Source organism: Herpailurus yagouaroundi, unplaced genomic scaffold (assembly GCF_014898765.1).
Source record: "Herpailurus yagouaroundi ecotype Mexico unplaced genomic scaffold, PumYag 222, whole genome shotgun sequence".
In the NCBI taxonomy this organism is placed as follows: Eukaryota; Metazoa; Chordata; class Mammalia; order Carnivora; family Felidae; genus Herpailurus; species Herpailurus yagouaroundi.
The window spans coordinates 6,023,365-6,095,453 of record NW_024412453.1 but is presented as its reverse complement, the minus strand read 5'-3'; the positions used below and the strand labels follow the sequence as shown (position 1 = coordinate 6,095,453).

Genomic DNA, 72,089 nt, shown 5'->3' with positions numbered 1-72,089 from the left:
GGAAACCTTAAATAAAATCATTTCAAAAAAGTTTAGAAATAAAGGATTAGAGAAAGCTATTAATATTGAATTAGGTTAGCAACTATCTTTTCTAAGGAAAGATTTTCTTTGTTTAAAGATTATACGTCCCACTGTTTTTCATTCTTGCCCTATCAGAATACTCTTATTTTTGTAAAATGTCACCCTTAGATGAGTTGCTGAATTATTTCGAAAATTTGACTCATCTCTACTCATTTCTCCTTCTAGAAAGACTTTTTGACACAACTTCTTGTCCAGAAAGTCTAAATTCAGGATTTTCTACCTGTCTCCTCCTACAAAACTCTGTGTTTACAACAGCAATTCAGTAAAATACTCCACAATGTTAAAGCTGAAATTTCTCCTTCATCTGAGGACGTCCTGATGATTTTTATCCAGAGTTTCTCCTAGATGAGGAAACCCAGTGGCAGAGGGATCAAGAGGCTTGCACAAGGTCACGCCGTAGTTTGTGGCAGAACCAGGGCTAGAACCTAAGTGCAGAGCTCCTTTTTGTTTTAGGTGAGAGAAAACCAAGACAGTCTCCTTTTAATGCCTATCAATGAAAAGTTGAGGATCAGAACTAGGTTCGGGTGGCACCTGACCCAGGTATTAAAATTATGCAATCAGAATGAGGTCTCTGTCTATAAAATGCTTGCTTCTCTATTAGCTTCATTCTCATGTTCCATGTGGTGGCAAATTGCTACCAAGTTCACCACCTTTAACTCCAAATTCAAGTCTAACCTTAAAGAACCTGCTAATCTTAACCATCAAAAGTATCTCTTTGTCTCACTGGCTCAAGTTGAATCGTGTGACCATCCCTGAACCAGTCAGTGGCATCACAGTAATGCTTGCTCCGTTAGGTCTGGCCTGAGCCACATGCACATCCCTAGGGCAGAAAGTGGATCCAACCCCACCCAAAACACATGGGCTGAGAATCAGGAATGTTCCCTGGAGGAAAATCTGGGTGCTCGAAATAGGAAAAGGCTGAATGTGCGTTGAAGGGCCAAGTCAAGTCTCCTTCCTCCTGGTGCTATAAGTTCGCAGCGCACCATCACCGCAACGTGTCCAGTCCTCCACTCAAGGAGGCAACTGGCGCTCAACCTCCTCATCCTGTTTCAGGGGCAGGAACAAGCAGGCAGGTGAACTTGGCCTCTTTTTTTTTTTTTTTTAATATTTTTCGTTTTGTTTTGTTTTGGAATGCTTCCTAAAGGGCACTAGTGAAGGATGACAGTAGCAAAGCCATTGTTCATTGTTCTGTCATCATCTATTGCAATTTCCAAATCAGCAAAACCAGCGGCTGTCTGGAGTGACAAATCCCTTGACAGATGGGAGCCTTCCTGGTTGCCAAGCACTAACCCTGCTCCAATCAATGATTGTGAAAAATCCGTGGAGAATATGGAACCTGAGATAATAATACTCTCAACTCCATGTACTTGCAAAATTGGCTTGAGTATCAAGTTCAGACAGCCTCCGGTCCTACAGATGTTGCTTATGGAATGCTTTCAGTCTTGGTAATGCACTTTAGGAAGATATGTAGGAAGGGTGGTACCAAGTATCCCGGCCTGTCTTGGAGCTGGGGTTGTACAGAAAGACCTCTGTAGTTTGTGACCACTTAAAAACAGGGGTCTTGTGGAAAAAACAAAACAAAACAAAACAAAAAAAACAACACTTTCACTCATCACATTCCCTAGAGAATATCCTCTTCCCTGACTACAATCCTGTGTTTTGTGTGAATTTGAAAAGCATAGCATGTTGCCTACAGGACTGGACATGACCCAGGAACTGGACAATCAGTATTTCTATTCTTTCTGGTTAGGGTGCCTGGACCCAAGTTGGACCAATGAGAAACCAATGAGAAAGGCTTGGAAAAATTACCTTGGAATTTTTATATGGAAAGCTGGAAGGAACAGTTCTCTTTTTTCCCTGGAGTTAAGGTTGTAAATATCTGACCCTATAGCTGTTGGTGATTACAATGAGTGGGGTTTAGAAAAGACATGTGCAGGGAGGGGTGGTATTGGAAGAAAGAATGTCCTCCGCTCCTACTAGTGAGGCATTTGCATACACATTTTCAGTTTTTATCCATAAGCCTCATTAATGGAAGCTTCTCTCTGATTCTGACAATAGGCTTATGCTAAGTCCTTGTGGAGTGGAATAGCCAAACCAGATTTTTTCCTTCTTTCGGTAAAGAAGCTGCCAGCTGCTCTTTGTTCTGGTGGGGATAGATGGTCAATTCAGAGCAGATGTTTATGCTCTCTCTTTAATATGCAGATATATTCCAAACAAACTTAGATTTGAAAACTGTTATGACAAGGCCTTTGGTTTGACTTAGAGGAGCTACCTATATACTCCTCTTTGCGAAGACATGAAGGCCGCTTTGCATATGGAGATCAGGGGTTTTCTGGGAGAGAAGACACTAATGTTCCCACAATACTTGCCCCTGATTATTTTACTTAGGAAGCTCTTGTGGAGAGGACTGGAGCAGACCTGGACAAGATTCAGTGAAAGAGAACAGCAGTGGGGCCAAGAATTAAAGTAACCATAAGCAGAGAGAGATGTTAGACCAATGATCTCTTTCTGGCACTGACTCAGGAGACAATAGTAGAAAGTGGTTCTGGGGATCCAAGATAAATAACTCTTAGAAAGGCTTCTGCTCTAGCATTTCTAGTGTCAGCTCACGTCAGGAACCAATTGTGTGTTAGTTGGTGTGAAGGGCCCAAGCGTCTAAGTTTCCTATGTACAAGGAGGTTTTAGAGATGTGGGTAGGGCCACCTCCCTAAATTCTGTTCTCCACCCACACTACAGATAGTAAGTTCAGTACAAATACTGAACTAAGCCACTCTTGGGTGCCCAATGATGTTCTTTCTCTCCATGTCTAATTTCTGGTGCTGATAGACCAAGAGGCTACCCAGGTGGAACAAGTGCCACCCCATGGAAGCAAATGCCTCTTCGGGTGGGACCTTGCACCGTGATTATCATGGTGTGAGATGCGTATGTGTGAATGCATGTGTTGGTGGGTTTTCTTCATTGCAGAACATGCTAACTGTTCAAGTTGCATTCTGTTACCTAAACTTATAGGGCTTGGCCAACGTTTGTAATCCATAGAGTATGTCCCCCATGGCTCGTTGGCTTTCTGTTTGAATACATACAAGTAGTATAATTTGGCACCTGGGATGCTCATAGCTACTGAGTTGGTGGTTGTTTTTAGGAGTTTTCAGGAAAAAATTATTACAAAAAATCTCAAGGATTCATTGTCGATACTTCCAGTTTTAAGTTAAGACTTTTACTTGACCTCTTTTTACTACATCAATATGTCCTCTCTTCCATTCCAAGAATCCTGGCTTTTCAGGGTACAGGGGGTGACGGAATTAGAATTTATCATTATTTCTCACTCATTTTATCCAACCTTACTCACACAATGGTCTTGGAATAACAATACTAATTTATTATTACAGCTGTTATAGTTACTGAAAGTTACTCCACCTCCATTATTTCTATCGAAACCATCAGCACAATTTTGCTATATGCTCTTCTCATGCCCCTCCTTTTTGCCAAGTTTATTGAGATAAAACCTACATATAGGAAAGGTTACCTGTTGTAGGCACCCAGATGTATAATCTTGATGTATTAAAGAAAAAAGAAACTTATATAGACCCTCCATTGTTAGTAATTGTGCAAATATACATTGGCAGACATGTAGCCATTTCATAGTATGTTTCTCCTTGTGTGTCCTCATTTGTCTTTGTCTGTCTGTGTGAGTAGCTATTTGTTTAATGCTCATTAGCCATCATTATGTCACTGGCCCTTTAATTATTTTGGTTGTCTAAAACTCATTCCGTAGTAGATTACTCAGAGGGGCTTGTGGGAACAATATTTCTTGAGTTCTTGTGTTTTGATAAGTTTATCTATGCACTTTGTACTTAAAAAATCAATTGTGCCGCGTAATAAAATTCCTCAGTGCTCTTTCCCTGAGTATTTTAGATATGTTACTCAATTTTCTTCTGACATAAAGCCTGGCTTTCATTGGCTAATAATAATCTAATTTTCTTTCCCTTTTAAGTTGCATGGGTTTTTTTGGTGCTAGATGCCAAAAGGGTTATTTAATGTCTCAGATCATACTGGAATGTGTGTTGGTATTAATAATCTTGGGTCAGTATTCTCATGCTTGCTTTGTGCTCTTTTGAAATCTAGTTTCCAATTACATTTTTATTTCAGGAATGTTTTCTTGAAATAGAGTTTTTGGTATTTCTTCTGTTTTCTCACCTTGGTTTTCATCTTCAGAAATGCCCGTTATCTGTGTGTTCAATCTTCTTTGCCTGTTTTCTTTTTTTACCCCTTTGCCTAGTTTCATTATTTGTTACTGTCTCAATTATTTTTCTCTCTAAATCTCTTACATTGAACTTTAGTTTTTTTTTTTTTAACGTTTATTTATTTTTGAGAGAGAGAGAGACAGAGCATGAACGGGGGAGGGTCAGAGAGAGGGAGACACAGAATCTGAAACAGGCTCCAGGCCATGAGCTGTCAGCACAGAGCCCGATGCGGGGCTCGAACTCACAAACCATGAGATCATGACCTGAGCCGAAGTCGGCCGCTTAACCGACTGAGCCACCCAGGCGCCCCTGAACTTTAGTTTTTTAATTGTGAAATCAATACAGCATGAAATTTAACATTTGAATAACTTTTAGGTATACAGTTCCATGACATTAAATACATTCACATAATCGTGCAACCCTCACCACTGTCCCATTTCCAGAACTTTCTTTATCCTGCAGGACTGAAACTCTATATTCATTTTAAAAAGAATTCCTGGGGCACCTGGTGGCTCAGGTGGTTAAACGTCCAACTTCAGCTGAGGTCATGATCTCATGGTTTGTGAGTTCGAGCCCTGCATCGGGCTCTGTGCTGACAGTGCAGAGCCTGCTTGGGATTCCCTGTCTCTCTCTCTCTCTCTCTCTCTCTCTCAAAATAAATAAATAAATAAATAAATAAATACACTTAAAAAAATAAAATAAAGAGGAATTCCCATTCCCTACGACCCCCCCACCCACCTCCTGGCAACTGCCATTCTACTCACCGTATCTGCGAATTTAGCTACTCTAAGTACCCCATGTGATTGTTATTATGCAGTATTTACCCTATTTTCACTGGCTTATTTCACTGAAGGGAATTTCTTTCCTTTCTAAGGATGACTCATACTTCATTGTGTGGCTCTACCACACTTTGGGTATCCCTTTACCTGCTGTTGGACTTTTGAGTGGATCCCACCTCTTGGCTACTGTGAAGAAATGCTGCTGTGAACACGAGTGTACGAGCACCTGTTTGTGTTCTCCGTTTCTTACTGACTTTTCAATTTTCCCTCCTTCTCACCTTCTGCTTCTTTTGTTCTTTCTGCTTGCCTCTCCTGGGCTCTCTTCTCCTCCGGTCTCTGAGATTCTGCCTCTGTCACTTCCTCGGTCTCCCCCATAGACAAGACTATAAGGCATGTCTTATACCTGTTAGTGGTCTGTCCCCACCCTCCTGTGTTTGGGGATTCAGGGGGTATCTTGTTCCCTGGATTTGTTGCAAAATGTTGTCCATGTGTTTCTAGTCTTCCTAATCGACTTACTCTGTTTTCGTGTCTGGATTGAAAGAGGCTGAAAAACTGAGCTGCCATTGCTACTATCTTCCAAGAATCTCCCATAATTGTTTCTCTTTCTCTTACTTTCTGCTCCTTATGTCTTATTTCCTGTGTGCTCAGACATTTATTACTGTGTGCTGTTCATTTTTCCTGGAAATTTATTTGTGGCAATCCCTTGGGGACTGTGAAAAGGGTGCGTTCTTCCGAAAAGCATTTTCAGTTGTGTTAGCTGGACACCTGGGGGCATAGCCTGCAAATGTGTTAAACCAATTGATGGCTTGGAGTTTTCTGGTCCCCATGGGTTGTCCTATTTTGGCTGTAATTCCTGTGATTATTAGGGCCTTTTACAGAAGGTATTTTTCTCCCTACTGTGCTGAGTACTGAAGAATTTTTCTTGCAGACTCCAGGAGCTGGGGGCTATATAGGTGCAGTCATTTTACCTCTGGTTCATCCTTACATGGCTGTTGTAGCTCTTTGGGTCCTGGGTTTTGGAGGTCTTGCACTTAACTTCCCACTTTGGGAAGGTCCAAGTCCCTTGCGCCCCACGAGGTTATGAAAACTGAAGCCTGAGTTCGTCAAGTTTGAGAAATGTTTTCAGCACAAAAATGGTTCAGTACCATGCTTCTCCTTCTGGATTTCTTCCTTCCCTGAGATTTTGCCCTGATAATTCTTCACCAACAGCTTTTTTAGTTGTTTTCTGTAGAAAGGCCTGACTTCCACTTGATCAGAAATGGAAGGCTCAAAATAATTTTTTACATGTAAGCTTTTGTAGAAATATTATCCCTTTGTGTGGTCATAAGAACTGTTCTTTCAGCTAGACAGTAGGAACCATGTTAGGTGAGGCTGGGGCATCCAGGCCAAGTACTGGAACCCACAAACATCTAAGAAGGCTTAAGGGAACCAGATCCAACCCAAGAACCCAGATCCAGTCTACACACAGGACAAGTCATGTTGGAGCAGCCTTTTTTTACCTTTCTTCCTACACTGTAGGCACTGGCCAGAGAAGACTCACTTCAGTTTTGAGAGGGCATGAGTGCATTTTTCTTAGTTGATACATGACGGGTACATGGGATCTGGAACCAGACTGCCTGGGTTTGAATCCTGGATCCGCTATTTATAGTATTACGATCTTGAGCATGTAAAGTCATCTCTCAAATCTACTTCCCTCACTTTCAGAGGGGATGAAAATAGTCCGTGCTTTATTGCGATGTTCTGAGGATTGCATGTGATAAAGTATTTAACACAGTGCCTGGCACATTGACACGCCCACAGTGAGGACTAATTGTAACCTCAATATCCCCAAAGGGAAAAGTCTTGTGGCATTTTTTTCTCTCCGCTCGTTTTCCTCTTTTAGAGGCATACCCCATCCAGCATCTCATACCTTCATCCAGGGGAAGATCTCTTTTGTTTACCACATTTAGTCTTTGCCATAATAAAAATGCTGAACCAAAGTCTTAGGTGTTGAAATGGGAAAGCAATTTGAAAGCACAAGGACAGAGTTTTCTGAGTGAATGGGAAGGCGTCTAATGGAGCGAAAGAAGCCACACCACAGAGATGAGGTCTTGGGGGTGCTCAAGGGAGAAGACAAAGGTGTGGCTGATGTGAGGGGTGGCGGAGCAGGGCATTGGGAACAGTCCTGTGCATTTAAGGGACTGAGTCATTAATTATTTAACAGTGGTGTATTTGGGTACTGAAGTCTCATATTTACTCTGCTACTGATCTCCAGAATTCTGCAAACATTAAGTTTGAGTGGACCCCAGGGAACTGACCCCTGAGCTTATGTCTGAGTTTTCTTATTTCCTGAAGTCTGCTTTTGTCTGCTCTCTCTTCTTTTTTTTACTTCACACCTTAATTCTTACCGTCAAAAGACCCAGTGCCCTTTCAGTAGCTTTGTTGTGATGGTCCCAAACACCCAAGCTTTCTGAACGTCCTCTCCACATCTCCATCCAAACTCCTCTCTCCTGTGAACTATCTGAATTTTCTCTCCCTTGCTAATTTGACAAACATATCATTCTGAAGTGTGGTGTGCTGACGGATTCATTTAGTCTCCATTCTCAGAACATTCTAACGAGGGTTTTCTGGAAAGCTGCTCGCTTCAATCCCAAAGTGGCTTATTGATCCTGTCATGTGTGTCGACTCCAGCCCATGCCGGGGAGAAAGGTGAGAAGCAGGCTCACACCATACATTACTGGCGGGAATATAAAATGGTATAGTCACCCTGGGAAATACTTTGGCAGTTTCCTATAAAACTCAACACACAACTGTCTTATGACCTGGCAATTGCACTCCTGGGCATCAATCCCAGAGAAATAAAAACTCAATTTTACACATAAACCTGTGTGCAAATGCTTATGGTGCTTTTATTCATGATGCCCCCGCCTGGCAACAAGCCAGATGTCCTTCGGTGGGAAAATGGTTAAACAGACTGTGGCACATCCATACCATGGAGTACTACTCAGCAGTAAAAAGGAGCATATTGTTGATACTGCGACAGCCTAGGTGAATTTCCAGAGAATTATGCGGAGTAAAAAATAAATAAATAAGTCTCAAAATATTGTGTATTTTGTGATTCCATTTAGATAGCATTCTTGAAGTGGTACTCTTATAGGAATGGAGAAGAGATTAGTATGGCCAAGGATGAGGAGGGGTGGGGCGGGAGGGCCGTGGGCAAGACGAGAAAAGGGCAATATGAGGGATGCTTCAGGTGATGGGATTGTTGTATGTTGACTGTGTGAATGCCAGTTTCCTGGTTGTGGTATTGTGTTCTAGTTTTGTAACACATTACCCTTGGGGCAAACTGGGTAAAGAGCACGTGAGACCTTCCTATCCTTTTTTATAACTGCATTTGAATCTACATTTATTTAAAAATAAGAGTTTAGGGGCCCTGGGTGGCTCAGTCAGTTGTGTCTGACCCTTGACTTCAGCTCAGGTCATGATCTCAGTCATGAGATCAAGCCCTGCATCGGGCTCTGTGCTGAGTGTGGAGCCTGCTTAAAATTCTCTCTCTCTGCCCTCTCTCTGCCCATTCCCTACTCATGTGCTCTCTCTCTCTCTCTCTCTCTCTCTCTCTTAAAAAAAATGCTAGCATACACCAAATATTCACAACAGCGAGTGGCACAAGGTCAGAGCTCTATAAGCCTTTGCTATCCGTAGTAATGATAGTATATTAATTTGTCAGTTCTGTTTGATTCCAATCCCACAGATGCTAGAGCTGATCTCTATCTGTGTACATTGAAGATGAGGAAGTTGTTAGGCAGGCCAGCTCCTCTAGAGGCAACCACAGGAAGCCTCTCCAATATCACGGAACCTCCTTGTCTTGAAGTCCAGGAAGCTCATCCCTTCCACTTGGCTCCTTCTTGGCCTCCAGAGGACTTCGCATGCCCTGACAGGCCCACATTGGCCTTCCCAGAAGGCCGCAGATGTCTTAAGACTACCAGGATCTGCTGTTTGAGTCCAGAAGGTACAGGGCTCCCTTAGCTTTTGGGAAAGAAAGTTCCCCAGTTCTCTTCTCCCCAGTCTTTCCCAGAACTTTTTAAGCAGAATACAGAGCTTTGTTTGCTTCTGCCTATGCCTGGATGATGTAGATATCTTAGGCCTGCAAGTGGAGAACACAGTCTCATTCCAGTTGCCATGCTGAGGAATGTCTTCTCCTCAGAACTTTTCTCTCGCTCCTGTGGTACCATCATGACCCATGTTCCCAGCATCCTCCCTGGCCCTCCCTCTGGAGGACCCTCATGTCTCAGGAATGTTCGTGTTTGGCCTAGTGGTTCCCGATGAGGGCTGATACCATCCACTAAAGAGCAGGGTATTTGGACACATGCTGGGCTTTTGGTTGCCCAAATGAAAAGCCACCCTCTCTGCCCACAGAGTGCCTGGCACATAGAAAACAGTATCTCCCTCCTCCCTTTCCTTGGCATTACTGCATGGCTTGTCTCTCTTAGTTGTGTCACATTGCAATATGATTAAAAAGCCATAAAGTCTCAGCACACATGCATGAAATGTAGTGTTGACATTAATATTTTTAATCAAGGTCTTCTTACACCTATTGAATGATAAACATCAGTGTCGCCAGTCTCTGGGACAATTAGGAATGCATTGCACACCTTGCATGCATAAAGGAAAGCATTTCTTTTCTTCACCAGGCCACATACTCTTAGAGTTAAGAGAACACCAGCTGGGAAGATAGTGTAACTCAGTACAACCTTCATCCTGGCTGGAGGAAGACATTTCCCTTCCTGGTCCCCAAGGGTCTGATCTCACATTCTTTAAACTCATACCAGGATCAAGACCAACAGGGAGCCTCCTGTCATCTCTCTGACATCCTATGCTTCTCCCTTCCTTAAGAACCAAACCAGAATTCAGACTCGTACTCAGTTTAGTCTGGTCCATCTCCAAAATTAGCAGGATTTTCTTCTGGTAGGTGGAAGTTGCCATGTGCATAGGTCTGTAGGTGCTTTTTACCTTCAGCCCCAGGAACTTGCTCTGGAGAGTTTACACAGATGTGAACTCCCCACCCTGAGACCCGGAAAGGTACAGTAAAACCTTGGCTTGTGAGCACAGTTTGTTCTGGAAACATGCTTATAATCCAAAGCACTTGAATATCAAAGCGAATTTTGAAAACCATTGGCTCAGTCGTGATCGTGTGACGTTTGACATCACGTACTGCTCGCATTGCAAGACTCCGCTCGTTTTTCAAGTTAAAATTTATTAGAAATGCTTGTTCGTTTTGTGGAACACTCGCAGAACAAGTTCCTTGCAATCCCAGGTTTTACCGTTGTTTGTCTCTGGAGTTGGAGAGGTCTGCATTCCTTTTTGAGCTCTGTCGCTTACCTCCTCCCTGAAGGTGAGCCCATTACTTGCCTCTCTGAGCTTCAAGGACGTAAACTCTACAATGTGGACATACTTACTTGGCTAGGTTTGTTTGAAGTTTGAGATCATGCTTATTTAGTTCCTGGTACATTTCTGACACTTCATGGCCATGAGCTCTAATTATTCATCATAATTAAGAGAGAGAGAGAGAGAGAGAGAGAGAGAGAGATGACAGAGAGCCAAAGCTCTGTGATCATTGCTGACACATGTAAACTCGATGTCCACTGGGATTTCTTTGTCCTTTAAAATTCCAATGAAATTGGCTTTACCTCCACCTTACATATGGTTGGAGAGCCAGCGTCCCTTCCCATGTCACTAGGACTCTCTGAGACCTGGTGCAGATCAGCCCTTATGCTTCTCTGGTCAGTGTCTTTGTGTTTCTCCTCTCACGGGATTAGGTCAGTTTCAGGCCTACCTCACTGTCTTGCAAGCCGTGTCCACAAAGGGTGCAACCCCAATGTTTTCACTTCAGTTCCCCTGAGATGACATTATATTCATCAGATGATTGGTAAAGTTTTAAGGCAATGGAGTTTTATGTGGCAATCCTCCCCCCAAACCCATGCTGGAGTATTAGACATTCCTGCTCCAAAAAAATGCCCTTCAACCACCTGCCGTTGGGCACTTGGCACTGATTACGTTTCTCTCCAGGCTCCATCTTCCCATCCTGGTACTTAATCCCCTCTCCTTTCCTCCTCACTTCTCTTATTTCAATCTAACCGTCCTCTTCCTACCACCCACCAAATTTCTGCCAACTATACAGAGAGCACCTTTGTCAAGGGAGCCGTCTCCTTCCACATGGATAGTCTTCCTACACAAATGTAGCCCATCAAGGCATTTTCCTAATCAAACATGGTTAACACCCTAAGGGGTTCTCCAGAGCCAGCTATTAAAATAACATATCTTATTCCACTGCTTGGGAAAAATCAGAAGTACAAATATCTTAGGTCTCTGGGTCAGGGCTGCCATATAAGGTTTTGCAGGTTGTGCACTGCACAAGGATGTCTGGCCAAGAAGATTAAGTAGGGGTCAAAATGTAGCCACTTTTCAGTCTTAAGTTGTGTGTCCTTGATCAATATTGGGTGCATTCAGAGGAGTACTTTTTCCTAGGTCGACCACTAATGTAGGGAGAGCTTATTCTAATTTTCTACTGGGGCCAGGGGAGTAGTGGCAGTGACAATGGCAATTTCTTTTGATTTGTCTTTCCAGAAGGGGTGCCTCTTTCTCATTCTCATAAGGGTGTATGCGTTAGCAGTGGCCTTGCTTGAAGTCAGGGCTTTTGCAGTCACTGGATAAGTCAGAGTCCTGAACTGAAGTAACACGGCGTCAGTATCTGAGTGGGAACAGCAGCAGGGCTGTGTCATTTTGAGGGAAAGACATCTGCAGTTCTCCCGAAGCTGTCACTGGGAGGTATCATTTGCATATTAAACAAATATTTAAAATTAGCCATGCAGCAAACAATCAGAAGCTGCATTGCAGACACCATCCCTTCAAAGCAACAGCAGGAACTAAAATGTACCTCCAGGTGTGCACATCTGGATTCAGGATGGCATGACTGGAGCTGGGATCAGTTCCTATGACAGGTGAACTTGTCAGGTAAGGAGAATGGAAAAATAAAAATAATAAAACTGTTAATAAAAATGACAAAATTTAGTTTTAAAATAAAATAATAAAATAAAATACACACTCCTTTATACTCCCGCAATCCCAGTGGGCTACTTGGGGGTTAAATGAGATAATACATTTAGAATAGTGCATGGCTGCAGTAAGAGCTCAGTAATGTTAGCTACAACTGTCATTATTCCTAGGGTGACAGCCAGATATTTACAAACTGATCAGAATGGACGACGCCTACAGTCAGCACAGACATTCCCTGACCTGATTTGCCTCACTTGATCAAAATGTATCATTCAAATAATAGACCAGTGTTTGCATAGGCTGAGAACTTTGCATGTTTTTATTTTGTTTAATCCTCATGAGAGCCTTGTGTAGTCGGGAATAGCATTACCCCTGTGTTACAGATGAGGAAACAGGCTTAAAGAGGTTAAGTGAGCTGGCCAAAGACACAGTGCGGCCCCTGGGACTCAAGCGGGAGCTCATGTCCTTGGCTTCTCCATGATAACTGTTTCCTCCACTTCTGCTTCAGGCGCTGTGTAAGGACATGCCCACCTTTTTGATTCAACAGGTAAACCCTGTTGGCGATATAGTCACTGTGCCTGGATAAGTACGTTTTTCAAACCACCTTATGCTTTTCTCTGTTTTCCAATTTCCCACGGTTGCCCCACTATTTTTGTAATTGGTAAAAGAGCCATTAATAAAAGAAACAGCTAGTTAAATTTAAAGGAGAAAATAAACTGATGCGTCCCGCCCAAACAACGGGACTATCGATTTGTGTCATTAATTAAAATGCTTTCCCGGGCACACGCACTGCATATCCATTAGCTCACTCCTTCTTCATGCGCGTTGGGGTTGAGGGGTAGGGGGAGTGGCCATCTATCCATATCTGATGGAGATTAAATATGTCAGGGGAATCGGGTGCTGGGGCTGTGCTTCACTCCCAAGCCTCCAGGGTTTCCTCTCTCACGCTAATTGTGTTCAGGATTTGCCCTTCTGTGTGGGCAGAAGAAACAGGGAGGACCCGCTCTTGTGTTGTGAAACTGCTGTTTATTCTTTTTCCAACGAGAACAGCATTTGTTTATTTGTTTAATTTAGTGAGTGGAAGGATGTGTGTGTATGTGTGGGGGGGGGTTGAAAATGTAGATCGAAAGGAAGGAAGGGAGGGAGGGAGGGAGGGAGGGAGGAAGGAAGGAAGGAAGGAAGGAAAAGAAGGTTCCCATACTAAGAAACACTGCCTTATTACAGTGAGGGTGATCCCAGGGGTTTTCATGCCTACGAAGCACCCCAGAAGGTTCATCTATGCTTTGGATGCGGTGTGGGCGGGGAAAGGGAGGACAGATGAGTGTTTTTCTGAGCCATGCCTGGGCTGAGCATTTTGGAAGTAATTTCCCATTTATTTCTCATGACCACCCTCCAGAGCACCATTTTACAGATGAGTAAACCGAGATTCAGAGAGTTTCAGCCAGTGGCAGAGCCATGGTTGGGGACCAGAACTGCCAAACTCCAAGGCCCACCCTCTTGGCCGGCATGTTGACAGTCATTTCCAGATCCAGGTCTATCAGCTGGTCCCATCATGGTCACTGAGGAGTTTTGTTAAAGCACATATTCCCAGACTTCCCCTAAGATCACGGAATCAGAACCTCAATGCAGGGCCCAGAATCTGAATTTTTAACAAGTGCCTCCAAGTGGTTTTGGATGTGACGACAGGCTTATGCTCCAGAATTCTGTCTGAGCAGGGCTGTTTTCGGTCGGTGTACAGCTGGCACGGTTATCTAAGCTGGTTAAACTCTGAAATACCTCCATTTTGATTGGTAAGTACCGGCTGCCCTGAATCTCTGCCCCCTGCCCTGCCTGCACAATCCCAGCCACTCACCACTTATGACTTCTCACGACCAAGCCACCAGAGGGCTGTTGGCCCGCTTACTTGGGGAGTAAGCTTACTTACTGCAGCTTCTGCTTCAGTACTGAAGCTACTGTATGTCCTGATTTGTGGGTGCTCGTGTGTAGCTGTTAGCAGATTTTGAATTTCATCCTGAATATGAGTACATGCCCCTGTTTAGATCATCGACTCTGGCCGACACGTCATTTTACATTGTACACAGGGCCCTAGACATAGTAGTGTTTTTTAAATTTGTTAAATGTTTATTTTTGAGAGAGAGAGAGACACACACAGAGTGAGAGTGGGGGAGGGACAGAGAGAGAGGGAGACACAGAATGCGAAGCAGGCCCCAGGCTCCGAGCCCCCAGCACAGAGCCTGATGCGGGGCTCCAACCCATGAACCGTGAGATCATGAGCCAAAGTCAGACGCTCAACTGACTGAGCCCCCCAGGCGCCCCAGAGAGAAAGGGAGCAAAGGATCCTAAGTGGGCCCGGGGCAGACAGCAGAGAGCCTGAAGCAGGGCTTGAACTCACGAACGGTGAGATCATGACCCGAGCCAAAGTTGGTGGCTTGACCGACTGAGCCCAGGTGCCATGAATTTAGTTTTTTAAACAATCATAACTGTATGATTTTTTTTTCTTGTATGCACTGTAAGAGGGGCCGATATGGAAGGGGAGGGTGGGGGAGGAGGACCCAGAGTTGGTTTCTGGGGGCTGTGCATCAGGGTGGTCTCTGGGGAGACCAGGGCAGAAAAAAAGCCCCAAACTTCGAGGAACTTGGGAAGATGAGAAAGCAGTGATATCGCTGGAAAAGAAAATGGGGTGTTCAGCGGACACCAGGTCCTCAAAGAGACATTTGTTCAATGTTAGGTGAGGGAACATAACAAGAGAATTGCAATTGGGCTCATTTTTCACATAATCTAAAGAGAAGAAAGGACCCGCGGGTAGAAGGATGTCAGTTTCAATTCCGTTGTAGCTGTGGCATGTGGAAAAGACATTAAATTCTCGGGAAGGAACCCATTAAGCCAAATAAACGTCACCGTAGCCAAACATTATTGGCTCTCTGACTTCCACAGATAACTTTAGAGATGGTTATTTCCTTAGTTGAGAAATCATGGCCAGGTATTTTCAATGGAAATGAGTTTTGCAACCTCTAACGTGTTTGAGAAAAAGAAATATTTTGACACGCCATTCCAATAATAGATAATGCAGAATAATCTCCCGGGTAAATCACCAATGTGGAACAATTTGCTTCATCACAGAAAAGCTCATTCTCCCCGAACCCCCACCTTTCCTTTCTGGAATGTCTGTACCCTCTCCCATGCTGCTCTCGGTGCTTCAGAAAAAGCAATAAGAAATTTAAGATAATGGACTGTAAATGTATCTGTAGCACAGAGCCGCATGTCCGCACTGGTGGCCCGCCCACCAGCTTCCTTGGCACCTGGTCAGACTCACTGCCCAGGGTGTTGCAGTGGAATCTAAGGATGTCTAACTAATTAACCCCTGATTATGGCAAAATGAGGTTTATAATAGAGGAGAGTGTGCCAAAGCTGCATTTGGGAGACTTAGAGAAAAAATAAAACCATAAAACTGTAACCAAGCCAACTCAGAGCATAAGAAAGAAACCACAGCAGAATGCAAACAGATGACCAGACTATTATTCCCTGCCCCTCAGCTATGGTATTTTTAAGTTGAGGTCAGCTTTGGAAATGAATTCTCTACTCTGGCTACTCAGTGCAAATTTCTAACCATTTTCCTGGCAGGAAAATGAATTCAGTGTTAATTCTCGACCAGAGAGATGATTCCCAAGTAGGTGCTAGTCCCTAAGGAAGAGGAGTACCAAGAGAGAAGGGTTAGTGATGTGCGCGCTGTCTCTGCTTCCTGTTTTTCCATCACGCTCCTCAGTGGCAAACTAAAGGACGTAAGCCTTTTTGGCAAGGAAAGCTTTCTATTGCCTCCTGCAGAAGTGAACCCAGCGTTTTCATGTTCTTTCCACAGCAGTGGGTTGTTGGTGGGAAATGAAGTCATAGGGTTTGCTGATGTCCTAGAAATAACGTGAAGAGATTTTTCAACAAGGAGGCCTCCCTAAATGTCCAGAGAAACTGTCAGGGAGCTATTAAGTAAAGATAAAATATATATGTATAGTTCTGTTCCCAGTCCTCTCAAATACTATGGTTTCCTTTCTGAGAATCAGCAAAGATTTGGGGTTTAGAAGGCCTGAGTTCAAATCTCAGCTTTTCTCTCCTGAGTGATGCTGGGAAAATCCCCTATTTTTTCTGTACCTCAATACTCTCAACTGTGAAATGGAGATGACCATTTCTGGCCAAGGATGCTCCAGAGAGCTCAAATCAGAGGGAGGGACAATGGTCTTCTCCTCAGCCTTACCTCACACTTTGTCATCTGCCCGTGACATAACTATGAGAATACCCAGAACCCATGAACTGTAAGGACTAGGCAGTTTGTAAGCTTCCAGGACATACAAGGAAGGAGCGATCCAAGAGATTTCTCTCTCCCCCTGGGGTTTGATCCAACAAATACTGCCTCCCCACTCTTCCCCGATTATAAAACAAAAGCCTCTATGTATATCAACTCATGCACATCAATGCTGAGCAGAAAAGAAAGAAAAACTTGCAACATTCGGTGACTGAACATAGTCGGCCAAGATGTCCTGACATTTTTATCATCATCGTGGCCGTCACCATAAATTCCCTATTATTAATGTTGATTGAGGAGACATGCCTCCACCTGGCTTTTGGCAGAAGACGGGGGCACAAGTTTCAGAACAAAGAAAAATGATGCTCTGCTCTTCAGAAAAAGTTACATGTTTCAAAACTGAGCACAGAATGAATATGTACCTATTTTATATTTTCACCATGAATTTTGTAAGACGAATCACCAGACCAATACAGCACAGTGGTGATTAAACTGGAAGCTTTAAAGTAGTGATTTTTACACCTGGCTACACATTAGAAACAACTGAAGGTCTTAAAAAAGAAACAAACGAAAACAAGCAAACAATGTCCAGGCATTCTCCTTACCCAGAGATCCTGATTTAATTGGTGCCGGAAGTGAAGTTTTGATAGATGAGCCTGGTGTGAGTCTTCCCACTGAGCTGTGGCCTGTCTTATCTGCCTATGTTCATCAAGGCCTGGGTAAAGCACCCCACCCCCATTCGCCTCCAGTAGTCTCTCATATGCCTGGTCACCTCCTTGGGCTCTTCCCCATTTTCCTTCTTTAATGCCAAGGGCACTATCTCATACCTTACTTCACTCTTCAGGGCAGATCCCTATATCCTATAAAGCAAACACAATTAATTGATCTTTGGGGTTTGTAGTAGATGTGATTATTTGTCTTAATTATTCCCTCCCCTAGAATGGTATTAGGCACCCACCCCCTTGCCATAGTCACACGGTGAGCAGTGTTCCCCTACCCTCTGTCTTTGGGCCACGTGAGTTGCCTTGGCCAATGGATAGTATGAATGGAGACTTGATATGTGCTTGTCTGAGTGGGTTTACTGTCTTATGCTTTCGTCATTGCTGTGGCATAAACCTGCCCTGACGTGTCTGTTGGTCCAACGAGGATAAGAGACCTGTGGTTAATAACCTGAATTCAGCTTGCAGCTTGGAGCAAAGCATAACTTAGATCAGCTGAACCCCAGCTGGCCCACAGATCTGTGAACAAGAAATAAATGCTTGTTGTCATATGTGACTGAGTTTTGGCATGGTTTGTGACGTAACATTATTGTGGCGATAACTGTCTGGTGCTAAACCCGTGTCTAAGCACGTGGCCTTCAACCATTGGACTTTTCCTACTGTGATACCTGAAGTCATCCTTTGATACCCTCTCATTGTGTGTGATCTCCATTCTGAATCAGCGTCCTCAACCTGCTCACTCCACTTGCTGGCATGTTCCACATCTTTCTGACTTCTGATCCTTGGCTGTGGATGGCCTTATCTTGCTCCACTGAAATTGTGCCCTTGGCTACCCCTCTGATTTTGCCTCCTTTCCTCTTCAGGCATGAATTGCATTTGGTCTTTTTGCTCGCACTGGTTAGGCATCTGTTGAGGATGCTGGGACTGTGCAGCCATTCTGAAAGCCTAAGAGGTGGCTCCATACCTGAGCTCACCTGTTCCTGTGACTGAGATCCAGATACATGTCCATTTCCCCTCGGTTTTCTCCCAAGCACAGAGTGGAGAGGCAATACAACTGGCTAGAGCACAGACTCAGGAACAAATGTGCGTCACCTTCCACAAGCATTTCTCTTTCTTTACCTATAAATGGGGGAGGCCGATGCCAATCTCCTAGGATGACAGTGAGGATTAATCTATGGAAAACACTTAACACAGAGCTTGGCGCATAGCAAGCACCACATAGGTTTTTGCTATTACTATTCTCCTCCTCCCCTCCTCTTCCTCCCCTTCCTCCTCCCCTTCCTCCTCCTCTCCTGTTTCTCCTCCTCCTCCTCCTCTCCTCCTCTTCCTCTCCTCCTCCCCCTCCCCCTCCTTATTCTTCACCTCCTTCATATTACTGCGTTCTACTTAAAACTCTCCACGTCCTACTTTGTGATTAGCATACAACATGTGAATAGTCAACCAAGGGTTGACTTTCTGAAATGCGAGTTGTGGCTTCATGCTGTAGTGTGAGGCTTCTAAATCTGAAGTACGCAGTACTGTGGTATCCTATACTGAAGTACAGGGTTCTGCTAGCAAGGACTCAGAAGCTGTGGAATAACTATGGTGCAACTTTCTAGAATGTTCTTTTGGCGTGACTGCAAATTATTACAAACACTACCTTTATGTGCTAAGTTAATTTTTTTCATCTTAATAGCTTCAAGAGAGTTTCTGTTAGGAAAGTAAATACCTGTGTTTACCCAAGGGGCTTTTTAGCCTTGGGGTAGAAAGTGAGGCCCCTGACATAAGGAGCCAAAACATATAATAGAAGTTAAGGGTATATTTGGTTTAAAGTGACAGAAAAATCAACACAAATTGGCCTCAAAAACAAAAGGAATTTCTTAGTTCTTGTAACTAAAAAGCAGGAAGATCTGGTTTTAGATAGGGCTTCATCTAGTAGCTCAAATGATTGTATTAAGGACCCAGGTATTATGTATCCTCTTTGCTTTCTATTTTGTTTGTCTTCATCTTCGGGTCTGGTAGTTTCTCCTTCCCCGGCTCTGACCTCTCTCCCTGTGATAATAAAATGGCCGAAGTAGTTCTCATCTTGCAGTAAATACATTGTCCAGAGGAAAGGAGCATATCTTTTCTGCCATCTCCTCCTTAAGTCCTGGGATTACCTCTCTCTCATTGGCCGAAATTGGGTCTTGTGTTCAACTCTGAACCAATCACTCTGTCCAGGAAGCTAGGACTCACTGATTAGCTTAAGCCAAACACAGCCAACTGCTGTAGTTTGGGCAGTTAATTCTACCCAAACAATAAAACTGAGAAGGAGGGAGAGGGGCATTCCTCTGAGATGCTATTTATGGGAGAAAGGGACAAGGATGTTTGGGTGGTAACCCACAAATGTTCAATACTCCAGCGAAAGAGATGATTGAATAGGTTTGTAGGAGATTTAGAAAAGCATTTCATTTTGCACAGATAGAGAAGTAGGGAGAAGAATTACCCATTCTGAAGGGAGGAAGTGTAGATAGATAGATAGATAGATAGATAGATAGATAGATAGATAGATATTTACTGTTCACTTGTGTTTAGGGTTATGATATAAACCCCTTTTTTAAATGTTTTTATTTATTTATTTTGAGAGAGAGAGAGAGAGAGAGAGAGAGAGAGAGAATGAATGGGGGAGGGGCAGAGAGAGAGAGGGAGTGAGAGAATCCCAAGCAGGCTCCGGACTCAGTGTGGAGTTCAATGTGGGGCTTGATCCCACAACCGTGAGATCAGGATCTGAGCCAAGACCAAGAGCTGGACTCTCACCTGACTGAGCCACCCAGGCGCCCATATATAAACCCCTTCTTAGTGGTAGGCTGGTGAATGTTTAACAACTAGGTCTCTGGGAACCATATATAAGTATATTTTAAATTTTACTGATACAGAAGAATATGTAGCATACAATTTACAATGATAGCAAAGTATACACTATTCTTTCCCATATAGCTGATTGATTCCCACAAAATGCTTCCTTGAATTTTGCAGAATTCCTGTATCTATAGCTGATCTGTGCTTGCAATTCAACCATGATTTGACAAAATCGGGCTCTAAATAAATAGTTGATTACGAGTGTAGTTCTGAGATGAATGTTGGCTGATATTTTCATTTATGTTGTTGAATAAGATGGAAGAGAAACAAGGGAGACACGCAAGTCAGAACTTCATTTGTCAGTGATGTGAGGGACTGTTTTGCTGAACTGGGTAGCGATTATCAAACACTGAAAAAAAATTCATTCAACTTTTTGTGCTCGTCACAGATATGACACCCTGAAATTTAATTGGCATTATTAACATATTTTCCATTATGTTTAAAGTCCAGATAATTAACAAAACAATAAATCAAGCCTTGATTTGTAGCCTTTGCTGCTTTAGGTGGTATAAATACTCCTCTCACAGCCAATTCATTTTATCAGTGTGAAATCAGTAAACACAGAATTGGGAAGAAATGCACTACCAGCCCATTTTTATGGTATTTCTGCCACACAAATATAGTAGGCAAATAACTCCAACAGCACAGATAATAAAACGTAGTGAAATAGTAAGTAACGTTTTTAATATTTATTACCTTTATTAATCATATGGTTTATTTAATTGTGTTTGTATTACTTAATATTTAATAACGGCTGTGTTTAACCACCAGATTGCAAAACCCCTGAAACTTTAATAGCTGGATCTCGCAAGGCTGTGTGAGACAGGGCCAGCACATCACTGCCCCTCCTGCATGCATTCGTCCCTTGTTGTCCCCAAATGATCACCGTTAGCGTGTGCCTATGGGAGTGGATTTTAGTGGCAATCAAGTATTGATCACTTTATGTGCATCAAAATGTAGAGATGATATCCATGGGGTGATCAAAGGATCCCGAGACAAGTGTGGTGGGAGAAACAATTTAAGGCCCAGAGGTGAACCTAAGGATATGAGCACTCACGCCTACCCCACCAGGTTTTTCCGAAATCCTGGGCAGTTTATGTAAGTCCACTGGCTAGAGCATGGGCTGTTGTAGGAAATGAACAGATATTCTGGAATCAACTAATATCTGGGGTATGTACACACACACACACACACACACACACACACACACACACCCCGTTATATAATGCTTATTATTAAGTGGAATCCACAATTACATCATTTTTAGGATAAATGAGAAGATCTCAAAGAAATTCCCCTGTGGGAACCACCCAGGCTGTAAGTTCCAACCTCTTGGGAGCATGTTTCATTCTTCTCTGCTATTTGGGACACCTAGTGCATTTCTCTTCCCTGAAAATGTGTATTTTTCATCTGGTCTTGACATTTTAATCGGACTCCCATGCCTGGCTAGTCATCAGAATCTCCCTGGAGGCAGTTGAAAAATAGGATTCCAAGTTCCCACCCTTAGATGTTCTGATTCAGGAGATCGAGCCTAGGGATTGAGAATCAGAATTCTGAAGGCCCTACCCAGGTGACCCAGCCATGTGTGGTAGAACAGGTCCAGGGTCTGAGTGACATAGAGGTCTGCCGCTCACCGTGTGCCTTGGCACCTCACGTCTCCTGACATCCTCTCAAGCTCTGACAGTCGGCAGCGGTGGGTGGCAATGCAGGGTAAGGAGACCTCTCCTGCTCCTCCTCATAGGAAGATCCTTTCCAGCTTCCCCTCAGCCCAGCCCTGTCTGTGTGGCCTTTCCATTTGACAGGAGAAAGAATCGGCTTTGTCTTTTGCAGCGAGACATCCTGATCGCAATACACTTTTAAAATTTCTAACAAGAGTAACTTTTGCTCCCCTGTAATTTGCCTGGACCAGAGGGGCTCCGCAAGTCTGACTTCCTTCCAGATGGAAAAAACTTGGTGTGAACTTTCAAATCACTTTAAAAAATTATTATTAATCTGCCTCATGGAATACACACCATGCTCCTACTAAATGCAGGAAGAGTTAGGGAGCCCCCAAGTATCTAATTTAACACCTGAAAATTCCCGAGGATGATTATACCATGGAAAGGAGACATATTGAGGATTGTAAGAAAAGGTTTAATAAAAAAATGTAAATGGAAAGGCCATAAAATTCAAATGAGGCTCATTCCCCGGGTTATAACAAGCTCTGTGCTCAGACCTTGTTAATAGCTTTTTTTTTTTTAAATAATTTTATTGTAGCTTCTATTTTTTCTGTCGGTGTAATTAGAGCTTAATTAATTCCCCCCTAAAGGGGAAAAAGAGGACAAAATAGTATTTGATCTGAGACATGTATAGCGGGCAAAGCAATTAGGATCAGCAAGTTACTGTCTGTACCTTTTTTTCCTATGAGGTCTTCTGGGAGGCAGATGGCTCTGGACAGACACTCCCAGTCCTGCCCTTAGACCAGAGAATCAGTAATGCCAGGACATGCATTAAGTACCACAGGACTTTATTTAGACAAGAGACCATGCAATTTAAAAACAAACAAACAAAAAAACACGACAGCTATAAAAGCTCGCTGCATCAAATCTCTGATAAAAAGAAGGGTTCTTTTAATTTTTATTTAAGTTATTCGCATAAGTACCATATAGTTCAGAGTACCAAAAGCGTAGCTCAGGGAGGATACCAGAAGGCACATGGGCTCAGTTATAGCTTGGACATGAGAACCAATCCCGGCTCCTGCACTGAAGCCATGTGACTCTGCAGCCCTCTCTCCATTCCTTAGACACTTGTAAATTGGGAAGAGCGATGGTACCTAATGGATAGGCCAGTCGCGAGGAGTAAATGGGGTCATGTAATAAAAAGCACCAGGTGTAGGAAGTTGCCAAGTGATAGTATGACTGTGTGTGTGTGTTCTGGTTTCACAATATAGTTTTAGTGGAATTAGTCTTAAGCAGTTCCCAGCGTTAGAATTAATTACCTTCAGCTTGCCTGGCAGTGACTTATGATACCAGGCCTATTAATGCTACCTCTAGTGGCCTCATAGGCTCAGGAGAAGCCACGGCGGTACAGGTGTGTTAGCTAATTAGGGGAGAACCAGTGTGCCCCGGAGCCTGGTCAGTTCACACTCTGGGGTCCAGGGAACAGCATGTTGGAAGCCAGGCAGTTGTGAGACCTGCTGAGTGGCCGACAGTGTTCTATGGTGGGGATGGGAGGGTCACAAAAGGATAGCGGGAGACATTTGTCTTCCAAAAGCAGGCAGAGGAGCTCCCAACTTGACTCCAGCATCATGCCAAGGGCTCCATGGTGATGGTGAGAGACAGGCCGAGGGAGGAGCCTGGGCTCCAGTTTCCCAGCATGCCCTGAGCCCAAACTCTAGAACCAGGACTTTGGTCTGCTTTGGGCTCCTGGCTTTTGTGTACTCGTTTCCTCTGCCCGCAGTGTTCACCTCACCTGTTTCGCTGAATGAACGCCTCCTCTTTCTTTCCTATTTCGGCTGGAAGACCAATTCCAGTGTCACCTCCTCCCCGCCCCCCCAGATATTCGACCCAAGACCACTGTTACAAGCTCTCATGTCTCTGTAGCACTTTCTCTAGGTAAGTTTATTTGATTAAGGTCTGTAAGCTCCACAAGAGCAGAGATCACCGTGTTGTTTTTGCTTATCTTCATATCCTCCATTTCAAGTTCCATTTAAGATTTTTTTAGTCTGCTTCTGACTTTAGTGGCTGGCTGTCCACAGACCTTGGCTTATGGCCACATTACTCCACAACCCACTTCTCCCATCAAATCTCTTTTCCTGACTGTGGCGCTCCTTTCCTCGTCTTATGACAGACATTGGATCCATCAGGACCATCCAGAATCACCTTAACTTCCTCGATTATATCTACAGTAACCCTTTTGCAGTGTAAGGTAACATATTCACAGGTTATGGAGATTAGGACAAGGATGTCTTCTTGGGGGTTATCCCTATACTTACCACACTCCCTAAAATGGTCTACAGATTTAGTTCAGTCTTTAATCGACTATCATGGCCAGACTTTTTTTCTGAAAAAACTGAAAGGCTGACCTGAAAACCTATATGAGCTAGAATATCCAAAACAATCTTAAAAAGAACAAAGTTGGGCTTACAGTTCTCAATGTCAAAACTTTCTCAAAGGCTGCAGTAATCAAGACAGTGTGGTACTGGTATTACAGCTAGACCTATAGATCAATGAAATAGAATTGAGAGTCCAGAAATATACCTTTACTTTTATGGTCCCATTATTTTTGACAAAGGTGCTAAGACAATTCAATGGGGAAAAAGAACAGTCTTTTCAACGAACGATGTTAGACAACTATATATTCACAAGAATGAAACTAGATCCCTACCTCACATCAAAAATTAACTCGAAATGTCTCATCAAACTAAATGTAAGAGTTGAAACTATAAAACTCCTAGGGAAAAAAAAAAAACAAGAATATATCTCTGTAACCTTCTGTTAGACAAAGCCTGCTTGTTGTGACTTTAAAACAAAATGACAATGACAAGAAAAAAGATACAAACTGAACTTCATCAAAATTTAAAACTTTTGTACCTTGTAAGGACAACATGAAAAAAGTTAAAAGGCAGCCCCCATAATAAAAAATAACATTTGCAAATCATATATCAGATGAGGACCTTGGATCCATAGTATATAAAGAACTTTTACAACTCAGTAATAAAAAGAAACTCAATTTAAAAATGGGGAAAAGATTTTCATAGACATTTCTCCAAAGAAGATAAATGGCCCAATAAGCACATTAATATTATCAGTCATTAGAGAAATACAAGAGAAAACCACAATGAGATACAACTGCACACTTACTAAAATGTTTCTAATAAAAAAGACAGATAATAACAAGGGTTAGCAAGGATGTGGAGAAATTGGAACTTTAGTGTGTTATCAGTGGGACTGTAAAATGGTGCAGGCACTTTGGAAAACAGATTGGTAATTTATCAAAAGCTTAAACATGGCTACTGTATGACAGCAGTGATCCTCCGAGGTATGTATCCAAGAGATTTGAAGATATAAAAAAGTGTGTTCATAAATGTTGACAGAAGCTCTACATACATTAGCCCCCAAATTGAAACAACCCAAGTATCCATCAGCTCATGAATGGGAGAGTCAAATGTGGTGTATCTGTCCCTGTAATATTCGGTTATAGAAAGGAAGGGATCACATGCTCTACCATAGATGGACCTTGAAAACATTATGCTGAGTGAGAGAACCCATCACAAAAGATCACATATTTCATGGTTCCATTTATATGAAATGTCCTGAACAAACAGATCCATAGAGACAGAAAGTAGAATGTGGTTTCCAAGGACTGGGAGGAGTAAGGGTGTGTAGAGTGCCTAGTGGGAATGACTTTCTTTTTGGGTTGATGAAAACATTCTGGAGTTAGATAGTAGTGATGAATAACTCTGAGTTTACTAAAACCCACTGAGTCATGCACTTAAAAGGCTGAATTTCATGGTACGTGAATCCTATCTCAATAAAACCATTAGAAAAAAAGAAATTGTAAAATATACTGAATCCAACATAAGGAAGAAACAGAAAGGAAACACACAGATGGACCTAATTAAAAAAGAAAAACAAATTGAAGATGATCAACATGAATCTAACTGTATTTAATAATCATATTAAATTTAAATGGCATTTAAATAGATTTTCATGGAAAGACAAGAAGGTCAGTTTGGATTTTAAAGAAAATCGGGACCTAACTATATGTTGGAAATATAAGAAATGCTCTTTAAATACAGATACAGAAATAGGTTAAACCTAAAAAGATAGGAAAAGATATCCCATGCTAACACTATTTTTATGAAGGGTTGGAGCTGTTATATTAGTATCAGAGAAAATAGATTTCACAGCAAAGAATAAAGGTTACTTTATAATACAAGGGGGCAATTACTCTAGAGGACATTTGTGCACCCAGTGACAGATTCTGGAAAGACATGAACCAAACATTTAGAGAAATGCAGAGAAAGAATTCCACAATTACAGTTAGAAAGTCCCAGCTCCTCTCTCAGTAACTGATAGAACGAATGAATGGAAAATCAGCAAGGATACAGAAAGACTTCAACACCCTGAACCAACTGCACTGAATTAACATTCACAGAACACTCTCCACCCAACAACAGCAGAATCACGCGTTCCTTCTGCCGTGCCCTGAATGTCCACACAGAACACTGAGCATATAGACCATATCCGGGACCAAAACACAAGTTCCCCTGTAGTTAAATTAGAAATGAATAACAGATCTCTGGGAAACTCTGAATTTTGTGGACACGTAACAGCATATTTCTAAGTAAACCATGGGTCAAGGGGAATTGCAGAGTATTTTGAACTGAATGAAAATGAAAACACTGTACATGGGAAGATCTGGAGTATTGTGAAAGCAGTAATTAGGCAGATATTTGTAGTATTAAAGCCTATATTAGAGAAAAAGGATGGTTTGAAATGAATGATCTCAGTTTGCACCTTGAAATAGAACATAAGGAGAAGTTAGACTCAAAGTAAGCAGAAGAAATACTGTAAGAAATCAGTACATACAGTATATACATCAGAGAATAAGCAAATGAACTAGAAAACAGAGAAAAGCAAGAAAACCAGTAAAACTAAAAGGTGATTCTTTGAGAATATCATCAATCCAATTGATAAACATCTCATCAGACTGACAAGAAAAAGAAGACACAAATACCAATATCAGGAATGAGAAAGGTGATCTCGTTACAGATTCTACAGGTACTTGAAGGATGATAAAGTGAATATTGGGAACAACTTTGTGTCTGCAAATTCAACATCCTGGTTCCCTGAAAGACACAAACCACCAAAGCTCATTTGCAGTGGAACAGATAGCTCGAACAGTGCTGTATCAATTAAAATGAAATTGTAGCTTCAATATTTCCCACAAAGGGGGTACCTGAGGGGGCTCAGTCAGCTAAGTGTCTGCCTCTTGGTTTCAGCTCAGGTCGTGATCTCACGGTTCATGGGATCAAGTCCCACGTGGGGTCTGTGCTGATGGTGCAGAGCCTGCTTGGGATTCTGTCTCTTCCCCTCTCTCTGTCTCTCTCTCTGAAAATGAACAAATAAACATTAAAAAAAAGTTTAAAAAATTTCCGACAGAGAAGACTCTAGGTTCAGATGGTATGCTAGTGAACTCTCCCACACATTTTAGAAAGAAATGATACCAGTTCTGCACAAACTCTTCCAAAAACAAATTTTTTTTTGAAGAGAAAGGAGCACTGCCAAATTCATTGTATGGGTCTAAGATTATTCTGCTACCAAAACTCACCAAAGACATTGCAAGAAAAGGAGAACTGTAGTGAGGTTCTGGTCACTCCTAAGACAGGGTCTGGATGTGAAAATATGGAGGATCCATCTGGGTAAACATCCTATGGGACAGTGGTTAAGAGGAAAAGCTTGGTCCCATATTCAGGTTCAAAATTCCTTCTGTGATACTTGATCAATTGTGTGACCTTGGGCAAGTTACTTTACCCCCCCCCCCCCGACCCTCATTTTCTTTATCTATGAAGTCAAGGCAGTAACAGGACCTGTGGCTGAGGATTAGGGTGAAGATTAAGTTAGATAATGTATTGGCAGTGCCCATAAACAGTGCCTGGAGCATAATAGGCAGTTCAATAACTATTAACTGTAACAAGATAATATTCTTGTTAAGATAAAGAAGGCTTATGCCTTTTGTGGTGTGAATAAATGTTTGCAGCCAGTAGTTATTTTTTGATCAATGAAGCCATCTCAAAAATTACTGTTTTTCTTTGCATTTAAAGAAGAATTAAAATCCTCTGCAACCACATAACTTATATAACAACATAACTTATCTGCTCAACAGGAAACAGTGGCCTATTTTTTTCTGTCTTAGGAAGAAGGATTTTTCTGCCTCACTATAATGTAAAAATTCCTTGTGGCCATTTGTTTCCCTGCCGGCCGAGGACCTGGCTTCCCCACATAGCAGTCACTCAGTTTAAGCAGACATAAAGTCCAGAGGAGTCTTGCTCACCAGAATCTGCTGGTTGACCCAAGGCCCTGTGGTTGACAGCCTTACTTGAGGGGAAACAAACAAACAAACAAACAAGCAAACAAAAAACAAAACCTCAAGAAAACCTGTTTGGAAGAGAGCTTCCCCTGGCTCTGCCCAGAGCCTTGCCCTCCATATGGCCTGGGTAGTAAAAACCAAGGAATAGCCTTGAGGGTTTATCCTGGTTATCTACGCCTCATACCCAGTCACCAAGGCAGCCAAATGTGAAGTATTCAAAGTTAAAAGGCTCTTCTTCCCCACCCACCCCCTCTGCCCTGGCTACCAGAGATTTACACAAAGAACTGGGACCTTGAGCTTTATGTATGATTTGCACCCTTTCCCCCACCCCCCACCCCCTCCCCCCATCACCACCAAATCCTCATCATGGGGTGAAACTGTATTAGGGCCTCCCACCCCAAATGGCAACCTTGAAAAGGACGCATCTCTTGTCTATGAAAACATGCAGAGCATTCAGACCCGGTTGAGAGTCCACACTCCCACGTGCTTTAGGGACAGGCCTCAGTAATCCACGAGAGGCTGTGTCACTGCCTTCCTCCTGCCCCCGGCAGAGGTGTCCTGCTTGTTATTTTTGCTGCAGGAGTTGGCACCAAGGCGGGAGGGAGACATGCTGTGTCTGAGGGAGACGACACCAGAGGAAGTAGGCTGGTTTTTGGTTTTGAGGCTCTGGAAGCATGAAGACCCTGCCTGCGTATTCATGAGCCTCAGTAACTGTCCCATGTTCTGAAAAATAGGACTACTCACTCCCCATCCCATGTAGAGGACCAAGTAAATCTGTACAGAGAGAGAAAAAGCCACTCCAGTTATTGGTATCTCTTCCCTCTCCTTTGGGGCTAAGTCAGGGTTTCTTTACTGTAGCACTGTTGACATTCTGAGCCAGAGAATTCTTTGTTGGGAGTGAGGGGCCTGTGCACCGGAGGAGGCTTAGCTCTGTCCTTGGCCTCTACCCATTAGATACCAGTAGCAGCCCCCTTCCCAAGTTGTTAAAACCAGATGCCTCCAAACACTGCTAAATGTCCCCTGGGCAAGGGTCAGGGTGCAGATGTCCCCTGGGGTGCAAAACCCCCTGGGGGCTGAAAATTACTGACTTAAACAGCAACATGGGAATAAAGACATTTCTCATTCGAGCTGCTGTAGCTTTTTCTTAGAAAAGGAGGAGAAGGAAGCAAATTCCTTGACGTCATACAGCAAACCAGAGGGCGATGGGAGAGGACAGGTAGGTTCGCAACTACCTCTTTAGGATGGCCAAACACTGTCCCAGTAGTAAATAAAGTGCCGGTGTATTTCACTGGAAAAATACAGACTTGGCCTCTTAGGGCTCTCTCCTAAGGGCTGCGCTGGGGGACGCAGAATGACTGAACAATATTTATGAACATCCAGTCCCACCCCCAGGGTAGGGTGGCCAGGAATGCATCACAGACCCAGCAGGCACAGAGCACTCCGACCCAACAGAGGTGCACACAGGGGTCAATCAGCCTCCAAGGAGTTCTCTCCCCTCGAGTAAACATGGCCCCGAGTGGTCAGAGGACAGTTCCTCATCCCTGAACAAGACTGGGAAGGGCCACTGGAGAAATGAGCTGTGAGAAAGGGAGATATGGTCCCCTGCTCCAAACAGAAGTCACCAGGAGGGTGTGGTGCAGGGCATGGGCTGAGGGTAGCAGATTGACACCAGCAATGAAGGAAGGATGGGTCTGTGGCCGGCTGAGGAATGACCTCCCAAAGATGTCCATGTTCAGATCCCTGGACCTGTGAATGGGTTCCCTTCAGGCACATGGGATTTTGCAGATAATATCGAGTTAAGGATCTTGAGGGGGAAATCATTCTGGATGCCCCTGGTGGGGCTGATGAAATCACACGGTCTTTCTAAGAGTGAGGCAGGAGGCCCTGCAATGAAGGAATCAGAGGGAAAGAGAAGGAAAGACTTGAAGATGCTACCTTGTTGGCTTTGAAAATGAAGGAAGGGGGTCATGATGAAAAGGTGTAGGTGATCTCTTGGCAGCTGGAAAGGGTGAGGAAACAGATTCTCCCTCCATAAGGAACACAGCCCTTGCAAGACCCATTTCAGATTTCTGACCTTCAGGTGGGAAAGATAATAACCCATGTGTGCTGTTTTAAGCTGCCACAGTTGTGATAACTGGTCATAGGACCCCTAGGAAAGAAACATGGAACCCTCCAGAGAATACTCAGAGAGTTCAGGGTTAGAGACCAAGCTTCCAGATCAGCTGAATCACCAAGTACTTGGGGTCCCTATCATCAGAATCTCATTTTACTTTGGTGAAGTAACCAGTCGCTAGGTCTCCTCTGCTCTGACTCTATATTCTGCCATTTCACCACCCAGATGACACCCAGCCAGCTGGGGTGACGGAGGCAGGGGCTGTGGGGTCAACCTCAGCCCCTAAGGTATGATTTTCAAAAGGAGAAATCTGACCTTTGTCCCTAGGTCCTGGCATAGAGCTTTCAAAACCTTGGGGATTTCCTGAGTGATGGGGTGTCTCTGTTATTCTTAAGAGGGGTCTCTTTTGACCACACCACAGTTTATGGTAATGAGGTGACTCTTGCTGGACCCCAGGTGCTTTCCAGTCCTGTGATTTCAATTTTTTTTAGTGCTTATTTTATTTTTGAGAGACAGAGAAGGAGTGGAGCAGGGTCAGGGAGAAGGAGACAGAATCCGAGGCAGGCTCCAGGCTCTGAGCTGTCAGCACAGAGCCGGACACAGGGCTTGAACTCAGAAACCGTGGGATTCTGACCTGAGCCGAAGTCGAACACTTAAGCGACTGAGCTACCCAGTCGCCCCTCCAGTCACATGATTTAAAGGGTTAGACCCTTCAGTCTCAGGCTTGCTCAGGCCTCCTGGAAGAAAAAACAGCTGGAGACTGAATTCAACCTAGTGACCAACGATTTCATCACTCGTGTCCAGGTAATGGAGCCTTGGCAAAAACTCTGGACAGGGAGACCCAGAAGACAGCTTCCTGGTTGGTAACATTTACAGGTACAGGAAGGGTAGTGCACCCCAGCCTTTACAGGGACAGAAGCCCCTGCACACAGGACCCTTTGGAATCTTGTCACCTTATAAATCTCTATATCTGGCTCTTCATTTGTATCCTTTATGATAAAAGATACACATTCATGTGATAAATTCATGTGATAAATTAAAGCAAATTTCAGACCATGAATCACTTCCAAATCCTCCTTCCTCTTACCCCTGAAATACCTTTGTGAAAACCTAGGGTCCTACTGAGTAATTGAAAGGCCACTGGCCTAGGTGATCTGGGATCCCCTTTTCTCTGAGGCAGTGCTGTTCTGTGCTCTCAAAGTCTCATCAACACAGATCTGATTTCCCTGAAGGCCAGTGGCCCCTTCCTGTCTCAAGCAGCTGCAAGGGGAACCGATGGGGAAGTAAGCAGCCTCTTGACTGAGTTGGAAATGAGCCCTTGCTCCTACTCAGGTTCTCCCCGCACACCCCCAAGGTCAAACCTGTGTGGTCACAGAGAGCCCAGCTCTTTATGATCTGAAATAAAATAAATCCTGCTCTTCTCTCCTCCCCCACACAAGGCAGCAGCATACTCTGGCCCTATCTCTGGTAATATCAGGTTTATAAGAACAGTTTCTCACTTTTATTCATTTGAGAATTGAATTAGCTTTCACATTTGCTTCCTCAGCTTCAAAGAACATCTCCAAGCCATCATTTACCACACTATTAAATCGAGGAGCATCTTGTCGGTACATCTGATAATTTGATTCTGAGTGATGTTTGTGTTGTTGCTAAGCATTTTAGCCGACAACAATAACGTTACAAATGTATGGCTGGGCCTTTTAACTACCAACTCAAAAGAGATTTCAACAACTGCATGTAGCACTGGTAATGAAGAGACTAGATTACTTTAAAAGTTATTATGTTTCAATAGGAGGAACTGGATTCAATTTAAAGATACTCCCAGCTCTGGCCAAAGTAACATCTTTAGTTTCTCATGTGAAACTAGGTAAAAATCGGATGTCGCAGCAGCAGGAAGAATGTCAAGTCCCAGCATATTAAGTAGGTACAGGATTGGCAGCGTAAATTTCCCTGCTTAGTCCAACCTTGCAGATAAGACGTGCCAAGAGTTATAGGGTAGATGGTAAGAACATAGGATTTAGACCCCAGAGGAGGAGGTTCAAATCCCAGCTCTGCTGCTGGCACAAAGCACCTATAGTATTCCATATTCCTCATTTTCCTCTCCTGTAAAATTAGGAAAATAATAATAATGATTTTAAAATAATAATGAGTTGTAGAAGGGATTGCTGTAGATCAGGATTTCTTAACCTTGGTATTTCTTTTTATTATTATTGTTGTTGTTGTTGTTGTTTTAATGTCTATTTATTTTTGAGGGAGGGAGGGAGAGAGAGAGACAGATGGGAGCGGGGGAGTACAGAATCAGAAGCAGACTCCAGGCTCTGAGCTGTCAGCACAGAGCCCAACGCGGGGCTTGAAATCACAAACTGAGATCGTGACCTGAGTTGAAGTCGAATGCTTAACAGACTGAGCCACCCAGGAGCCCCAACCTTGGCATTTCTTAACCTTGGCATTATTGACATGTGGGTCTAAACCATTCTCTGTTGTTTTCGGGACCCATCCTGTGTTTCAAGGGATGTTTAGTTGAACACCTCGGCTCTACCCACTAGCTCCAGAAGCAGACCCTTTCCTCAGTGACAGTCAAAATTGTGTCCAGCCGTTGCCAAATGTCACAGGGGGCAAAGTCACCCTGATGGAGGACCATTGGTTTAGATCATGTTTTCAAAGCTCTTAGATGGTGCCTGACCAGCTATAAGGGCTCAGGGATTGGCAAATGTTATTAAGATTTGTTTTTAAAAAACATCTGAGCAGGCCAAATCACTCTAATTAATGCTGGGTTGAGTATCCTGTCCTCAGGTCTCTGCTGTACTTGCTAGACCACGATTGTCTGTGAATCTAGCTCAGGAGAACATCTGAGGAGATGTGAATTCTGCCAGCTTTTGTGTGACCTGACAGCCTGAGTTCTCTAATCTGCAGGCTTCCAATGCCGAAGTCAACATAGTCACCCTTTTGCTCAAAGCAGACTGTGATCTCTGTGGACAAGTGAGGTTGGCCAATGCAACGTGTCTTTCATCCATCTGTCTATCCATTGATATATCCATTTACTTTTATGGAGTGTCTGTTATATGCCAAGTTTTGTGCCGAGCATTTGGAATACAGTGACTAAGGGCTAGTCTCTGTTTTCTATAAGTTATAGGGTAGCAGGAAACACAGAGAAGTAAAAAATGATTGTACCACAGAACTATGATGGAAGAAAAAAGAGAGAGAGAAAATAAGTTGGCCTTCAGCACAGCCTAGAATTTTAGGGAAAGATTCCTTCATGATAACTAGGTTTTTAAAATTTAGGACCTGGTTTTCCTCTCCCAAAACTGGTTGCAAGGATTTATCTCATATTTAAACCGTTTACTTTTCAGATAAGAAAACTCAAGGATAAAGAGGAGGTAACTCTTATACAAAGAAACACATGAATTTGTACCAGAGTTGAGTTCAAGTTTCTTTACACGACAGGTTTCCTTGTAGGAGGGAAGTCAATACAGTAGAGTGAACATGGCCAGCAAAATGTTTTATTCCCTAGAGGAAAATCTGATGATTGTTCAATGTCAAGTGGGGCATCCTGGAGTGTGTGTTTGACTGTTGAGAGACTAGGATGATCTGTGTTACATTTGTCCATTGCTGAATGTTTCAAAGAGAATGGATTTCTCAACAGGAGGAATCACTGGCATGAAGCGGTCTGCAAGCTCCCGTACATAGTTGAATGGGGCTGAGTGCCTCTCTCACAGAGGCACTAAAGAGTATGAGTGAAAGTCTTTGTGTTTTAGAAATGTCTCAGCAGCACGAGGGGGGCACTTCGCTCCTTGTGAAACCCAGAAAATGGCTATGATCTGACAGATAAAGCTCTAATAAATGTTTGGTGTCTGAACAAATGAATGCATGAAGGACGAAGAGATGAATAAACAAATAATTGAAACTTGAAGCAAAATGCCCTCCCTGTGTTTAGCACTAGGAGAGAAATGTAGAGTTCGCCCATGGTTTTGTCTGTCTAGCCTTGCTCTTTTTCTGGAAACTGCCCCTCCACCTACAAATTCTGTTTGGTTTCCTTTTGAGGGACCATGTTCCCTGCATCTCCAGCCACTGGTAATTGGTCCCCATGTAGGCATGTGATCCAGAATGGACCAATCACAGTACACTACTCTGTACTGGAATCAGCTCATTGGCCCTAGATGGGCACCTGACCCAAGCTAAGACATTGGGTTCATTCATGAGGACATTTGGACCATCACTAAAGGAAAGAGCTCAGTATCCCTTGGAGGACTGACATCATAAGTAAAAAACTCAGGAGTTCTCAGAGGCCAATGTTTTTTTTTGTTGTTGTTGTTTTGTTTTGGAAAACCCATTGGTAGTGGGAGAGAAGAATAAGGAAATACGTAGACAAATGTCTACAGGAAATAAGAAAAGAATCACAGTATGTCTTGAATCCTTGGTTTTACAGTTCCTACGAGCTCCCCCGAATTCCTGCCTTTACCTTGGCTTGGTTGTCCCATTGTTTCCTGAGATTCCTCAACATCCTTACGATTCCACTTTCCCTTAAGCCATTTTGAGTTGTGTGTCTGCCCTTCGCAATCTGAAGAGTGCTGGCTGAACACACAGGCCAGACATCAAGATAAGTTCATTTCCTTTGCATGATTTGTCTCCAGTGTGGAGGATCTCGGGCAGGTACACATCGCTATGCTGTAAATCATAAACACAAGGCCCTGGCTTTGCAATAAAGCAACATTCTCCTTCCAGTGCATCCGGTATGCCTTTATAAGAGTAATAGATCAGAAGTTGCTTCGTAACAAAGATGCCAATATTATAGAAGCTCAAGACAGAGAATTTACTGGGAAGAGAATAGTGGTCTATTGACTTGCTACAAATGTTCTGGCTCTGCCGTTATTCAAATATTTCTATTGCCTGTAGTCCTGAATTTTTTTTTCTCCACTCTGTGAACACTCATCTGTAGCTCCTAAGCGAAGGGAAGAATCTTTCAAGTAAGCCTCCTCTGCCTGTACTATGGTTTGTTTGTTTGTTTGTTTTTGTTTCTTGTTTTTTTTTTTTTTTGTAATTCCAGTGTAGTTAACAAACAGTGTTATATTAGTTTCAGGTGTTTCAGGTGTGCAGTATAGTGATTCATCACTTCCGTACATTACTTAGTGCTCATCAGGATAAGTGTACTCTTAATCCCCTTCACCTGTTTCACCCATCCTGCCACCCACCTCCCTTCTGGTAACCATCTGTTTGTTTTCTGCTTTTTAGTTTGTCTCTCCCTCTTTCTTTTCTTTCCTTGTTTGTTTTGTTTCTTAAATTCCACATATGAGTGAAATCATGTGGTATTTGTCTTTCTCTGACTGCCTTATTTTGCTTAGCATTATACTCTCCAGATCCATCCATGTTGTTGCAAATGGCAGGATTTCATTCTTTTTTATGGCTGAATAATATTCCATTGTATGTATAACCACACCTTCTTTATCGATTCATCTATCCATGGACACTTGAGCTGCTTCCGTAGTTTGGCTATCATAAATAATGTTGCTATAAACATAGGAGTGCATGTATCCCTTTGAATTAGTGTTTTCATATTCTTTGGGTAGTGTGATTCCTGATCGTAGGGTAGTTCTATTTTTAATTTTTTGAGGAATCTCTCCATACTGTCTTCTGGAGTGGCTGCACCAGTTTGCATTCCCACCAACAGTGCATGAGTGTTCCTTTTTCTCCACATCCTTGCCAGCATTTGCTATTGCTTGAATTTTTGATTTTACCCATTCTGACAGGTATAAGGTGATACCTCATTGTGATTTTGATTTCCATTTCCCTGATGATGAGTGATGTTGAGCATCTTTTCATGTGTCTATTGGCCATCTGGATGTCTTCTTTAGAGAAATGTATGTTCATAACTTCTCATTTTCAATTGGATTGTTTGTTCTAGTTCTGTGAAAACTGCTATTGGTATTTTGATAGAGATTGTATTAAACGTGTAGATTGCTTTGGGTAGTATAGACACTTTAACAATATTTGTCCTTCCAATCCATGAGCATGGGATATCTTTCCATTTCTCTGTGTCATCTTCAATTTCTTTCATCAGTGTTTCAGAGTTTTCAGATACAGGCTTTTACCTCTTTGTTTAAGTTTACTCCTAGGTATATTATTATTTTAGGTGCAATTGTAAATGGGATTGTTTTCTTAGTTTCTCTTTCTGCTGCTTCATTATTGGTATATAGAAATGAAATAGATTTCTGTATATTGATTGTATATCCTGTGACTTTACTGAATTAATTGATCTGTTCTAGTAGTTTTTTGGTGGAGTCTTTTGGGTTTTCTATATGTAGTATCGTGTCACCTGCAAATAGTGAAAGTTTTGCTTCTTAATGATTTGGATGTCTTTTATTTGTTTGTCGTCTGATTGCTATGGCTAGGACTTGCCGTACTATGTTGAATAAAAGTGGTAAGAGTAGACATCGTTGTCTTGTTTCTGACCTTAGGGGGACAGCTCTCAGTTTTTCCCCATTGTGTGTGATGTTAGCTGTGGGTTTTTCATGTAAAGCCTTTATTATGTTGTGGTATGTTCCCTGCAAACCTTCTTTGTTGAGGATTTTTATCATGGATGGATGTTGTACTTTTGTCAAATGCTTTTTCTGTATCTTTTGAAATGATCATGTGGTTTTTATCCTTTCTCTTATTGATGCGATGTATCACATTGATGCCTGTACTATTTTGAATTAATGCTACGTTGTGGAAATGGCTGTTCATGATATAATAGTTCATGGCAGTGAATAGCTTAAGTTGCCAATGAATCCACCTAGTCTGGATGCCTCTCTGAATGGAGATAAAATCAACCTTTTTCTACTGCCAACCACTTTTCGGGGCACTGTCCAAATGTTATCTGTCATTTGATTTTCACATCCACACAGGTAAGTATTGGTCTTCCTAATTTGCAGGTGAGGAAACTGAGGCTCAGATGAGTTAAGGAAGTTGTCCAGCTGGTCAGCTAAAGGGCAGGGTTTGGAAATTGGGTTGGTCTGTTCCACAGGCCATGTTCTTTGTTTGTTGAGATTCTTCAGGGATATAGAAATACTGCCTGGGAGAGATTCATCGCTTCTCAGCGTCAGGAGTCTTGGTTCATTTAAAGCACTTCTTCTTACTGAAATTTGAACACTATAGGGGAAAAAGGATCCAGGCACAGTCTGTGGGACCTGTAACAATGGAAGCTCTTCCTTACTCTTCTCAACACGGGAACTCTGTGCAAGGAACCTAAAGGTTTTATGAAATAATGGAAGAAAATGTTTGAATACCTATTATCCCATAATTCTGGTCACTGGCTTCTTCTCCCCATTGCTGCTAATATGGCCGTTCTTCCTCCCACTCAAGTGGGTTTAAAGCCCTGGAAACATTTTGCTGGCTTTTTTCTTTCTCCACATTTCTCCTTTGCACCCCATAGCCAAAATGGGACCTAAAAAAACCTACAAATCTGCGTGGTATTGCTACTTTGCTTAAAACCCTTCTCACCATGGCTTATCCTGACTTTCGAGTAAAGTCTAAGAGCCTGAGTGAGGCTTACAAAGACCTCCACGATCATCCAGGACTTTTCTTGCCTCAGCTGTCCAGCTGTCATTGTTTTGCTTTGCTCTTGCCATGCCCTAACCCACTTGTATTTTCCTAGTTCCCTTCCTTCTCCCTCTTTGACCCCACCTCTTCACCCCAGAAGTCCCAGTGGAAAGGTCTTCTCTGAGAAGCATTGTCAGACCCTTGAGACCAGGTTACGTACCTGCTTTATGCTCCAGCGGCACCCTGGGCTTCGTCTTTTGTAACGCCACGTTAGTCCCTGTTTTTCCACATCTGTCATCCTTACTAAACTGCAGAATGATACGCGGCTCTTGTATTCCCAAAGGCAGCCCTGTACTTATCACCTGTAATCACCTGTCTGTTCTTCCCATAGAGAATCTTTGGTATTTGTTGTTTCCTTTCTATTTCTCATCATCCAAATCTTTTCATAGAATTCATTTCATTTCTGGATCTCTTCACTCCAATTCCTTGTGTGAGCTGGACGACCCATTTACCTTCTTAAAACACTGAACTTGAACATCCTTGCTCTGCAGTGTTCATTGACTTCCTTTTGTCTACCCCAAGTATCACAACATAATATTCATAACTCTTCAAATATGGTCCCAGCCTAGGTTTCCAGCCTTAATAGCCAGATTTCTCTTATGAGTCACAGTCCAGCAAGAGACTTTGGTTTTCTTTCTTCCTTTCCTTCTTCTTTCCTTCCTTTGCTTCTCTTCCTTGTACTTCCTCCCTGTCTCCCTTCCCTGCCTTCTCTTTCTCCCTTACCATCTCCATTCCTCCCCTACATTCATCAAGTAAAGAGTTTAGCAACGGACATCTACTTTGGTGATTATTAACCCCAGCTGCACAAGAGATTTAACTTCTTATGGAGGCCTGGACCTCAGTTCCGCCCCCCACCCCTTCCCTTCAGAGAGTCCTGTTTACTTAGCATGGGGTAGATCATGCATCATAATTTTTTTAAAGCTTCCTAAGTGATTCTGAAGTTCACTTGAAATTGAGAACCATGTATCTACATTTACCAGGCACACTGGATCGGTTTCTTTCCTCATGGAGTTTCCAGTGCAGTAGGCTGTGGAGTGGTGGTTTTTAACGGGGACACTTTTGCTTCCCACCCATCCACACAGGAGACCTTTGGGCAGTATGAAGACATGTTTGGTTGTCACAACTCAGGGAGGGGTGCTTCTGGCATCTAGTGGGTAGAGGTCAGGGGTGCTGCTAAATATCCTTTATTTATTTAAAAAAAATTTTTTTAATGCTTATTCATTTTTGAAAGACAGAGAGAGACAGAGCACCAGCAGGGGTGGGTTGGAGAGAAAGGGGGACACAGAATCTGAAGCAGGCTCCAGGCTCAGAGCTGTCAGCACCAGAGCCCGACACGGGGCTCTAGCTCACAAACCACGAGATCATGACCTGAGCCGAATTCGGACGCTCAACCAGCCGAGACACCCAGGCGCCCCTTCTTTATTTATTTTTAATGTTTTATTTATTTTTGAGAGAGAGAGTGCAAGCAGGGGAGGGTACAGAGGATATGAAGCTGGCTCCGATGCGGGGCTCAGACTCACACACTGTGAGATCATGCCCTGAGCCAGTCAGATGTCCACTGACTAAGCTACCCAGGAGCCCCTAAATATCCTTTAATGCACAGGACAGCTCTGTCCCCCACACAACAAAGAATCATCTGGACAAAAATGTTAATAAAGCCAAGGCTGAGAAAACCTACTCTTGAAGGAAGAGTCATTGGTGAAATAATCATGCAAATAAAGTTTAATTTACTAACTGAAATGAGGCAAATAAAGCTAAATATGGGGTGACAGTGTGTGAGAATCACAGGGAGATCTCAACTAGCCTGGTGACACTGTACTTCCTGAAGTAGAGATCTGAAGGAAGGGTATAAATTAATCATTACATGAAGGGGTTGAGATGGGGCAGGGGGCATTTCAGGTGGCCTCCCCAGCATATCTGAGTCTTTGGAAAATTCATATAACTTAGAGAACATCCACTGTGCTGGAGTGCAAAGAAAGGAAAGTAGGTAAGAATTTTAATCTAGATCATCAGAGCAGTGGGAAACATGGAAAGGCAAGAGGGTATCATTATCACCAGATTTGCATTTGAAAAAGTTCATTCTACTTGGCAAGTGGAAAATGATTGGAATGGAGTAAAAGTGGATGTCCTGAGTCTGGGCGAGGCCTGACACTGGGGCATTGGGTGGGAGAGCTACTTGGAGGAGATACTTGGGGTAAGCTTGACGCTTTTAACTTATTCTTGTACTTTTCAGCCTCTAGGTATTTGATGACACCATTTTCTTTCTTTCTCTCTTTTTTTTTTAAATTTTTTTAACGTTTATTTTTGAGAGAGAGAGATAGAGTGGGAGCGGGAGAGGGTCAGAGAGAGAAACGCAGAATCCAAAGCAGGCTCCAGGCTCGGAACTGTCAGCACAGAGCCCGACCCGGGGCTCAAACTTACAAATCGTGAGATCATGACCTGAGCCGAAGTCAGATGCTGAACCAACTGAGCCACCCAGGCACCTCTACACCATTTTCTTTAACTGGAAATACTCTCCCTGTCTATTTGAAACCCTAGCCATTCTTTCCCTACGTCCCAAGCCAAACAAAAATCGAAAAGAAACTTCTTGCTTACCTTAGTGTCATTGCCTTTGAAATTCTGGGATTCTTTGTACCTTTGAAACAAGCTTTTACTTGTGATGTACAATTTATGTACATTGGGTTTATCTTCCTTATAAAAAGGTAAGGTCTTTGACAGCTGAAATCTTATTCATCTTCATTTCCTGCACATTTTTCTAGATGTTTAGTTAAGGACTATTTGGTGACGAGAAACAGAATCTTCTCAGACTAACTTAAAACAAGGGTTTCTTTGAAGGGAGACAAGGGTATAGCAGACATTCTTTCTTGTTACCTGCCCAACATCCATCTTCTGGGAACAACACCCCAGTGTGCCTTTGGGTGGTGTCCCTTTGCTTTCTATCCCTTCGTGCTCATGATTTGGGTGGGGCTGATGCCTCTTCACAGTGACTTCTAAGGACGGACTGATTGGTCAACATGTTCCACTCAGTGGCTTAGCTCCTTGGTGGTTGTGACCTAAACTATTCGATGAGCATCAGTCTCCCAATTTTTCTAAACCTACTGGAAATGAGGGGGCACTTTCTCCATTGTGGTTGCAAAGCCAGAACTTCTGAGAGCATTTGGTGAGCCCATCTGAGAAGGAAGCCAGCTGAGAGGAAGGCAGAAACAGGAGACAAAGAAGGAGAGCCCTGTTGACATTGAACACTTGCAGTCATCTGTCTCTGTACTGGCAGCACTATAAGCCAGTACACCCCCTTGTCTCTGGGACTTGCCACTAAAGGACACTGAGTAAAACAATGGAACGTCATTCAGAATCCAAGGGCAGGGATTTCAGCCATGTCTCCCAGGGACCTGGAATCGAAGAGACCTGGTGTATAGCTCTACCTTAGGGGCATGGCTAGATAGGGGGACACGTGTGTCCCCTCTTTGTGTCTGAGGGTTTATCTGCCCCGTCTTTTTTCTCTCTCTGCATATCAGTGATGCCTTTTTTGAGCCATGCATGTCTCAGAATTGTGTGGCTCTTCAGTGCAGTGCCCATTAGCAGCCACATAGAGTGCCTGAGCCACATTCTCAATCTCTAAAGCTTATCTAGGCTTAGACTTCATTTCTATCCTTGGCCCAACCTGTGGTCAGGGGGCACAACCACAGGTTCATTATTCTCTCCGCAGGCTCTGTGGGAGCCCACCAAAAGATTGGGGGTGGGGGTACAGCATGCAAAGTGATTAGCGTGCCAGCTACATGATTGACCCCAATGGTAAGTACAGATGGAAAGCATTCAGAATTGTACCAGCTTCAACACCAGAGCCTACTGCTTGAAGTATCAAGTGATCCCTCCAGCAAAGGGGAGGGCTGTATCCTGACATTTTATTATGAGTCCCAGATAAACTCCAATTACAGCTTCCTTTTGCCATATCCAAGACCCAAAGTTCCATCTGTCTTTGGAGATGTGCATACCAAACACAGGAACCAAGCTGGATTCCCAAACATGGTGCCTTGACCATTCCATACCTGTATCCCTCATCTGTGGCGGAGGTGTGCAGGCCCCTGTTCAGCAGGGGTGCAGAGACCTTGTCCAATCTCTGGTTAAGAACATTTCCCAGTCTAATGGTCTTATCTGTTTACTTGAAAAGGAAAAAATATTATGGGGCAGTTACAGAATCCCTGATAACAGATTTTCCGAGGAATCCTCCATAATAGTCCTTGGGAGCCCAAAGTCTCTAGAGCGGGCATAGGGTAGGACCTCAATAACTGTAAGCATCTTCTGTCTATACCTTTTAGTCCTAATATTTCATGATCCCACCTAGGTCACTGGGAGTGGTGTTGGGATGAGAGCAGGGACAGGATATGATGCCAGTATCATATTCTCTCTTTGCTTTGAGCTGGAGAATTTTGCTTGCCTGCCTTGTCTCCTTCCTTCACAGTCTCTCTGGAGGTCCTGCATGTATGGGCCAAAATTTTCTCTCCCAACCTGCTTCAGAGACTGCCAAAGAATCTGGATGGAGGGGCTGCAGAACCGGGGATGAATTGCCAGTCTCTAAAGTCGATACCTGTTCAGAGGCTACCCTGAAAGTGAATGATTACTGGCGGGGATAGCTTGCTGAAATGGGCTGATGAATTGGGACCCATACAGTCACAATAAAGATTGTGATGCTGTTAGGAGACCAGATTAGATTTTTCTGGACTGCAATAGGCTGCAATCATCTTGTTATGTCAGCTTGTTTATTGTTTTGGGTCCTGACTTATTTTCTCAGTGCAAGGTGCATACAAAATAACTCTGCTGTGAGCACTAAAATTATTTGGGTAGGAGACTTGAATCCCACTAGTGTCCCCCATTAATTAGTAGAATGGTCATCCTAAGGGGACAGTTACCCTGTATTATTCAGGGATGCCTTATCATGGTAGAAATTTCACACCCGGTAAATTGCTAATGAAAATGTCATTCTCCCGCTGAGTTTACCTGACATACTATTTATCTTGCCACTGCCATTAGAGATAGAATTACTGTCAGATTTACTACAAAAAACAGAATTGATTTTTAATTAGGGTTTCTAGAACTAAAGGTTAAAGATGGTTTAAAGAAGGGAAGCTGTGGTTTTCTCCGTAAGTATCCCAAAGATTGCTTCCTTAGCCTGGTGAGAGGCCAGAGCATCATCTGCACGGATGATGTTTCACGGTTAACCCTTTATACTTCCCATTGGTACAGGAATGTACACAAACTCCTGTCCATCCCTACCTCCACCCCTTTTGCCAGCCATGGGTGTCAGAGTGTCAAAGTAGAACAGATTGCTTTGGTTTGTGTAACAAGGGTTGCTAAAATTGCAATCTTTCCTTCACAGGCGATTCGGGGAATACTCCGATAACCTCATGCAGGCATTTCATATACAGGCAATTATAGGAAGATAGATTAGAGTGTCCACAAGAATCATAACTTCCCTTTGCCTGATTTATAAGCCTTATCCTTATTTTTTATAATACCATTTATAACATCAACACCATCTAGACAGCTGTCTACGGGAGTTGGCTTCTCCAAACCATATGCTGGTGCCCGGCTGGCATAGGAGAAAAGATCCTGGAGGCAAGGTCCGTGGGAGAGCTGATCTAAGGGAGAGGTTATGATAAGCTCAGGTTCTGGGGTCAGGCCTGGCTGTGTCCCAGCTCTGCCACTCATGAGCTGTGTGATTGTGGGCAAGTGGCTTAACCTCTCTGAGCCTTAGTTTCCTCTTCTGTAAATATGGAGTGACAGTCAGTACTTACTACACTGCAGGATTGTCATCTGCAGTAAATGAGCTGAATCTTGTAAATTAATTAGCATTGTACAGGATACATAGTTAGCATTCAGTAAATATTAGCTATCATGAGAAAAGCAGAATACAGTGATAGAAATCAGACCTAAAACCTTAGGGGCTTTCAGGGGGGAAAATAATTCATTCTCCCAAATATCTGTTCATTTGTATGATGTCAGCAGACACCCACCTCAGATGTAGTCCCAATTATTTTTGCCATGGTGGGAAAAACTCTTTCCACTGCCTTTTCTTCTCTCTTCCCTTCATGTTCTCCAGCTCTTTCCCTGTGGCCAGGCTGAGTGCCGACTTGGCCATCATTAGCCTGTCCTTTCTCACCCTGGTGCTCGTCACATGGAGCCTCGGTCCCTGGTGACCTCTCCCTGTGGTTTCCAGTCTGTGAAGATGAGAATGAGACACTGGAGAAGACAAAGGGCGTCCACTGCCCTCAGCATTATGTGTTAGAAAGCACTGATGCCCTGGGGCAGCAGGAATACTGTGACAACCTCCACACTGCCCTTTGGCTCCTTTCCCATAGGAAGCTACGACTTGCCCCGCCTGACAAGTTCTTTATGCTTTAAACAAAAGAGATTATTGGAAGGAAAGACATGAGTGTCTCAAAGTGGTATTTTGGTACAAAATGATGTCTTAAAATAGCATCCTTACGCTTCCCATTGGGGCAGGAAGGACCTGAGGAGAGAGAACATTAAGTCTGGAAAAGCCAAAATGATTGCTGGGCATTATCGTCCCCTGATGGGTAAGAGGGCTCTCTTTGAGAAGTGGCCAGGCACTCTGGCTGATGGGCTGCTGGGAGAGGAGGGGACCCCGTGATTAAGTAAAGGGGGGGGATGTGCCCTCACAGAGGACAGCACCAGTTAGACCCAGCAGGCTGGAGCTGGTTTAGGCAGTAGGAAGAGAAGAAGGGGGATGGGGTTGTACTGTTAACTCTCACACCTGACCTGAGACCCTAAAAACAGTAACAGGGAGGCCCTAAGTGACTGGTCGATGGCTTCTCTCTGGGACCCCAGCCTCTGCTTCTGCATGCCCTCTCCCTGTTGTCAGATGCATACATCGAGTCCCCTCTGTGTTTCCTGCCCACCAAAGGACAGGTGACTGGTAAGTTTTAATGGCCAATCTAGAGGTAAGACGGATTTCCTAGGGGATACAGAAGAAGGGAATTACATGGCACATCCCACTGTAAGCAACTTAAAACTCCAAGTAGACATGTCTGTTCACCAGATTCCATCTCTGAGAAAGTCTTTCTCTCTTATTATACACCAGGGATCAGTAAACTTTTTCTTAAATGGCCATGTATAATAAACATTTTAGGCTTTGCAAGCCAAGAGGCAAAATCAAAGGCATCACATAGGCACTTATCTAACCATTTAAAATATAACCATTAAAAACTGTAACAACCATTCCTGGCTCAGGGGCCATAAAAAATAGAGCTGGATTTGGCTTGTGGACTATAGTTTGCTGACCTCTGTCCCACATAATTTTCAAATTTCCGCCTCACCATTTTGCACTAATATACCTGAGGCACTTCACATTCTCAGCTCTGCCCCAGCTTGTGTCCAAGCCAAACCCAATCCCCCCTAAAACAGTCAGTCCTCACATAGTTAACAGGAACAGACTTGTTTGAAAATGATCAGGGTTATGGATACTTTTTTTTTTTTACCCTGTCATATGAGAAAAGATTGGGGACATTGGTCAAAAGGGACCAGCATCTCAGGGTTTCTGCCCATGAGTCAGTGAAATTAGGTCATGTTTCAAAGTGAGGGTAATGCCTCTTGGTCCGCTCTGAGGGGAACAGGTCCAGTGATTTGTGGAGGAGAGCGAGACCCACTATTGCTATATCCGTGTTTATGTCCAGCTCAAACACGAGGTACATCCATCCATGGGGCAAGATAAGACCCCTTAATGCTGGACTTATTTTTCTTCAGAACCCTTCCAAGACAAATCACCCAGCTACCAAACTATAGAGAAGTCTGGACGTCTGCAGGTGTAGCAGTCAGCAACAACTCAATCATGTATTCATTCATTTGTTCAACAAACATTTATTAGTCACCTGCTATCTTCAGAGATTAAAAAATAAGCAAGTGCAACCAGTGAATTCTTGTGGAGCTCAAGCCCAGGTGGGGAAAGAGTTGCTGAAATGGACAAATGAGAAGAGTCCATTTAGACCAGAAAAATCCTGTGAATGCAATGACATCTACCCATACTAACCTGTGAGAGGGTGGGAGTAAATGGGAGGCACCCTCCCAAACTGGGGAGGAAAAGAAAGGCTTCCAAAAAAAGGGATAGTTAGTCCAGGTAGTCCAAAAGGCAGAGATGAGGGATGGTGCCCAGGACAAGGGCAAACCTATAAAAGCTTAAGAGAACATAGTATCTCTAAGAAACCAAAGTATTTGGGGTAGAGGGAGTATTTGCACTATATGTGTGTGCATTGGGATGGGGACAGTGCCACAACAGAGTGGCAAAAGATCAGGCTGAAAGAAAAAAAGGAAAGAAGGGAAGAGAAAGAAAACTGAAGGCCCTCTCTGCTTTACTTAGCATTTGTCCTTTCTGCTCAAAGCAATGAGAGACCACTGAGAGACCTAAACAGAAGAATGCCACTTTTGTGTTATTAGATGTGAAAAATGCACAAGTCTTATTGCCCTGTGGTGGCCCAAGCAAGTCTCATCAGAATGAAGGTCAGATTTCTGAGCGTGCACTTCAAGGACCTTTGCAACTTGACATTTCCAGTCTCTCCTCCCCTCTGCCATGCATCTCCAGTGGTAGAACATTTACTCCTTCCCTCAACATGTCAGTCAGTTTGTGTTGGTTATCTATTGCTGTGGAACAAACAGTTAAAAGCTTAAAAAAAAAAACATTTAAAATATCTCAACTGGTTTCCGAGGTCAGGAATCCAGGAGTGCCTTAGCTCGGTGGGTCTGGCTCAGAGTCTTTCATGAAATGGTAGTTAAGATGTCAGCTGGGGCATCAGTCATCTGAAGGCTTGACTGGGGCTGGAGGAGCTGATTCCAAGATGGCGTACTCCATAGCAGTTGACTAAGATGCCTCAGCTCATTACTGGCTGCAGGCAGGAAGCCTCAGTCCTCACCCTGTAGACTTCTCCACAGTGCTGCTTTTGTGTTCTTGTGACTTCCCCTGAAAAAAACAATTCAAGAGAGAAAACAAAGAAGAGGCCAAAATACCTTCTGTGACCTAATCTTACACATCCCTATTGTATCTAGCATATTCTGCTTATTAGAAACAAGTCGCTAAGTTCTTCTCATTCTCAAGAAAATAGGAATTATGCTTCAACTCTTTAAAGGAAGAGTATCAGGGCGCCTGGGTGGCTCAGTCGGTTAAGCGTCTGACTTCAGCTCAGGTCATGATCGCTAGATTTGTGAGTTCAAGCCCCACGTCAGGCTCTGTGCTGACAGCTCAGAGCCTGGAGCCTGCTTCAGATTCTGTGTCTCCTCTTATCTCTGCCCCTCCCCTGCTCACACACACTCTCTCTCTCTCTTTCTCTCTCTCTCTCTCAAAATAAATAAAGATAAACTTAAAGGGGCGCCTGGGTGGCTCACTTGGTTGAGTGTCCAATTTCGGCTTAGGGTGATGATCTCACAGTTTGTGGGTTCAGGCCCCATGTCAGGCTCTGTGCTGACAGCTCAGAGCCTGGAGCCTGCTTCGGATTCTGTGTCTCCTCTTCTCTCTGCCCCTCCCATGCTCATGCTCTGTCTCTCTCTCTCTCAATAATAAATAAACATTAAAAAAAATTTTAAAGGAAGAGTATCAAAGACTTTGTGGGCATATTTCAAGTCCACACATCATTTAATGTTGATGTCCCTTTCCCGAAGCTAGTAGTTTTCAGCTGCAGATAATTTTTGCTCCTCTCCCCCTGGGGGACATTCGTCAACATCTGGAGACGTTTTTGGCTGTCACATGTGGAGGGGAGTGGTCTACTGACTTGCGGTGCTAGAGGCCAAGGATGCTGCTGAACATTGTGCAATGCCCAGGGCAGTCCCTCACAACAAAGAATTACTCAGCCCAAAGTGTCACTAGTGCTGAGGCTGAGAAAACCTGGCCCGAGCTGTTAGCTCTGTGACTTTGGGCAAATTAAGTATTCTCTGTAAGCCTCAGTTTCCTCAGCAATAAGATAGTGAGATGATATAATCCATCTGGTAGAAACATGAGGGAAAGCATGTAAAATACTTACATAGTCAATCAGAGGAGAGCCTTCTCTGTGCCAGGCCCTGGGCTAGATACAGGGAACTTGGAGGTGAACTAGCCAGGTGTGTGCCTGACTTTGTAGCGTTATGTATTTGGAGCTTAATCATAACACCAGTATTTTAGTGTGATTTATCACACACTGGTCGTTGTTCTGTTTATCTGTGAGAATCTTGGAGAGAGGAGCGGCTCTCTCTCCCTGTCCAGCCCACCTCAGTGCCTCGCAACATGTTTCACACTGACAATGTACTCCATCATGCTCGTGGGATTGCTTTCCACCCGCTCGCTTCTTGAAATGACTACTTTTTATATGATTTTAAGGTGCCGGAGATCGTAAAACGTACAATCTTTTTATTTTTTTTATTTATTTAAAAAAAAATTTTTTTTTAACGTTTATTTATTTTTGAGACAGAGAGAGACAGAGCATGAATGGGGGAGGGTCAGAGAGAGGGAGACACAGAATCAGAAGCAGGCTCCAGGCTCCGAGCTGTCAGCACAGAGCCCGACGCGGGGCTTGAACTCACGGACCGCAAGATCATGACCTGAGCTGAAGTGGGCCACTTAACCAACTGAGCCACCCAGGCGCCCCATAATATTTTTAATAACAGCTTTCAATTTTGTCGGGGGGGTGGGGGTGGGAAACACTATTAACTGTATGTTTCATTTGTGAGGCACACCCTGATTTGAGAAATGTTAAAATTTAAAAAACAAATGTGCCTCACAAAATTGGGGAAATAATGGTGACGTTCTTTGTTTGTGTCCCAGACTACTAATTTTGAGTAAAAGCAGCCTGTGTGCCAGTCCTGCCATTATTCTTCCTACGGAGGTGGTGTTAGCCTTGGCGTATTAGTTTTCTCTTGCTGTTGTAACAGATTGCCTTAAGTCATGTGACTTAAACAATGCATATTTATTACTGTACAGTTGTGCAGGTGAGAAGTCCGAGGGAGATTTCACTGGGCCAAAGTCAAGGTGTCTACAGGGCTGTTTTTCTTCTCGAGACTTTGGGGGAGGAGTCTGTTTCCCAGCCCTTCTCCAGCTTCTAGTGTCTACTTGCATTCCGTGGCTCATGGTCCCCATTCTGCATCTGGAAAGCCAGCAATGGAAGATTAAATCCTTCCCTGTCTTCCATAATCACTTCCCCCTCTGCCTCCCTCTTCTACTTTTAAGGATCCTTGTGATTACATTGGGCCCATCTGGAGAATCTGGGCTAATCTCTCTGCCTTAAAGTCAGCAGACTAGCAACTTAATTCTCTCTGCAACCCTGATTCCCCTTGGTCACCTCGCCTTATATATTCACAGATCCCAGAAGATTAAAACCTGGGTGTCTTTGGGGGGCATGGTTATTCTGCCTACTATGGTCAGTGATACCAAGAGAATTGCAAAATCCCTTTAGACATGTAAAGTTAGTCCAAACCACATCTCATGACATAGGGAAGTTTGAACATTATGTATAATGTTTATGTATATGTATAATTACACATTATCCAGTTGAATGGGTGAATTCCAGCCACTGCTTTCAAATGGCGGGATCCAGACAAATATTGCATATCTGTGCTCCTTGCCCCTGGGTGAGTGAGATTCAATCCCTTTCTACATAAGCAAACGGAACCTATAAACCTCAATTTGGCTACTCCACTGTTCCAACATAACATTGCTCAGTGTCGTGAAACGTGACTCTTCAAAAATCTATTATGTGACAAGCCGGGTAGTTTATGACACAAATATTGTATTTTGCACACTTCATTTGCAGTTAAATTATTGAACATCTGACAGCACAGGCCACATTCCGTTTCTTAGTGCAAATCCATTAGAAGGTATTTTGTCGTTGTTGTTGCTGCTGTTAAATTAGGGCTTTAACATTTCCAGACGTGAAGAGTGAATTTATTTTACAATGATTAAAAATCATTTTGTAATTAGATTTGAATGAATAGGGAGTTATTGGAAAAGCTCAGCCTAGTGTTCGGCTTCTTAAGGAACAATTCCAGGGCACACGCTTGATGGTGTCTGCTGTTGTAGTCATTTGGCAATTACATAAAAGAAGAAATTAAGGCCAAAGGGGAAACAACCAAAGAGAGTGGAGATCTGGGAGGCAAATCTCCAGGAAGAGTTTAATATGGAATCACTTCTTGAGATAGGTCCGTCTTTGGATTTTTAAAATCCTGAACTTCCCTGTGCTGTCAGTGATTAGGCCATTTGTATTGCCCACAGCCGGGGTCGTAACATCAAAGTCTGTTAGGGCTAGGCATTTAAAGCAAATGAAATAAGTGATGCTGGTGCGTTATGGTATATTAGGGAGGGGTGGGGACTGTGGAAAATTGCAAAGCACTTGCCTTCTCTAAATGGGTAACTGCTCCTCAGCTCCCACTGATTTTTTTTTTAGAAGAGTGTGGGAGACCAGTCTTGCCAAATTTTCCAGCTTTTCCCAAGAAACCAGAATTCTTTTTTTCCCAAGTTTTTATTTAAATGTATTTATTTTATTTAAATTTATTAAATTAGTTAACTTACAGAGCAATATTAGTTTCAGGTGTAGAATTTAGTGATTCCTCACTTACATGTCACACCCAGGGCTCATCACAAGTACCCTCCTTATTCCCCATCACTGATTTCACCCATTCCCCCACCGTCTGGTAACCATCAGTTTGTTCTCTGTAGTTAAGAGTCTGTTTCTCGGTTTGTTTTTCTTTTTCCCCCCACTATGTTTATTTGTTTTGTTCCTTAAATTACACATAGGAGTGAAATCAAATGGTATTTGTCTTCGATTGACTTATTTCACTTAGCATAATACACTCTAGCTCGCTCCATCCACATTTTTGCAAATGGCAAGATTACATTCTTTTTTATGGCTGAGTAATATTCCACTGTGTGTACGTATCACATCTTCTTTATCCATTCATAGGTCAATGGACATTTTGGCTCTTTTCATGAAATTTGGCTGTTATTGATAATACTGCTATAAACATTAGGGTGCATGTATCCCTTTGAATCAGTATTTTTGTATCCTTTGGGTAAATACCAAGTTGTGTATCCTTTGGGTAAATAGCAAGTAGTTTAATTGCTAGATCATAGGATAGTTCTATTTTTAACTTTCTGAGGAACCACTGCCCCCATACTGTTTTCCACAGTGGCTGCACCAATTTGCATCCCCACCAACAGTGCAAGAGGGTTTCTCGTTGTCTGCATCCTCGTCAACATCTTTTGTTTCCTGTGTTGTTAATTTTAGCCACTCTGACTGGTATGAGGTGTTTTGTTCTGCATTTCCCTGATGATGAGTGATGTTGAGCATCTTTTTATGTGTGTGTTGGCCATCTGTATGTCTTCTTTGGAAAAATGTGTATTCATGTCTTCTGCCCATTTATCAACTGAATTATTTGCTTTTTGGGTGTTGAGTTTGATAAGTTCCTTATAGATTTTGGATGCTAACCCCTTATCATGTATGTCATTTGCAAATATCTTCTCCAATTCCACAGTTTGCCTTTTAGTTTTGTTATTTCCTTCACTGTGCAGAAGTTTTTTATTTTGATGAAGTCCCCAATAGTTTATTTTTGCTTTTGAAGAAACCAGAATTATTGATTTTTATTTAAGATCTTTAGATTGCAAAATACAGAATATCACTACAAAAATAATTTTTTAACTATTCATGTCAAACAAAATGCATGTATAGATCCAGGATAGCCCAGAGAACATTTGATTTAGATTTCTAGGTTCCAACATACTAATAAGCTATACGTAGTAGCTCGTCCAAAACTGCAAACTTTGAAGTGTGCACTGTAGTGCAGTGAGGTATCGTTCACAGAATAGACTCTTAAACAGCCTATGAACAGAATTGCCTGTTTCAACCTTAGCTTGTGCATCTTTTAACTGTTAATGGCCTTGGGCAAGTTGCTTAACATCTGTCTTCATTTTGGTTTCTTCTTCAAAGAAAACGTAACTAATATCTATCTCATGAAGTTATTGTGAAGGTTTAAAATTAATTCCTATTTAATTCCAGTAGTGACTGAATGTGGGAAGTGTTTGTGTTGTTTTATTGTTGTTGTTAATAATAAGGAAACTAAAAACTTCGTGTTCAGAGTTTAGGTGACCTTCCTCAAGGTCACATCGTGTGACTCTACATTGCCTCCTGTGGGTTGCTCCTGGTGAAGGTGTCAATGACCGTCATAATGGGTTTAAAAGTGGGACAAATCAGTGCGCCTGACTGGCTCAGTTGGAAGAGCGTGCAACTCTTGATCTCAGGGGTTTGAGTTTGAGCTCTATGTTGGGTCTAGAGATTACTTAAATAAAAACAACTTTAAAAAAAAGAGGGGCGCCTGGGTGGCTCAGTTGGTTAAGCATCTGACTCTTGATTTTGGCTCAGGTTGCGATCTCACTATCTCTCAGGTCACGTGAGCCAGCTTGGGCTTCAGCATGGAGCCTGCTTGGGATTCTCTTTCTCCTGTCTCTGCCTCTCCCACACATGTGCGGAATTCTCTCTCTCTCAAAATAAATAAACATTTAAAAAAATAAACTTATTTTAAAAAGTGGGAAAACTATAAGCCCATGATTTGGATGCTAAGATGCCCAAAGCCTATTTCATTAACACTTGATAAATAAACCACATGAATACAAATAAATGCCTTTTCCCCTCATTACTGGAGTTTAGAACAAGATTAGAAACAAAATCATGTCACTTGTAATCCTTCAATGACTCCCTGTAATCCTAAAAGCAAATTGTGATTATTTAGTATGGTTTTGGGGACCCTCCATGATCTGGCCTCTCCCTACCCCGGAACTCCCTGACTTACATTCTTTATTCCAGCTCTGCTGTATTCTCTCTGTGTCCAGGAGGCAGCATATCTCCTTTTGCCTCTAGGAATTGTATTCTTATTACCTTTGCCTGAAACACTGTTAGAAGCCTAGACCTGAGTTAATCACATTCTGTAGCTCAGGAAATATCATCCTATTTGGTCAAGGGATGGCCCTTGTTTTATTTTGTTATTCATTTCTTTCTTTCCCTATACACCTCATTCCCAATATCATTTCCTTCGTTCACATGTTTGATATATGTTTGTAAACATTGTAAAGTACACAGTTATTTTGATTGTGCGTGTATTTTTAATTAACATAAACAGCGTTATGTTATAAATCTCATCCTGAGGCTTTCCTCATTCAACACTGTTTTAAGGTCTGTCTGTATTTCTTTCTGTATATTTAGCTCGTGACTTCCTCATGCTGTATGATTTTCTTTAATCACATTCATTTATCACATTTTAGTTATTAAGTTCTGGCCTAAGGATGGACACCTGGGTTGCCTTCTTGGTGTTAGAAAAAAACTGCAAGGTACAGACTCATCCCTTCATGAATCGATGTGGCAACTCCCCTGGGATGTATACATAGGCGAGACAGATTGATAGGTAACAGGGCAGACACTAACCTAAGTTCACCAAGTCTCGCCAGCTAGCTTTTCCAAATGGTTTTGCCAGTTCACTCTCCCACCAGGAAGAAAGGAGAGTTCCTGGCTCCGTGCTCCCCGACAGTGGCCACCTGTCTAATGTTTTGCCATTCTGATGGGTAGGTGAGCACCTCATTTTAATTTGCATTTCTCTAGTTATTGAAGAGTGGCAGCATCTCTTCCGATATCATAGAGTTACCCAGGTTTCTCCATATCTGAATCATCTGTTCATGAGTTTTTTTGTTTTGTTTGATCTTTCCCTTGGGTTTCCTATCTTTTCTTTGTAATTTACAGGGGCTCCTTGTATATTCTAAATACCTAAACCTTTTTTGGTTCTGGATGTTGTAAATGCCTCTCAGTGTCTCTCATGTTCACCTCCCTCTTCCTGGGCTAGCTGACTCCAACTCATTCTTCAGCATCACCCTAGACATCCCTTCCTGCCTGAGCTTCCTGGATTCTCTGTTATCTGTCTCATGTACATGCCCACAGCCCCCTGCTTCCCCTGTCATATTGCTCATCAATCTGTCAAAATCACCTGTTGGAGTCCCGGCTTCCCCAAAGTGATTTTGAGCTCCCTGAGGCTATAGATCACTTCTTGTTCATTGTGACATCTTCAGTTCCTGTATCAGGGCTTAGACTGAAGGGCCAGGACAAACATTTGTCGGATCAGTGAGAGGTAAACTCATCTATTAAATACTTCCTGTGCATCAGATTTGATATATGAGAATTATGGCAGTGCTCCATTAAACTACCCCAGTGACCCTGCAGTGGAGGATTTGTTGTCCCCATCTTACAGATGAGGAAACAGAGGTGACGTACAGTCTGTGTTTTCGGGGAGATGGGTAACTACGAGCATTAGCTATTTTCAGCACTGATTGTATTTTTACGACCCTGTAGTTCAAGCTGCCAAATTAGGGTTTTAGAAGATCTTGCCCAAAGCATAATCATTTATTTGCCCTCAATTATTTTTCTTATTTTATTTTTTTGCTTAACATGGCTACAAGAATCCCAGGTGGTCTGCCCCTCTCTCCAGCGTCAGTTCTCCCACCGTCACTGCCACCTCTTTCTCCCTAAGTCCCGGGAACACCTGATGCCCTTCTAGTTCCTCAGATGCTATTTCTTCTCTTCAGAGCAGCACTTCTCAACCCTTAATGCAAATACAAATCAACTGGGGATCTTGTTAAAAAGTTCGGATTCTTGTTTTGCTAGATCCCAGGTGGGGCTTGAGACTTTGCATTTCCAGCAAGGTCCCAGGTGATGCTGATACTCTAAGACCATACTGTGAGTGGCTAGAATTTAGAACACTCTTTACTCTATCCTACCTCCCAACTGTTCATGCTTTGGAGCTCAGCTTAAATTCCACTGCCTCAGGGAATCTATCCCTAGTCAGACTAGACCAAGAAATATATCCTCACTGCACTCTGCCCTTGTTTTCTGAAGCTCTTACCACCATCGTATTAATGAGCCACCAGATGAATCATTAAGTGTCTGTCTCCCTAACTCATATACAAGCTTCACAAGAGAGGGAACATCAGCAGTCTTTGTGTCTGAGCGAAACTTGCCAGTAATGGGATCTCAACAAATATGCGTGGATTAAAAGGACTGGAGATGAATGCCCTAACATTTGATTCAGAGACCCCATGATGGTGGGTTTTTCACCTCCTTTGGGCTACAGATCCCTCTGAGAATTTGGAGAACTCTGTCCCCAGAAAAAAAAAACAAAAAAGCCTCTTCCAGAAAATTGGAGCATATCAATAAGATTTTCCCCAACCATTGCCCTCCTTTTCAGAAGGTGAAGAACGACGACCCTGTGTAAATATAATTGGGGCGCATCTCTTCTGGGCTCCAGCTGCCCCGTAGATCTTCCTTCCCTCCCTTTTATTTCAGTCGGTCTAATACGGAGGAGCACCATGGGGTCTCCTACCATCAACACAGCATTTTTACTTTTTTTTTTAAGTTCATTTATTTATTTTGAGAGAGAGTGCGTGTGAGCGGGGGAGGGGCAGAGACGGAGGGAGTGAGAGATAATCCCAAGCAGACTCCACACTGTCAGTGCAGAGCCTAGCTGGGGATCGAAAGAACCGAACCGTGAGATCACAACCTGAGCCAAAATCCAGTCGGATGTTTAACCCACTGAGCCACCCAGACGCCCCCGCAGCATCTTCACATCTAAATTCACTGCACAGACAGTGGTGGAGAGCGTGTGAATGTGGCCCCAGCAAGGCAGTGGTGTGTGTGCTCCTGGGGGAAGGACTAAGTCTTGCCAGATCCACACGTGAATTAGCCCAAATTAACTGAGACTTGATGCGAGCTAGAAATCACTTTACCTGGAAACAGGCTGGTCTTTCACTTGGGCTTTGGCAAATGAACCTGATTCTAGAGCGTCTTAGAGACCTGCTTCTCTCATCATTTCTGTGCCTCTGCATCTCCTGGAGACAAATGCCTCGCTCAGGGGACTAGAATGGATTTCAGGGATGGAGGCACCTGCTTTCACAGGCAGCTCACCAGAGTCTGAGACCTGTGGGCGAGAGAGTTAACTTCCCTGCACCTCAGCCTCCACATCTGTAAAATGGGTCCCATCACAGTATCCCCTGAAGTCCTAGGACATATTTTCAGTGCTGAAACAGTGTCTGCCATTGATACTGCTCTTGCTTTTAAACAGAAGCTTCCTCACTGTGTCCCACTGTCCCTCCTATAATAGAGCCAGCTTACAGGGACTTGCTTTGCCCTTTTAGGCTGATTATCTAATTTTTTTTGCTCAATTCTCTCCTCCCCGACTTCTGGGGATGTAGTACATTATAATCTGTTATTGGCACTGCTATTTATTTGCAGCCAGGGACATTTTATTCTTTTCCAACTTGTACAAACCTGGGCTTGGCTTCCATCCACAGCCAGACCTAGAAATTATAATGCATTACCAGGTAGGTATTCATTTCCTGGTATTATTCTAAAAGACTTCTGGGGCTCAAGAGATTCTGAGCAGTGAATTTGAGGAAGACACCCTGTAGGTTGCAGTAAAAGCCTGTGCAGGTACTATTTAAGGTGGTCTTTTTTTAAGTCTTTAATATTCGTTCAGAGGTTCAATTATTTACCATGCTAGCTTCAGGTAGAGAGTAATTTGAATATCACTGTTGGTAAGAAACGGGCGGAGGGGAAGGTAACAGTTTGCAAATCACACAAGTCAGTCTTGGCTTTGGTGACTACCACCAAGATGCAGAAATGTAGGCTTTCTACACTCTATTCCATGTTATAGTTTACTGATTTTTAAAATAAAATTATACAGGTAATATATTGCTGTCTGTAGGGGTGATATTTAGAATATACAACTATGTGAGACAAGTGATCTAAGCTTAGGCTAGAGCAAGGATCTGGGGACCCCTGTTGACCCCCTGGGCAACCAAGGCGTTAACTCTGTACCTGCTGGGTCATGGGGAGGCCTGGAGGGCGGGGTAGGCTCCAGGAAAGGGCCTAGGATGGTTAGGATAGTAGGGGACATACTTTACCAACTGGTACAATAATATTTTAGGATTTTAACAGCTGCTGTAGCCATGAGCTTGCCTAACTGCTGAATATCAGCCATATTAGTTGTAACATTTCAGTGGTAAGAATATAATGATGAAATGCCCAATCTCCCCCTTCACGTCCCACCTCTCCTTCCTCTGTTACATGCCCCTCTCCCCTGCAGGTTGTTTTCTCATTCAAACGCTAGGAACATCTACATCCATGGGCAGTTTTTTGTTCTGTTTTGTTTTGTTTCATTTTGTTTTGTTTTATTTTACTTGTGTCACCCAGAGTGGAATCCCACATTATGAATTGTAATAGCCAACAGTTATTGGCTTGTTAGTTATAACAAGTTATTGGCTTGTTAGTTATAAAGCTTGTTAGTTACCAGGCACGGTCTAAGCAGTTTACATAATGAACTCTTCTAATCTCCCCACTGGTTTTCCCAGCCGACAGATGAGGAAACTGACACAGTGAAGTTAGTTACCTTTCAAGCCCATAAATGCTGAATCAAACCCAAGTGGCCTGGCTCCAAACCCCTGCCTTCAGTATCATGAACTAAGCTAGATCAATCTGTTACCTGCACTTTCTGTTAAATATCTGATTCATCCCTTTAAATGACTACCTCATATTATCTAGCAAGGTTTACAATATTTCATTAACCCTTTTTCCTTCTGTAGACATTCAGAATGTTCCCCATTTCCCCCCTCCCTCTCTCTCCCTGCCCTCCCCCCCCCACTCTGCCCCATCTCCTTTTTGCATTTTTCTTTTCTTTTCCTTGTAGGGGGACACTACAAATAGTGCTATAATGTGGTTATGTGTCCTTGTACAGATAAGTCTCTGTACAGCTTTTGTTTCTGGAATAGGTACTTCAGAAAAAGGGAATTGCTGGCCCTAATGATAAGGATATTTTGAATCTTAATAAATAGTGCTAGAATTACATTGTAGAAAAGTGTATGCGGTTCCAGCCAGCCTCACATGCCTTTCCCATTTCTCCAGACCCTTCCCAGCACCAGAGGCTGTCTGCTTTTCTAATGTTTTGCCAGAGACGGAGGAAGAATGTTGTCACACGATTGTCAAAATTTACATGTTCCTTATTGTCAGTGAAGTTGAGCAGTGTTCATATGTTTAATGGCCTCCTGCTCAAAAATTACCTGTTCCTCTTTGTGTGTTTTGCCCAATTTTAAACTCATTTATCCTCATTCTTATCAGTTCACTAGTAGGAATACTAACCCTTTGTCAATCGTGTGTACTGTAAAGGTTCGATCCCAGTTATCATTGCCTTTTGTTTATATGTGGTCTTTGGTTGAACAGGTTTAAAAAACAATATTTTTAATATCAGCTTCTCAATCATTGACTTTGTAGCTTCTGGACTTCCTGTGTAGCTTAGGAAGGTCTCCCCCATTCTGAGTTATACATACAGTGTCTCTCCTTATTTCTTTTTCACATTTACGTATTCAGTCTATCCAGAATTGACTTCTATATCTGATTTGATGTGTGAATCTGTATTTTCTCCAGACGGAGAGTCAAATATACAGTTCTGTTGGTTAAATGAAATGCAGCCTTCCCTGTGTCTCAAGATGCTACAGCCAGGAGTGAGTACAGAATCCCAGAGCTGGAACCTCAGAAAGGCAGAGCCCGGCCATGACTCCTAAGCCCTCCCTCCTCTGATTGGCCACATGTTTGGCAAGATCTGGCCCAGGGTCTCCTTGGAAAATGCCTTCCCCAACCATCTGCTCTCTAAAGAGAGTAGGTGATGTCTAGGGAACTAATGGAAAGGAGGCCACTGAGTCTAGACCAAAGGGTGCCCCACCTCCACATCACCCCCAAATGCACAGAATTTGGTCTGGTTCAGGAAGGCTCAAGCCCAGCAGGCACTCATAAGGAGAGCATCTGTGAAATCAGATCGTATTCTGGACTCCACAGGAACCTGGTGGGAAGGGCACCAGCACCCTGAAAGAGTTTGCATTATGCAGTCAGTTCCTGCCTGCTCTTTGAAATATGCACTGACAGCTACAAACCTGTGTGCAGGTGAGCAGACAGTGTCTCTCTGCTTTACCTGGGAGCCTGTATAAGCAAGAATGTGGGGCAGGTTTCAGCACACACATATCTGTAAAAGTTTAGCCAAAGGCTAGAGGCAACTGACCTTTGCCAACCCAACTAGAAAGCTGGGAAACTGGTTTGGCCCCTTTTTCTTTTCTTTTTTGTTATTTTTCTTGTCTCCTCTGCTTCCCTTCCTTCCTCTCTTCCTCCCTCCCTCCCTTTCTATCTCTCATCCTCTCATCTTTTTTGGGAAGATGAGAGCCCAGTGATCCCTAGAGAGCTCATCTCCAAGGCAGAGAACCTCAGCAGCCCGGCTCTGTGTTTGATCAACACATGAAGTGCCTGCAAATACTCTTGCTTCTCATTTAAATTTGTATCGATCTCCCAAATGGCAAACAGGCAACCAAAATAAATTACCTAAATAGAGTTAATCAGGAAGGAGCCAGTGCACAAAGAAGAATCTGGTGTTGGTACCACAGATTTTGCTGATGTGGAAAAGCTGCTGGAATGAAATATGTATGCTTTGGACAGAAGAAAATAAACAAAAGTCAGTCCCTGAGAAGTCAGAATTACTGAGAAATGAACCAGGGTCGCCTTGTGCAGAATTGCTCTGTGGATGCCAAGACCTGGAGGTGGGAATACATGGGTCATTAAGGGCTGCCTCCTTCTTGGGAACAGGCCTCAGAAATCCTTTATGGTTAAGGGGAGATGTGCTTATAACAGGTATATGGTTTTGTGTGTGTGTGTGTGTGTGTGTGTGTGTGTGTGTGTGTGTGTTTCCAGATCAAGCAATTTCAAGCTAAACAATGCATGGCATTAGAAAAAAAAAAACAGTGGGAGAGCCCAGGTGATAGTTATCTTTTCAGTTTGTGTCTTAGAGCAGATAGCTCTAGCTTTTGTCTAATTGTTTTCCTGAATGTGATGGAAGGGAATCATCCCAAGAGAGGGGCGCATGTAATGGAGGCTTTGCTGGTCAGCTTTTGTTCCCCTTCTCGAAGGGGCTGGTTCAGAGGTGGATCCAGTAAGAGTCAACGTGAGTGTTTTGTTTTGCCAACACCATTTGGGTTTGTTGGCTTATTTGAGCCATTTAGTTGCCAACATCTAAACAGTTGGTATATTTGATGTAAAATCATGGCTTCTCTTTTAAGAGATCCACTGATTGGTTAACTCTGGGCTGATATCCCCACCAGGCAATAGTCTGCTGGTGATGCACAGCAGCCATCCTCTTCAGATGGGCGAGGGCTTCCAGTTTGCCAAATTCCATACCCGGGCCATATTTACTTGAGTTTCTGACCTGGTCAAAGATAGCAGTTCTATCTAATTTCATTTCACAGCAAGTGTCAAGAATGATGGAGACCTCTGGGGTCCTGAGAAGGGAAGTAACTAGACTAAGGGCACACAGCAAGTTGATAGCATAAATGAGAACGGAACCCAGGATATTCTTACATTAACTATCCCAGAGCAGACAGTACTCTTTACATTTCCTGCTAGGGAAGAAAGAGCTGGTTCCCTGAGGAGGCCTCCGAAGGTAATATTCTGTGATGCAATCCACTAAAAGTGGTAATGGTGGGAATTTCAGATCCAGTGGGGTGGTGGATATTTTTAGGCAATGGGACTGAGTGTTCCTCTCTCTAGATGCTTTTCACAGGTGAGTGCCAACAACTCCTCTTATGACCAGGGTTGAAGTCTGGGCAAATAAAACTCTTCTTTACCTGACTATTTAAAAAAAAAAAAAAAGCTATGAGCCTAGTTGGGGTTCTCTTTCTCCCTCTCTCTCTGCCCCTCCTCCAATTATGGTCACTCTCTCACTCTCTTTTTCTGTCTCTCTCTCAAAGTAAGTAAATACACTTAAAAAAAAAAAAAGAGCTCTGGCAACATCACTCATTCTTTCTGACATGGGTGTGTTCATAAGCTTACAGATGGAAGAAAATTCTGTCTTTATTCATTTGTCCATTCAACTGCTTGTATGTGTTTTTCCACCCCACATTTACTGAGTATTCACTATGTGCCACGTTCTGTGCTAAACTTACGAAGACACAAAGATTGGTCCCTGAAGCTCTCAGTCCAGCTACAGACTGTAATGCACACACAAAGGAGGACTGACTTCACTGAGAAGGTGTCATGTTACCAACCTTTCCAGGACAAGGAAGAGGTTATTTTGGGTAGGAGTCAAGAATTAGTAGCTGTCAACTGCCCTAAGAGCCCAGACCCACTTGGGTTGGCCCCAACATTTAAAAAAGTAAATTAAAAAGAATGTGTTTACCACATTTAAAAGTTGGAAGATTTCAAATAAAAATCCAGATTTCCAACTTCTCTTTAAAAGTAGTGGATCTAGGGGTGCCTGGATGGCTCAGTCGGTTAAGCGTCCGACTTCGCCTCAGGTCATGATCTCACAGTCCGTGATTTCAAGCCCCCTTTCGGGCTCTGTGCTGACAGCTCGGAGCCTGGAGCATGCTTCGGATCCTGTGTCTCCCTCTCTCTCTGCCCCTTCCCCACTCATGCTCTGTCTCTGTCTCTCAAAAATGAATAAATGTTAAAAAAAAATTTTTTTTAAATAAAAGTAGTGGATCTCAGGGTGCCTGGATGGCTTAGTGGGTTGTGTTGACCCTTGATTTCAGCTCAGGTCATGATCTCAAGGTTCATGAGATCAAACCCCATGTCAAAGTCTGTGCTGACAGTGTGGAGACTGCTTGGGATTCTCTCTCTCCCTCTCCGCCCCTCCCCCCAATAAAAAAAGAAAAATAATGGATCTGGGTTCACATCCTCTTGTGGCGATGTTGCTGAGTGGTGGCTGCTCTTTTTGGAGAGGGCATGCACTCCAGCCCACTATTTCCTATTACATCATTTTTGGCCTCCATCATAAAGTTACATAACTTGGCTGTTCTCTCTAGGGATTTGCATTGGTATTCTCTGATTTAGCATCTCAAAGAACATACAGTGGTCACAGGGAAGAGGTGGGAAAAATGTGTAGGCAGAGGCCCAGAGGTGGGGAACATGTAATGTATTCAGGGAACTGCATGTAGTTTCATGTGGCAGGCAGATGATTGCATGGGACAAAGCATAGGTAGAAATGAAGCAGAAGTGGGCAAAGGACAGATTGCCCATGGAAGGCCCTGTGGGTCATGCAAAAGACTTTGTACTGAGTCCTCTACTCAATGGGAAATCCTTGGATTCTTGGCACGGGAGTGTTATGATGCTATTTGTTCTCAAAAGACCGCTGTGCAACCATGGAATGAATGTAACTGGCTAAGGTGATGAAAGAGGTTGGGAGACCTTTTGGGTAGCAATTGTACCTATCCAGGATGGAGATGAGGGATCCAGTAATCTTTAATATATGCCCAGCATGTGTTCATGATAGAGAGATGAATAAGAAAGTCTCTAGGGTCACTTGTTCCTTTTACCAACCAAGAGTCACCATGGTGGCCCTCCAGGCTTCCTGTGGCCAGAGTTCAGCACATGTTCACAGACAGGGCACAACTGAGTACTTCCTTGTCTGTAAAATGCTTTTTGGCAAAGTACATAGGAATTTAGACTTTCTTAGTAGTAATTACACTATAATGCCCCAGGTGCCCCTAGGGTGTACTCAGGGAATTAATGGGCCTACCAGTCTCATTTACTTCTTAGGGTCCCAGGGTCTCCTTCCACAAATGAGCATTCTCAGCACACTGAATGAGACCCTGGAGGACCAGAAGAATGATTGCTTCTCTCCAAGGTGAGCCAGAGGTGAATATCAGCCCCTGGAGGATGCCTCTGGCCCACTGATTGGGAAATACTGCAGTGACCGAGGCAGAAGGCGCTCCAAATGCAAAGAACATTATTCCAAGCAAACGAGGGAGCTCAGCAATTATTTCTACTCAAAAGTTGGTAATGAATAGGCATGTTATTTATTCATTCATTATATGTAGGCAAACAAGCAACCAAAGAGGAAGCCGTCTGGCCATTCTTTTCATGAATCTGTCCCATTTCTGAGTGAAATGTAGGCCATGCAGATGAAATGCTGAACTCTGGAAATATATTACCCACTCAGGAAGCCATCTTTCCAGCCTTAATTAAAGAAAATCAACAACTTCCATTTGTAGTGGATGATGATGGGAATCAAAGAACTGAAATGCAGACTTGCCAGGCAAGCTGAGTTGGGCTTGGCTGGGCTTGCAGAAGCCTGGGAGCCTCATGAGTTCACTGGAATGATTGTGCCTTGGGTGTCCAAGAAGGCTATAGCATCACCAGTAGCCAAGATACTGCAGAGAATTGATGTTGTTACAGGACACCAAATCTTTTTTGTTGAAGCTTTGGTTCATTCATTCATTCATTCATTCATTCCCTCAAGTTTTTAAAAAGCTTATTTATTTTGAGAGAGAGAGAGAGAGAACATGAGCGGGATAAGGGCAGAAAGAGAGAGTGAGAGAGATTGCCAAGCAGTCTCTACACTGTTAGTACAGAACCCACCACGAACTGTGAGACCACGATCTGAGCCAAGATCCAGTCAGATGCTTAACGGACTGGCTACCCAGGCACCCCTCACTCCCTCAGGTTTTATTAGTCCATATGCTCATTCATTCATCTACTCAGTGAGCCCTTATTGAATACCTACTATGTATTAGGTATTGCACCATGAATATAAAATGCTAAGCAAAAAATAGACTTTGTCTCAATTCTGTTATTCTTAAATTTTAGTAGAGATGATGTTTACTAAGTGAATAATCACATAAATATATAATGACAAACTGTTAAAGAACTCAGAGTGAAAACTACAAGGTACTCTGCAAACTTGTACCCAGAAGCTTTAACTGGTGTGGGGGAATCAAGGATAGATACCCTGGGGCATTGACCCTTGGGCTGCAATCCTAAAGAGGTCGGGGTGTAACCGGTTGAGGACAAAGAAGAGGACATAGAACAATCCAGGTAGGGAGAACAGTATGTGCTCATGTGCCAGTATCCAGAAATGGAAGGGAGCATCATCACCAGAGAAAATGCCCCTTGGTTTTGGTTTTGCCTCACCTCTGTATACCAAATAATGGGACTGTATTTAGGTGATTCAATTAGGGACTGTTGATGGATGAAAACTGTCATGATAGCATAAGGCTTGGTTTGAGTGTGTGGGTTTAGATGCCAAAGAGACTGTTGGGAACCCTGATTTCACTCTATTAACCTCGTAAAAGGAGGACTGAGCTTGCCTTGTTGCAGTAGGAACATGACCTCTGGACCTCCTCTCATGTGGGTTGCCTACACCTTGGCTGAAGCCAGTGTTCTAGAGACCTCTCAGGTCTCACGAAAAGCTCCCACCCTCCTCCTCTCTCTGAGTCTGCCAAACACTAGTGCATGGGCTCTGGAGACTCATCATGCAATTAAAACCTGGACCCTCTGCTTGTAAGCTCTGTAACCTTGGGCAAGTCACTTAATCTCAATGTGTCTTAGTTTCCTTGTCTAACAGTTGGGTGCGATAGTAGTGTCTACCTTAGCATTGGGTACTGTTGTGAGGAGGGGCTTTATGGAAGCACAGAGCAGACACAAATACTGATGATATTATTATTATTATTATTACTTAGAGAAATACCTTCATACCAATTTCAGACCCAAGGGCAAGAAGGAAGCTTATGCTGAACATCAAAAAGGATGGATGGATGGGTGTGTGTGTGTGTGTGTGTGTGTGTGTGTGTGTGTGTGTGTTCCATGTTGTTAGGCACAACTGGGAGGTAAACATTCCTGAGACAGGTGTAAAGTGTGTGTGCCTCAAGTGATTGTCCTTGGCTATGTCTAATGCAGGGGCCCTTGGGGAACTGCAAAGTCAGGGTGGCTGGAGTCCACAAGACTTGGAGTATTTTAGTAGGATTCTGCTGATGGCATCTGCATTGCAGCTTGTGACTGCATCTGCCATAAGAACACATACTCCTGAAAGATGGCGCTATTCCCAAACGCTATCTCTTCCATGGCCCTACCCACTTGGTTCTGCACTGAGTTACTTCTCCCAAGCTGTTCTTTCTGCTCTGAAAGCTCTTTCTCCTGCTTCCTTTCTTATTCACAACCATCAGGCAACCCCATTCATCTTCCAAGACTGGCTTATGCACCTGCCCCTCCAAAGTATCTCTTGGACTCAACTTCCATACTCTGTCCTCAAAAAGCCAGACATTTTCTTCTTTATTCCTGACTGAAATGTATATATAACTGTCTTGGCATCTGTGATGCTATAGAGTCTTCTTAAATTTGTAAGTCTGTCTCCCAGTGTAGACTTTAGGAACATCCCTATAAGACAGAGCCCTCTTATGTCTCCTTTATGCCCGGGATCTAGCACAATACTTTGCATGCACTTGGTACTTAATAAATGTTGGTTGCATTACTGAACCACTGAAAGGACACGTGAAAATCTATTTTATCATCCCTCGAGTAAGAAAGAAATCAATTAAACCACTATAAATGAGTGTTTGAGAATGGGGGCTTATTCTCTTTTCAAAGCTCATTCGTGGAATGCTACTCAACAGTTAAAACGGATGGCTCTGATACGTGTAACAGCTTGGATGGATCTCAAGAGAATTATGCTGATGGATCTCAAGAGAATTATGCTGAGTCAAAAGAAATGTTACATACTGTATGATTCCAAGTATAGAGCACTCTTGAAATGAAACAATAGGGATGGAGACCCGATCACTGGTGCAGAGAGGAGCAGGAGGGAGCAGTGGATATAGAAGGTAGCAGGAGAGGTTCTTCTGATAAGACTGTCTGTTTCCTGACTGGTGATGGTCACTGGGTCTACTCAGGTGGGAAACACACACACACACAAATGCATGCACATGAAACCAGTGACATCTGACAAAGGGTGGTGGGTTGTATTAATGTCAGTTTCCTAGTTGTGGTGTTGCCCTATCGTTATGCGAGATGTTATGATTGGAGAAAACTGAGTGAAGGGCATATGGGATCTCTTTGTGTCTTTCTTATCCCTGCATGTGAATCTTTCACTATCTCAAAATAAAAAGGAACACACATACACACCTACACACACATTTACACAGTGAGATCCCACTATACATCCACCTGAATGGCTAAAATTAAAAAGGCTGACCACATCTAGCGTCGGCAGAGATACGGAGCAACCAGAACTCATGCACGCTATTGCTGGGAGTGTTGATTGGTACAGACACTTTGAAAAAAAGGTTAACAGCTTCTTCCAAGGCTGAAAACATACACACCTTACTATCCAGCATTTCCATTCTGACAACAGAAAAACACAAGTATGAGATGATCTGAAGCAGCACATTTCATGATAACTCTACACTGGAAGCTGTCAAATGACCACCAACAGTATGATGGATGAATCATTTGTGACATATATCCGTTGTCTCAGTCCATTTGGGCTCTTAGAACAAATTACCATAAATTGGGCGATTTAAACAAAAGGCATTTCTCTCCCACAGTTCCGGAGGCTGAGAAGTCCAAGATCAAGGTGTCAGTAGATTTAGTGTCTAGTAAGGGCCCTCTGCTTGGTTTACAGATGGCTGTCTTCTTATGTTTTCACATGGCCTTTCCTTGTGCAAGCATGAAAGAGAGAGAGGGCGGGGTGGGGGGGGGGAGAGAAATCTCCTGTCTCTTCCTCTTTTTATAAGACATTAATCCCCTCTTGAAGGCCCCACCCTCATTACCTACTGTAACTGTAATTACTTCTCCCAAGTCCTACTGCCAATGGGGATTAGAGCTTCAGCATATGGAGGGGAGAGGGATAGTCCACAGACATTCAGAGCACAGCACTATGATAGGATAGTATATAGCAATTAGAACAAACAGCTTTCAGCTACATGCATCAGTGTCAATGGATTTCAGAATCGTAACAGTGTACAAAAGAAGACAGTCACAAAAAAGACGACACGCTCTATGATCCCATTGATACGAAGTTCAAAGAAGGCAAAATTAGTCTGTGCTGTTGGAGTCACTAGGGTGGTTATATGTGAGGGGTAACAACTGGAGAGTGACAGGAGGGAGAATGCTGGGGTTATAGTATTGTCCTTTTTTTTTTTTTTTTTTAATCTGGGTCCTAGTTATAACAGTGAATTTAAAAATTTGTCTGATTGTACCCTCATGATGTGTGTTCCTTTGGGTGTGTGCATTATTATACTAGAAAAATAAATTTTTAAAGGACAAAAGTATTGATTCATTCTGTTCCATAGTCACTATTTATTAGGAGCCTACTCTGTCCCAGATACCCTGAGTGCTTGGGCAGAAGCCCTATTCTGGGGGATTCAAGGCTCTGGAGAGGCCATTTATTTTCCTTTTCTTTATTTTTCTCTTGTAAAGAGTTCTAAGTATCAGATAAGATCAGGGGAAACTTTTCTGTTGGTGGTGGCTGTGATTTTAATTAGTTATCGAACTAAAAGAACTTGCATAAGAGAGCTCTTTACAGCAGAGCATCAGAGAGGTTTGAGATATATATATATATATATATATATATATATATATATATATATATAGTACTTATTGAACTCTAAATCCTGAGTTCCAGCATCCCTCAGATAATTCCTTTTAAGACTTCCTCAAACTAATTTCCAATCAAAAGAAGAAAACATAGTCAAATGTAATTGCTGCAAAAGAAAAAAAAAATCCCCCTTATTAGGAAATCTGTAGCTGCCTTCAGGAATTCAAAAATAAAAACAGTCAAGTGAAGGAATCTTTGCTTTGCTTCACATGGAAATATCTTGGCTGAGAGGAAATTCTGCATCTGTGTTTTCAGCCCTCAGGCCTGGGTGAGCAGACCCCCAGGACAGATTACCCCCTGCCATTTAAATGAAGGACAGTTCATGGCCTCTGGGACTTGATTTGGTGAAAATGGTGTTTCTTGTCATTCTATCCATAATAATCCTGTAATTTGCAAAACACAGGAGGCATTAAAGCATGGATAATATCACCTTGCCATGCCAAAGATGGAAAAGAGAATTAATGAGATCAATAAAGCTACTCTCACAGGAAAAATAGAAACGCAGATGGGAAATGGTGGATGGGTTGGCAAGCCTGAGAGAGAGCTGGGGACCTACTGATGGCCCTGTCTTAAAGCCAGGACTGTTCCATGGAACAGGTGAGCCGACCAGCCTCACCACAACGCCTCCAGCAGAGTCCCACCTTGGCAATGCTCAGGTTTCTGGCCCGGATGAGAGATCAGTCAACAGCAGGTCAGCAGGTATTGGTGGGACACCACCGTATGCTTGGCATCAGGCACGCATCGTGGTGACGCTCAGAAATTACGAAATATTGTGCGTTTATCAAGGAGCTTATGTTCTGCTTTGAAAGAAAGTCAGATGCCCTCACCTCTTTTTACACCAACATTTACGTGAACATGTATGACGATAGACATCTGATCAGTAATCACAATTAAAAATGTGTTAAAATGTATCCAGGGCTCACCAAGAGTTGAGCACACAGGGTTGGCCATCATGGAAAAAGGAAACAAGCATGTGTCCTAATACATGTATTGGGTCTTCAAAGCAACCCTTCAGAAGAATAGATACAGTTGCAGCCACTGTGCAGATGGAAAAACTGAGGCTCTGGGAATTAATACATTTGCCCCAGTTCCCACAGCGAGTGGTGAAGCCACATCAGATTGTAATAAATCTAAGGTCCATGCTTTCTCCCTGTGGAGAATTTCCCAAAGAGAGGCAAGCCCATTTAGGAGGCACCTGGGTGGACATTTTAATTTGTGTACTTGTGCATTAATGTTAATATGTACAAGAAGCATACATAAAACTAGGATAGCAAAGCCCTAATTTCAGATATTACTGCTTCAGATGAGGCTAAAGTATTTAAAAATAATGCAATTTTTGGGGCGCCTGGGTGGCGCAGTCGGTTAAGCATCCGACTTCAGCCAGGTCACGATCTCGCGGTCCATGAGTTCAAGCCCCGCGTCGGGCTCTGGGCTCATGGCTGAGAGCCTGGAGCCTGTTTCCGATTCTGTGTCTCCCTCTCTCTCTGCCCCTCCCCCGTTCATTCTCTGTCTCTCTCTGTCCCCCCAAAAAATAAATAAACGTTGAAAAAAAATAATGCAATTTTTAAGAGACATAGCAAGTCAGTCATGCGGGTGATATGTATTGAGAACAAAAGCATGAATGACTTTCATTACAGAAAGCACCTGTCCCTGTCATGGGGCGACGAGTGTTTTATAGGGATCTAAGTAGGGATTGGGGAGTTTGGACGTTACTAGGACTCACACTTGCCGCCTGAGGCAAAGGGGGTTTCTGGCAAGTGGAGAGGAAGGTCCAGATGATAGGCACAGTGTGGGATTAGAGTGAGCATGCCCAGCATAAGAGGGGACACCATGCCCAGAGAGTCTGAATCAACATCCGAAACATCCGTATCAATTAGCACCAATACCCAAAAGAGAAGCTCAAGCTTTTCCTTACCAAACTGAAGAGACAAGGAAATATGAGTAACTTGAGAACTTAAGGACATTAGTGTGTCATTGGATCAGGAACATGGTCACCTGGGACAGCCTGGTGAGTGCTCACCTTAATGGGCATGGCAGCTGGTCCAAAGGGCAAAGGTAGGGGAGGCGAGGAGGCCCCACAGCCACAGGCCTGTGAAGTTATCCTTAGGTGGATGCTCATTTTCTGCCCCGGGGGATGGTGATGGCCCCTAGTTTGTCACTGCTCCTTCTGAGGTAGCACTTGGAAGACCCATGGGAATGAGGGCAGGGAAGGCAGGAAGGAGGGAGAGTCAGAAGGAGAGAAGGATGGCAGGAAAAGAGGGAAGGAGGTAATAGAGAAGGAGGGGTGGGGCGTTATGGAGGGGCAGAGAGCAGGAAGGGAGGAGAAAAGGAAGGAAGTGGGGGAGGGAGGGAGAGGAAGGAAGGAAGGGAGGGGGGAACGAACGGAGGAAGGAAGGAGAGCAAGGCGTAAGAGGATTGATCCCCAGCAGACTGGCTATGCATTGTCTGTATTCACACTCTCTATTTTCTCTTCCTTCTCTGTCCCCCATCACCACCTCTGAAATTAGCTTCTTGTTGGCAGTTCCACCTTCTCTTCTTACTAATTTCCTTTTTGATATTTTAATTTATTGCATTTCACTGGGACCTCTTTCCCTTTAAGGCATTGTAATTAATGGACCAGTCTAATTTCCTTTGAGACAACATTCTTAATTGCCGTAATTCTCACTTATGTCTTTTAGGCATCCCTGTTGGCGTTGATTCATTTTCATTTGCATCCTCAAACTCTTCAATTAGAAATGCACCGTGATCAGGCAGACAGTTTTCCTTCCCTCCACCGCAATGCCACATCGTGGTGTGAGCGAGCTTCGGGGGCCCTGTCTGCCTTTTAACGTCTCATTTATAAATTGAAACTCCTCTCAGTCTCCACGCACGTTGGAATTTTTATGAACGTCGGCAAAAAGGCTGGGTTGCTATTATTTTTTTTCATTTTTGAAAAGTCAATACTGTTTTTCAGTAACTTTTTTTGTGGGTGGACCTAACGTTGCTTTTGGCTTCCGTTGTTGCTGCTGCTGCTGCTTTAATTTTCAACCAGTGCTTATGGGATATGGCTTGGCCCCCCAACCTAGTTTGTGTGCCTGGGGTGACAAAGAGTTAGCGGTGAGATTCCCCCTCTTCTCCCAGAACATTGACGCCAGTATGATACTGTGAACTCACATACCCTCCCCTCAGCCCACACCCCTGGCAGGCAGCCCCTGACCCACTCTATTGACATTTTTAGATTATTCTATCAGTGGTAGCTTTGCTGTTCTTTTCTCTTCTAGTTTTTGGTGATGCCTGTTTTCCCAATTATGTCTACTTACTTTCAAAGTATCCTTACACCTACTTTTACATTATAATATTAACATATAGAGTAATATAATTACACTGATGTTATTATATTGCATTTTTATTTAATTGTACTCTCCACCACCGCATACCATGGCACTCTCTTTTCTTTTAAGGAATGTACAAAATAGTTGGGGGGGGGGGCGGAGCAGGACCAAAAAAGAAAAAAAAAAAAGACTAAGAAGCAGAGAGATAACCATTAAGGTTTCTATGCAGGCTTGACCTCATGGTGGTCCCTCTGCCTCGCCAGCACTTGTATGCAGAGAAGAAGAAAAGACGTTTGGGCCCAAGCAGAGTAAACTCAACAGTCTCAGCTGTAAGCTGTGTGGCCTTGGGCCATTTGTTTTGCCTCTCTGAGCCTCAGTTGCCTTACTTTTAGAGAGGGCTAACTGTTGCTGTGCCTACCTTAGAGGCTGGGTCGTGAGGATTGAAAGAGTCAGCAGACCTAAGGGGCTCAGAACCCATGCCAGGCACACACGCACCGTTTCTCAGCCTTGCCCTCGTCCCCACCTCTACAGAGGTTCACCCCTCAGGATCCCTGTCTAAAACCAGCCCCTTAGAGAGGCGGGCCTGTAGGGAAGGCGGTCAGCAGGGACTGGAGATGCGCACGGCCTGGTCGGGGGTTAGAGGGAGATTCACACACTGGCCTCCAATCTTACATAAAATCTGATGCCTCTCCTCCCGGCTCCCTCTTCTGATCCCATTCCCAATTGCCCCCCGGCCCCTCCAGCATGACCCTGTGCTGCATCCCAGGGGAGACCCACAGAGCTGTTCACACTCAACTGTCCCTCCTTTATGGCAGCACCATGCTGACTTTGGTGTCCCGGCCACTTTGGTGGCTGCAAAAGTCAGTCCCTCTTTGGTGATAACCTAAGATGGCTGGTTTTCTTTCCATCCTATCCTGTTCTGACTCTGTGATCGAAGCTACTGGAAAAGTCAGGCATCTGCTTTCTAAAAAACAACGAAATAGATCTTATTTGACTGCTGCTAATGTAATTTTTTTTAACTTTTAATTTTGAAATAGTTTTTGAACTCACAAGAAGTTGTAGAGTCGTAGTCACTGGTCTCATTTAAATTTTACAACCCACTTGAAGAGGTAGGCGCTATTGCTCTCTGGTGCTGTTATTTTATGGGTGAGGAAACTGAGGCACAGGGAGATCGTGCGAGCTGCATAGTCATTGCTACGTACTGGTGGAGCCAGGCTGGGAACCTTGGTCTCTAAAGTACCACCACCAAGAATTCACCTCTTTCCCTTTCTCCTGTAGCAGGGGCCCACCCACACAGCTTCAGGAAACTTCGTGAAAATTCACGAACCCCTCAAGAGTCATGGATTTTTCAGTCACGGCGAGACCATGTGATTCCATTCCCTAATTTTACAACTGAGGAAATTGAGGTCTTGCCAGCATTTTGGGCTTCCACAGGGTCACTCCGCGATACAGAGGTCAGCTAGGATTAGAACCTTGGGTATTGGCGCCTTTGATTGCTTTTTACAGAAGTATTCCTTTTCCTGGCTTTATCGGCATA

The 72,089-nt window shown here is 43.3% G+C and overlaps 2 long non-coding RNA genes across 4 annotated transcripts; one reads left to right on the top strand and one right to left on the bottom strand.

Moving 5' to 3' along the window:
- Positions 1–17,006: 17,006 nt before the first annotated feature.
- Positions 17,007–43,987, bottom strand: LOC121019467 (uncharacterized). 3 transcript variants are annotated; one of them, XR_005785599.1, is made up of 3 exons: positions 43,793–43,987; positions 41,828–41,940; positions 17,007–17,284 (listed from the first exon to the last, which is right to left on the bottom strand). It is a non-coding gene; the product is annotated as an uncharacterized LOC121019467 (long non-coding RNA). The 3 variants fall into 3 exon arrangements; XR_005785598.1 differs by lacking the exon at positions 17,007–17,284 and adding an exon at positions 40,589–41,007; XR_005785597.1 differs by lacking the exon at positions 17,007–17,284 and adding an exon at positions 40,589–40,951.
- Positions 43,988–44,129: 142 nt separating this feature from the next.
- Positions 44,130–45,729, top strand: LOC121019823 (uncharacterized). The gene is made up of 3 exons (XR_005785784.1): positions 44,130–44,356; positions 44,577–44,715; positions 45,543–45,729. It is a non-coding gene; the product is annotated as an uncharacterized LOC121019823 (long non-coding RNA).
- The last annotated feature ends 26,360 nt before the right edge of the window (positions 45,730–72,089 follow it).